Source organism: Hetaerina americana, unplaced genomic scaffold (assembly GCF_022747635.1).
Source record: "Hetaerina americana unplaced genomic scaffold, ioHetAmer1.1.p SCAF_5, whole genome shotgun sequence".
Taxonomy (NCBI): Eukaryota; Metazoa; Arthropoda; class Insecta; order Odonata; family Calopterygidae; genus Hetaerina; species Hetaerina americana.
Window position 1 is genome coordinate 55,658,367 of NW_027287095.1, and position 72,089 is coordinate 55,730,455.

At 37.8% G+C, this 72,089-nt stretch overlaps 3 protein-coding genes across 5 annotated transcripts; all 3 read right to left on the minus strand.

Moving 5' to 3' along the window:
- Window positions 1-11,336: 11,336 nt before the first annotated feature.
- Window positions 11,337-25,180, minus strand: LOC139693850 (methyltransferase-like protein 27). 3 transcript variants are annotated; one of them, XM_071592156.1, is made up of 7 exons: window positions 25,105-25,180; window positions 19,524-19,671; window positions 15,533-15,693; window positions 14,549-14,664; window positions 13,481-13,573; window positions 12,682-12,791; window positions 11,337-11,447 (listed from the first exon to the last, which is right to left on the minus strand). In XM_071592156.1, exons 2-7 carry the CDS (start codon window positions 19,650-19,652, stop codon window positions 11,376-11,378), a joined length of 681 nt encoding a protein of 226 aa, XP_071448257.1. In that variant the 5' UTR covers window positions 19,653-19,671; window positions 25,105-25,180; the 3' UTR covers window positions 11,337-11,375. The 3 variants fall into 3 exon arrangements, with proteins under 3 accessions (XP_071448257.1, XP_071448258.1, XP_071448256.1); XM_071592157.1 differs by lacking the exon at window positions 25,105-25,180 and adding an exon at window positions 20,690-20,761; XM_071592155.1 differs by lacking the exon at window positions 25,105-25,180 and adding an exon at window positions 20,415-20,524.
- Window positions 24,964-36,625, minus strand: LOC139693848 (methyltransferase-like protein 27). The gene is made up of 7 exons (XM_071592154.1): window positions 36,577-36,625; window positions 31,809-31,950; window positions 29,489-29,646; window positions 28,130-28,245; window positions 26,221-26,313; window positions 25,347-25,456; window positions 24,964-25,228 (listed from the first exon to the last, which is right to left on the minus strand). Coding segments are annotated over exons 1-7 (693 nt in total). The 5' UTR covers window positions 36,579-36,625; the 3' UTR covers window positions 24,964-25,156.
- A 6,295-nt stretch (window positions 36,626-42,920) lies between these two features.
- Window positions 42,921-54,833, minus strand: LOC139694206 (methyltransferase-like protein 27). Its single transcript, XM_071592649.1, has 6 exons — window positions 54,545-54,833; window positions 49,352-49,503; window positions 46,967-47,082; window positions 44,672-44,764; window positions 43,486-43,595; window positions 42,921-43,058 (listed from the first exon to the last, which is right to left on the minus strand). The coding sequence occupies exons 1-6, from the start codon at window positions 54,758-54,760 to the stop codon at window positions 42,987-42,989; spliced, it is 759 nt and encodes a 252-aa protein (XP_071448750.1). The 5' UTR covers window positions 54,761-54,833; the 3' UTR covers window positions 42,921-42,986.
- Between the last annotated feature and the right edge of the window lie 17,256 nt (window positions 54,834-72,089).

The following is a 72,089-nucleotide window of genomic DNA, read 5'->3' on the forward strand; positions in this document are numbered from 1 at the left end:
TAAGAAAAGTGAATTTGTATGCATGTACCTAATATTGATGTCATGACTATGGTAAATTATAGTATGCTTTCCATATTAAGGAGTGCAAAGTAAAACTAAAGGATTGCTTGTCGCTATGCATACTTGTACAGGGTCACATTTTTCGAGTGCCTATAGTCATTCTATCCTAAAAATATTTTAAAATTACAAATAGTATTTCTAAAAATACACTAATATTAGTTAATTCTTTGGATATTCATTGAAAATTTGAGCCACAGCTGTATGTTCTTATAATGGATTTCAATCACCTGGCTTTAAAATTCAAATCATCACATAAATACCTGCTGAGGGGATATGGCCTACAGTCATTGCCCATGTTGACACAAGAGCATCATATTCATTCTAAGTAAAAGAAATTAAAGAAGACAAGAACTAAAGGAGGACAGTGAAATGAGAGTTATTCTAATGTGTATTCACGCATCAATAGATATGGATAACATTAAAATGAGAGGGGGGAAGAAACTCCAATGGCCGTAATAAATAGTCGCAACCCTCGTTGGACCAATGTTGTGTTGGTTAAACGGGAACCACGTCAGGGACCAACCACAACCTCTCGACCAGAATACCCTCTGTGGTGGTTTACGGGAAATTAATCCGTGTCAGGGACCACAACCAGCCACACACACTATCCTGACTGGAATCCTTCACGAGGCTGTGAGACCCCGTTAAAGAATTTCAGATGGAAATGGAATCCTTCACAAGGCTGTAGGGAAGACCCCGTTAAAGATTCCAGGATATTCTCAAGCACACACTTTGTGACTGGCGCAGACCAATCACACATACAAGCACTCAAGAAACATTCGTACACTCAAAAGGGCCCAGCTTCTGGGAGAATCTGGACACAGGTATAGAGCGCAAACGAGGATATTTCTTGCTATGGATAACATTCTTTTAAATCTAACATTGACGCATACGATGTGCATTAACTGAATGATAATTAGTTGGAAATAAAGGTAAACATGTACCTATGTATATTGTCTACAAGGGAAGCTGTAATTATTAAAATTATTTTATATCAGCTGGTAACATGCAATGTTCATTGATTTAGTGTAATAAAAATTCCGAAGCCTTAAATGTCATCATATGGATTATAGAATTTTGAGTAAATATGTAAATTTGTGAAAAAAATAATAATTCTCTAAGACATGCCAAAAGTAGTTCCTCTCTCACAGACAAGTAATATCTGCACAATGGAATAAAAACCCAAGGTGGTATGAGAGTTGCCCACAATACATTTACAGGCTAAAAAAAACTTTGATATGGTAAGGAAAATGAACAAAATCAAGAGATGGAAGTATGTTGTCAGCGCGTTGTCAGCTAATGCATTAGCAACTGTTTTAGCACCATTGTATAATCTAGCCATTGGGCCTTAAGTTTTGGCAAACACATATTTTTTTGTATATGTAAATACAGAGAATGTTAAAATATTTGCCCATCAAATTCAATAATATTGCCTTTTAACTGTAGGTAATTATAAACGTCTTAATTATGCAAATTTATATAATTCCAGGGGAATTGCATTTTTTCATGCATAAAATACAGTCAAAATTGAAGATAATGAAGAAGTTACTGTGAGAGTAGTTGCTCCACCAAGATTCAGCCTGGGTGTTGGTAAGTAGTTAAGAGCACTATTTTTTTAAATATGGCATATTTTAGAACAAAACTATAGTTATGAAAAAAAACATGAAATTTGTGGGCTGGGAGTCAACTTTGAAACTTGCTCCATTTCTGGGTCATTGGTTTCCTAATTCCTGAGGGGATGTGTACATTATATTATAATAGGCAGTGTAACGTGAAGGGAGATTAGTCACCAGACAAAGATATTTAAAGGTCAAATAAAGAGACCTGGGGGAAGTTACTTGAATGAATTAGTGAGGTAATGAATTTTTTGGTCTTAAATTTATTATGATTTCAGTAAAATAGTTCCCCTCTCAGTATCAGGAGGCTAAATTTTCCCATATTATACTATAATATACAAAAATATCTTGTAAAACAATCATTTATGCCCATTTTGGTGTGTGTGGCACATTAACAATTGTAATTAAAATTTATTTCATGAGAGAAGGTAATACTGAGACTAATGTATTCATCAAAATTATATTTCAGCCATAAAAGCTAGTTTACAAATCATAATTATCATCTTTGGCATTATTATAACTCATTATTTATCATGGAAATTCTCCATAGTTCAATGTGAAGATACAAGACATTCACCCAATATATTATAGGCTCTAGATACAAGGCACTTAACTCTCAATTAAAATACTCATAGAAGGGCATGGGTAAATCTTTATGCTGATATTACACCCTTAGAATCAAAATTTGAAGTATGTAGAGACATATTGAAAGATTGATGTCTGACCACTTTATAATCTGACAACCTAAAGTGGTCTTTTTTCACTAATTTTATGAGGTTGTTGAGTTGTAGTTTTGGGCAGTTAAATAGCAGTAGCAGTGATTCTCTCAGAGAAAATGTTACCACGTGTATTATTTCTTTCTGTCAAAATAACTTGAATTTAAACCCTATAAATTTGAGATGCTGAAAAATCTACTATTCATCTGTAATAATGGCCTTTTGAAATGATATTCAATTTCCCAAACTTGTAGCTGGTTCGTTTTCGACAGAACAACGTGGCCAAAAGTCAAAAGATTTCTTTTTACTTCATGGCTATGTGAAGCTCTGACAATTGAGTTCCTTTTGCAATTTGATTTGTTATCCAATTTCTCTTGAAATGAACTAAAGGTCAAAATTCTCATAAACAAAGGAATGAAAAGTTGTAAAAACAATAGGTTGTAGGGACTCCTGAAGGGAATATATTGGTGTTGATGATGAATTTGGGTATAATGTTTAAAAACAGGCCAGTTACCATGTAAAACAGTGTAATGATCCCATGTTTGTTTTAAAACCAATTCAACCTCCTTGTCAGTTTGACTTCCATATACATGACCAGCTTTTAAGTATCTGGTAAATGCAGTGATTACTTGGAATTAATGAGCAAGACCACAAGGTGGAAGAGTAAAATATTAAATATTTGAAATGAGTGATTGTGTGGCTCTAGAATGAGAACTGCAAGGCAGAATCAAATCTGTGTTGATTATTTACGTATATTTGCTTATTTGGTCTTGGAGGATGAAATTTAATTTGTTGTAAGGGAAATTAATGAATGTTATATTCTGGAGAAAAAATAGTGTTCATGGTGAAATCCAAATGTATTGTGCTAAAAACGTGGTGAAACAGTGAAAGTGAGTTAATTTTACCTAAACCATCAACAGGTTTAGGGTTTTGGTTTAGGTGTATATTAAGAAATATAAGGAATTGAAGGCAGAAGCATTGTGGTGAAAAAATGTAATGTTGGTGAAAAAGAAAACTTTGTTGTATCACAAAAAATAATTTACTGTTCTCTTATGCAATCTAAGGTGGTATTTTCATGGTATTGCATGCAAAACAGAAATATGTATTGTACAGGGTTCGTCCGGAAAATAAGTGTACTGACTCCTGGGCTGGGCGCGCCGCTCCAGGCGCGCCCAGCACCGCTCTGACGGGCTGCGATTGGAGGGGGGTATGTTGGCAAGCGACGCTGAAAAAGGCAGTCGGCTCTGAGCTGTGGTGTAGTGAGGAGCTCTGTTAACGCGAACCTCCACGCTCGACCCACGTCACGGAACGCGATGCCGAAGTTTTTGGAGCAGCGTTATTCCATCAAATTTGCGGTAAAGCTTGGGAAATCGTCTATCGAAACTGTCGGTATGATTAACCAGGCTTACAGGGAGTCAGCCATGTCCAGAAACATGATCTTTCGGTGGCACAAGATGTTCGTGGAGGGCAGAGAAGAGGTCGACGACGAGTCTTCGAGAGGTTCCCGATGATGCCTTCGCGGGAGCGTTCCAGGAATGGGAACGCCGCTGGAACAAGTGTATCGACTCACAAGGGTCCTATTTTGAGGAATATTAGCTTAAGATATTTAAAAGTATAATACATTTTTTTCCCTGAGCTCAGTACACTTATTTTCCGGACGAACCCTGTAATTAACTGTGACTTTACAGCAAATAATCTGCCACATTTAATTATTTTGTCCAGAATGGAAAGAGTTTCCTTTTCACCACTTAGCAAATTCCAGATATTTATGCATGAAACAGTTATTTTATCAGTATATGTATATAAAAAATGTTGAGCGGTACGTCAGTTGTCGTCGAGACACCATGATAGCGTTGAGATTCTTCACTAATGATCCAGCATTACTGATAGAAGACCCAACCAAAAACTTAATATTCATTCTTTTGAGCATAGTTTAGTGCATGATAACCTTCCCGAACTTAGCAGAAGTCTTGGCGATATGGTAGGTGACGTAGTCATTTTGCCTATTTCGCTGAATCATGCGGAGTGCTATGATAGTGGTCATTGGTAGAGAGCTCTCGCGATTGTGGAATCCCGAAATTTAGAATGTCAAATTGGTTTCGCGGGGTGAGGTTGTTTGCCCCAGAGCCCCAACCTTGGTTAGCCTCATGCTCAATGAGTATTGCTTCTAGATATTCGTAAGGTTTATTGTTTTGGTTTTTTATAAGTTACATAGGCGTTTTTATAAAATCAAAAAAGGTCATTGAAAATGAATGGTGAGAACTGGTGAGGTTACGACAGTTGAGATATTTTTGTGTAATTTTAATTGTCTCGGTGTAAGAAAGTTAGAAGTTAAGTTAAATGCGCAAACGTAGTCAACACGCAAAGTGAATTAGTCAATACGTGACATTACAGCTATTTCGGAGGGTAAAAGTCACTCGCTTTGATTTTTGCACTCTGAAATTGTTACATTGTAATGTACACGTAGCGGATGACTCCGTTAAAAGTTATTGTCGCGGCATCTACGGCAAATAAGCTTTCAGGTGATATTGACACTTATCTTATTTCTGCTTTCCGCCATTTGTTAAGATTGACATAATATTATTTCTTTCAATGCCTTTCGTAACGGTTACCTAGGCTGTTGATGGCGTTTTCCATACAGAAGGCCCCGATCTACAGATGAATCGATGGATTAATTGTAGCTTGTTCCGCAGCGCGATATTAGGGGAAACATTTTACGAAAATTCGTTTTTCAGTACTAAATTCTGTTACTAATAAGGCATACGTGATTATTGAAGTAAGTAAATCAAAAATAAAGAATGGAAATTTTTGTGATTGCTTGATAAATGCTTTTGTGAAAAATGGAAATTCTGGCCGTACGGGAAAGTAAATTTGGCGGCGCCCTAATTTAGTTGTGGGGTCGCGGTTGAACGAGGTGTGAGGAGTATTGACGTAAATAGTTGCATTATAATTATTTCAATTGGTTCCTTTCATATTTTACTCTTTACAAATATTGTACTCACGAAAGAAAATTTTTTCCGTGCTAAAAGTTCTATACATATTTAACTTGGAACCTGCGCATTCGGAGATAGGATTATCCGGCAACAATGATAAAATTGAAAGTCAAATTACCGTAACTTTCATTTAGCGTTATTCTCTGGTGTTTTCAACTCTGTCGGTGGTTGTCACTCACGCTTTTAAATGGACCACCCCCAACATACGTCGTCAGTGACCGCTGCCCGGATGGGTTGCGATCAAGTATGCGCCGTTACATAAGGAAATGATTGTCACATGTTCAGCAGAAGCATGAGCGTGAGAAGACATCTGCCGCAATCCGTAGATTTTTACCGAGCCAATCCAGGACCATGGTAAAATTTATTAGTAGTGAGACTCGCATGCTTGGCGTCGTCAGTGATAGATATCATTTCCACAGTTAACCTTCGGTGGTAACAAATCTACTAGCGTAAATTTATTCCTAGAGAAAACAAGTTGAGAAACTGCTTGAGTTGGACTTGATTAAATCATAAGTCGAAGTCGCGTGACATTTCTCAAGAGCGCACAAAATGAAACTCCAATTCTCTAAGCGTATAAAGTTGAGCCAACGCTGTCGACGGGTACTAGGGATCGACTCTCGTCAGTGGTCGAATTTGTCAATGAAATTCCCGACTCTGCGTCGATGTCATGTACTGCAATATTTCTACGGGATGTGTAGACTTCAGATCTCTCAGAAATAGACTGCTGGTACTTTTCTTTAAGAATAGATGGAACTACGGCATACCCATTTCGAAGTTTCTCCAGGAAACTGTCTCCACCCTTCGTTTCGCTCCTGTCCCTACCCTTTCTTTAGGCTTACAAAGATTGATTTTTCTAAGTGTATTGATTTCGCCGCTCTTGTTATCAATATTTTTGCCTCGAGAAGTATTTTTTCTGCTAAAAGGGTTGGTGTACACAATTGCTCGCTGAAAACACATAGCATCGCCCTTAAGGCACACAGGCACGAGGGACTTCTGCTTCGACCCCTGTCTCTTAGGGGTCGCGGAATAAGATGAATAAACGAAATGCAAACCAATGGCGATTTCTCGGCTCAGCTTTGTATTTGCTCAAAGAAAAGCAGGGAGGAAGCCACATCTTCGCACATGAATCTGCGTTTTGAAACATGTACTATGATGTTATTGATTGGCCAATTGTCAACTCGTGAGAACGTGTTAATTACTATTTCATAGAAAGTTGAATTAGAAACGAAGAGGAGCTAGGATATCGAATGCCTATTTAGGGTCGAGGATTCCGCCCTGACTATGGAAACAATTTACCTTTCGTTTTAACGTTCTCGTTGAATTTAATGAATGTGAGTCACACTACAGTCACATCTAATGAAAAAGGAGACTAATTGAGAATTTTTTCCGCCTTTAATAATGTACTACAAATTAAGGTAATGATGTCGTTAAGTTTTGTTTAAAGATCCAGGTGAAACGTGACATCGACACTTTTTTTAGCGATATTCCAGAATTTAGCGCTTGAAAATGGAATTGATTCAAGTTGCCAAGGATGACATGATCCTCACCAGTATACATAAATTACCGTCAAACGTAACTTATTCACTTTTGATGCGGTCATCTTCTGAGGAATAGAGAGAGATCTTAAAATGTGTACATTAAATCGTAAGTATCTGGGTAAAGCAATATCCATACCCTCACACCTTTAGAGTCGGAGGGTAAGACATAAGCAGAGCAAACCAATTAAAATACAACGGAGTGATGTACGCTGAAACTAGTATTCGGAAGACACGTACAAAATTTCTGTGGAGCATATTCAAGACTCAGCTTCGTCAAACAATTAGTGGGCAAATAATTGAAATATAAATTTAAGGAGCGTTTATTGACCGATATTTAGACCTCATCCTGAATGTGCCATGAGCATGTGAGATAATGCGCGGAAAGATTGAATAACTGAATTTAAAAAAATACGAAGGAAAGCTGACCCCGATTTGATAAAAATTGTTACGAAATAACTAATTCCGTTTAGGATAGCTATCCTATTGCGCGAATAACGGAAACCTGGAATGAGAATTGATAGGGACACGAATATTTGATAGTTAATAATTGGATGAGCCAAATTTACACCCACAAGGATACATCCCCCAAATTGTATTAGTAGTGAAAGCAAATAATTGAATGAGCAGAGAGAAAAATGAAACGAAAATGTTCAAATCTGTAAATCTAACAATTAAAATCCTCTATTCCATGACTCGGGTTTCAATGCATGACCTAAAGATGCCCTGTTGAAACCGGGCCCGAACAATTAAAGGGTTTTAATAGTGAATTTTATAAATTTAAAAATAATTCCCTCGGAGAAATTTTACAGAGCCCGAAAAGTTTAATCTAATGAATACGAAAAGTAGTCAAGAAAAATTGATTATTGAACTAACCGATGAAAGGCAACTATTTTCTTGGCAAATATAGTGATCGCAAACGGTGGAATTCAATAGGCACAGCCTTTCAAAAAACTCGAAAATTAAATTGGTGTAATTTTGTTCTACATCCCGTGATGATACTGTTGTAAGTATAACGGCAATGGCCGGGAGCTCAGTACCTATTCCCACACAACACCATCATCATCTCCATATGTGACCTGTTTATTAGATCCAGGTATTGGATTGTTTGTATCGACTGTTATGTAGAGCAAATCGCAAAGACGTCATCTTATTTCTACTATAGTATTCCCTTCTCCATAGCTGCCTCCATGCGCCACAGGAAGCTCTGCCTTACTCCTAAACGGCTCACCCAATATTTCCCCTCTATCATGGCCTTCAGCAGCACCCGCTGTGGTAATATATAGATGTAGATAAGAGGTGGCGCGGAGATCCTTGACCTCCGTTCTACTGGTTTCGAGCGGTCTCCGTTTAACGTGCGAGGCGAATCGTGGATCCTTGCCTCCCATTTTGAATGTACGATAACGGTCTTCGTTGATAGTACAGTACAAGTCACATTTTGTCCAGAATGCTGTGACTTATTTGGTATAAAAATGTTTTTATATTTTCAACTTTTTTTAAATTAGAGGCAGTCGGTTACATATTTTCAGGGCATACATTTAGAACTACACCTCTGGTCACCGGCGCTGCGGTGGGTTCTTGCCTTCCCCTCCCGATCATTCCGCAACCTCCCGCGTCGCCTCGCGGCCTGGAGCGAGACCGAAATAGCCGAGAAATGCAGCCTCCTTATTTTTAATTTCTAGCCCAGAATGAAACCTCCCGGTGTCACAAGGACAATCTGGCAGCACTTTCGAAAAGGATATGCGGAGGGGGAGGAGAAAGATAAGAATATTTTCATTCGCTTTCATTTCGAGCGTGCATATTGTCTAAAATTAAGCATCGCGTCGACCCCACATTTCCCCCAACATAGTTCTGGGCCATAGAGTAAATTGCAGGACACACGAAGTGTGTATCTATTGTGGTGAAGATGAACTCTTGTGTTCAATGTTGTTGACTTGAATATGACGAGAGCATACTTAATGCTTTGGTTGGATAAATAACCCTATGTGTATTTGAATTGTCATCGACTAAGATATCTAGACGTATTAAAGCGCTCCATTGAATTTTTATTCATTATATTCATCTGCGTATTGTGATATTTACTTGCCCGTAAATTGTTATTTATGTTTGGTTCCTAATTTAAATATATTGCGGTCGCGTGTATTGTCTTAATTTCGGGGTTTCGAGTGAGACGCGTTTGAGGTCGCCCAATGTGCGATGCGGTCATTCACCTCTCTATTCCACCGTTGTTTCGTTTTTCAGTCTGGCTTCTCGTGTGTATGGCATTCATTTCAGTAATAAAAGCTCGTAATTTCAAGAATTAACTAATTGTGCAGCCGTGGTTTATTTACGCTGTTAAGATGATGGCAAGCCCAAAGTGATCGCATATAGATAACAACCCCGAGATGAAGGACTCTTGCTCAGTCAGTCCGTTTACCAGCACCTGTCCACCATTTATGTACTATGTGCAGGATGTTGCCGTTTTTGGTCATCTCATTCATCCTTATTAAGATTCTTGAAAGTATATTTTGTTGTACGTCGAACTTACTCGTTCGGTTCACAATAATCGTTACCGATTTTGTTGGAAGCAAAATGTAAGGGAGCAGGTTTAAATTTAAGGAAATTATTAATTTGAATACAGCGAAAACGCAGAAGTTTTTAGTGCAACTCCTTACCTCCGCGGTGCGTGGTAGGTCAGGGTTAGAGCGTTGAACTACTGACTATGGAGGGCCCGGGATCGATTTCCGGACAAGCCTCTCTGGACACCTTAAACTCCACCCAAGCTATGTGATTTTTCAGCAACCAGATCTTCCTGGGAAACCATGACCGTCACCGTGAAAGGAACTGCCCCCCCTAACCTGACGTGTGAATTTCACAAACCTTTGGGCTTAGCGCTGGGTGAACTCTACCATTGAAGGTTGAACTTCGGGTTCAACCTTCTGGTCGGGATAAACCTACCTTAGGGTTGATTACTGTGTATATAGTTTTTCCTTACCTCCAAACGAATTAGCCCACACAATTAGCATCACTGGCTACGAAATTATGCGATTTGCGAACGACAGGCCCAGTTTGTTCCTTGGTGGAGTAATCGTGGTATGTCTTGAGTGAACTTAATGTGACGTAAACTCCGCTATCGGAGAGTGATCAAGCGTATGGGAGAATCACGCGTAGGTTGCCGACTTTATTATTTCTCCTGGCCTACTGTAGCCCTCAGAAACAGTCATCCGTAATTTTCATATTACTTCCTATTGACTGAAAGTATATTGTTTACATCCATTTTGGCACTTAATTTTCACGTCGTTGGGTGGCCTGTGTTTATGGTAGGCATTGTAAATAGATTATGTTTGGGACCTTTTTAAAACGGATTTTATAGGATTGCCTGGTTGAGCCATTGGTTACTGTGACCATTGTTTACTGTGATTAATTTTGGCTGAGGGATGGTTCCTGTATTTCCACCTAGATACCGCGAAATAACAGGTTATTTATCAGAGACCATTGCCAATAAAGGGACTAATTACCAAGAGTCCCTACCTTAACATTACCTTAGCAGACATTTTCTCTACATAAGAGTACTCATGATGATTTCAATTGACGGGTAATCGAGTTTTGAGATTTGTGCATTGCGATCGAAACGTTGAATCCCTCGCGCCATTATTTTTATTTGCACCTAAGAACTACGACGAAATTCATCCCAGTTTCCAAGTTTCCTCGAAATTTAACAGTACCAAAGGTCATTTTCTGGTTGATGGGGATCATTTTGCCAGACCCAATAAATTTCACCTGTTGATGATTACTCGTGCACAACAGAATGATTTAAACTCTGGATGAAACAATTTTTTATAAAGCTAGGATTCACAAAAACTGACTTTCGTCCACTGTTTAAACTATCTTAATTTACAAGAAAAAATTGCGTCTAAGATAAGATATGCAGCATTGCGCCATACGTGAATGGTTTTAATCTATAGGCCATCCCACAACCAGTAATTGTGATAGGAAAGGAATATTTGTCCCAGAAATTTTATAAATGTGGTCTCGATTTAATAGAAGTGAGAATAATATTCGCACCAATTAAGGTTATTTTAAATTTATTAAAAAGGTGAAATAAAAAAAAACTATTTGATAGCCCTATGAATTGGGGGCTTTCAGACCGATTAGTTTGGACTTGCAGATTGAAAATTATTATTTTTAACAGAAGTCTACTAGCCAAAGTAGGTTTTTTAAGGACTAAATACCTTTACGCGTATTAGTCCATACTAAAATGAGTTAAAGTATCACAATCCACGCGTTACGGTGAACCATTTTTTTAAAATAGACATACCTGTAACTTCTTCCTCCATGCCGTCCACTTCCTGATATTCATTACCGAGGATTGAATAATGTAGATAGAGATCGAAAAGGCTCTCGGTGGGTATATTGGTAATGTGGTCACAGTTGATTAAATTTTATCCACATTAATATTTTATTTTTCGTTAGCATTTACAACACTTTGTGCACAAATACAACACCATTATTATCCAATGAATATTTTGGCACCACTTTTCTGCTTATCTGAAAAAAAGAGGTCACAGTATTATTGCAATAAGTCATTTTGAAATCTTTGAGCTTAAAATGATGGCGTTTTACATAATCAAAATCCACTATTGTTTATAACTTTGCAAAATGTTTTTATTTTGAAACACAAATGATTTCATCGTGATAATCAATGAGTGTTCGAAGTGCCGTTTAAAGATTTTAGAATTTGCAAATTTCCATAAATTGGCATCCAAGTATATTCTCGATGACGTATTTTTGGCATGCTCAAATATCAATATTAGATCGAGCCCCAGATATATAAACAAAAGTACTTTTGAAGAATATGGTCATACTACGAGGGCTGTTCAATAAAGAGTGTTAATAATTTTTCATTTGAATAATTTATTGTGAACAAATTAATTTTGTCATATTATTAGCTTAATGTGTATGACATATGTAGTTCTAATTTTATTAATTAGACTTTGGTATTGCGTCAGCCACAACCGTTGCAAGTTGATACATTTTCAGTTTGTCTGTTTATGGTGATTAAAAATGCTTCCCACGGATGTTTTTTTTTCTCAATGAGGAGCAGAAAAAAGTCATATGAAGCTAGATCTGAACTATAGAGAGGATGGGAAACACACTTCTCATTTATTTTCGCGATATGATTGCGATTTCGTACCGCGCACCATCATAATTCATGCGTATTTTTCTGTCACTAATGTGTGGGTGGTACTAATGAAATTTGTATTATTTATGATAGTGCTCTTAATATTATTCGATGATATTCTCTCACAGTTGCTACTGCAGTGTTGATGATTACGTAAGCGAACCCAATTTTTGCCATGACGCAATGCTGGATTGAAATCAATGAAACTTGTACAAAGTATGCATTCAAATTAAGCTGACATAATCAAATTTTTGTAATCTGAGAGTAAAATTGAATGATCACACTTTATAGAACAGCCCTCGTACATTGTGATTGGTAGGAAGGTTATGCAGTGTAAGTTGGAGGAGAGGAAAATCGTTCTAAACTTGATGACAGGGAAGTGAGGGATTTATGGGGGGAAGGATGGAAAAGTTTTTAATAAAATCGTTTAGAAAATGGAAACCAAATGGTTATGAGCTGGCGGATGTATTAACCAAAAATAGAAAAAGTGGTATGGAAGCAAAAATACTTGGCAGAACATATTAGCTGTTGCTCATGACCAAGAGAAAGCGCGTTCATTAAGCATAAATGTTAGATTGAAGAATTAATTATTAGGCATACCATTATCAACTTGTTGCTCACTTGCAGTTCTTCGAAGAGAGGTTCCAGTTTTCTGTACTCTTCGGAATTGGTGAGATATTCCTCCCGGATGATATTTACAAGGAAACCACCTGCAGAAATTAGAAGGCGCGAATTTCATGAAAGTATATCATTCACGAGTTTTAATTTAATATGGCCACTTTCAAGGAGTTAAATAGAAAATTACACCTCTATCGCCCTTTTAATTTTTGCCTTCTATCTCTGGCCCGGAACAGTTGTGATTTAATTATGCGCAACGTTGAAACCTACATGTTTTACAGTCGTGTACTCATGGACCTTCCAGATTTTTCTACTCACAGAATCACTTTTTTTGTTTTAGGGAGCTACTGCTAATAAATTCTGCTTATTTCACTGCGAAATCCAAATAATGACTCTTTTAATTATTTTATTTTTGAAATGTCAGTAAGCAAGAATTGCAACAGAGGTGGCCACATGAGTAATTTACCTTTGCTGATATGTAAACCATACTAGCATTCTGTTCCACTCCGACATAGTTTTTTTGGACGGCTATTGATTTTAACTTAGTGTGTATCAATCATTTTATAAAGATTTTCTCTCCGAAAGAAGGAAATCTAGGAGTTGAAATCGATAATGTTGTCGGAGAAGTTTTAATTGGTAATGTCAGTGCTTGTGGGCAGTTTCAACCAGCTAAGCGCAAACAACAAAATTTCCAGCAAGCGACAGATTTTCCGCAATGATATTTTCCCTTGTCATTCATTATTCCTGCACACATGAGTTTTGTCATAAATAATAACCTTACCTGGACGAACGATCCGCACCATTTCGTGTATCGCCTTTACTGGGATGTGCCCACCTCCCAAGGCGCCAGATGAAACCGTGGCGTCATAAGCACCTGCAGAATTAAGTAATCATTGCAAATTCGCATCGCCTTAGGTCACATGCTCTTAAATATTACTTAAGATTAAAATAAAACAGGGAAACTCAAAAGGAATCAGCCGAAGATCATAAATTCACAATGCCTTTTAGAAGTGGTGTTTCCTGGTGTTGCTCAAAATGGGGAGAGGAAGTCGTTTCGTATGGCAACGGAATTTCTTCCATTTCAGAGAAGGGAATCACTCTGACCTCTTTTGAAATGATTTCGTTCTAAACGCCGGCATAACCCCAGGGAGGCCTTGGGCATTTGAAGAAAATGTTATTTTCGAATCGCATGTAATTGCTTCTTAATAAGATGGAATTATTTGATATTTCTATGCACTAGATGTTTAACACACACGATACAGTTTAAACAATCCCTTGCAGGTCTCATTAACTCACATCTTACATTAGGACGATACTACTTAGGAACAAGTTCCTACAGAGATTAGTTTATTACTGGAAGCTCTTGCTTTATGTACGCATTTAACCTCGTGGATAAAATGTGAAACTAGACTCCCAAAGAGATCAATCCTCGGTTTTTCCGACACTGAGAAAAGCAATCAAAAGACACCAGAGTTTGTGATAAACTAGCTATCGTATTATTTTTCTTTGGAACTATCATAATTTTCCTCTTTCATGACAGCCGTGCCAATAGTTAAATGACAACCCGATTCCTCCCACGCCATTGTAGAGGTTTACCATGCATCGTATAGGTCTAATGTTCTTGTCAAAAAAAAAAAACAGTATTAGCGAAGAAGTAAGATCTGACCCCAAGATGCTTGCCATCAAATATTTCTGGAAAAATATTTGGGCTCCCAGATTAGATTCCGTCGCTTACTTTTACTTCCACATGTATATATCGGACTAATGCTTCGGAATCGGAAAGACGCATGATGGTAATAATATTTCAGTTGTTCGAGTCCTTTTTAATTTCTCCCAAAAGTACACTTACCATCGGGAATTTCCGTTTGATACATCCCTATCGTATCCTTCCATGTAGTTCCATAAATTCCATGTTTTCTTAATTTTTCCAGCATCTTTTCTGATGGATCCAATGCATCCATGTTTCTGGAATGAAAATTTAAATTATGAATTGTTCCAATACCGTTTATTTTACGTTTGCTAGAAATGTAACGGTTCAAAATGGGATGCCACTATGACACCACATACTATATATATATTTTAGTTTAGGAACTTTAATAATACTGGTCAATTCATATTATTACTCCCAATAAGTCACGTACTTGAATTTCATTTCATGTATCAGTGAAAATTATCGTGGTGAATTTTTTACCTAGGAAAATGATTTTTGAGGCGTCGTGTACTTGCATTATTTTTTCCTAGATGTTTTTCATGAAATTAATTGTAAAATATTCAATATCACCCGGATAATATTGAAAAAAGACGGGTTCGTATTTCATACAATGAATAACCCAAAGTAATTAGTTTTTCTTCGTATAATTTTATGGTTTATTCCTCAAAGGGTTTTTAAATAAATGTCTCGATATAATTTTATATCCATTTTGAGTCCCTAAACGTGGTAGAACTATCTTGATTATTTTTACAGTTATTGCAATCCATAATTTAGCACAAAAATAATGGTTTTTAATGGAACATTTCCGAATAGTATGAATAGTACCGATGAACTGGCTTTATACCTGTACCTCTTATGTGGCCCTCTATACTCATAAAAATGGTGCATTATTTGGTGAAAGCCCAACTCAAAGAAATAGAGAAGTAATTTATGTGAACCAAGTTTTATAGGTATATCAATGCGAATTATTCCTTTGAATATGTTTACATATGAAAATGAAGGTTTCATTCTTTGTAAAGTCCAAAAACAACTATTCTTTAAACCCTGAAAAACATAGAAGATTCAGGGAAATAGGGCCCAAGTCTTGGAGGGAGGTAGTCAAGAAAAAGGGTATTGCCTCACCGAAATCCTAGTTTATGAAGGAAAATTCCAATTCGACCAGTTCCGGCGGCTATGTCCAAAATCTTGGCCTCCACTTTGCTCGGTTTACTCTTGTCGGTATACAACTCGGCCAAAGCCTCCGCCACGTACTCCGGCCCCTTGTACACTTCCATGGATAGTTCCTGAGGAAAGAGGTGAATGCCTATTACCTTCATTCTATACTTACGATTGGCTTTGATTTTTCGCTCTCCCGTGAGTATTCGTCGGTATAGCTCCATTTTCTAAGGGTTCTTGTTGATAGAGCGATTGATGTTGGTATTTTTTGCAACGCGCAGACAGTGGTCCAAGGATCAATCCCAATGTGGCCCTTTTGGTCCGAAACACTTCCGAGATAGGTTAACTGTTCCAGCTGCTCTTGTTTATGGCCTCCTATTTTAATATGTAGCTTAAAGTTTCTCTTTCTTGAAAATCGTATAATCTTCTTTTGTTTACATTTATCAGTAATCCATATTTACGGCACTGTTACCATGATTTCAACAGTAAATGCAACCCCTGAGCTGACTAATAAGCTAAAACTTCATCCACGACAAACCTAACTGATTTTATGAATTCCCCGCCTACTTGTATTCCCTTCTCCACTACCCCCATGCCTCATTAACCATTCCACATATAGGTTGAAAGGCACAGGTGATAGTAAACATCCCTGTCTTACTCCTCTTTCTATCAGTGCCCATCCGGATTCTCTCTGTCTCTCAATTCGCCATCACACCTGGGCAGTCTGATATACGTAGAGGTTTGCGGGTGTCTCCTATCTCGCCAATTTACTCCTATTTTCTGCAATGCATTCGTTAATTCCACCTAATTCACTTTATCATACTCCATTTCAAAAACGACGAAACAGACAAATATATTCTGATTGTATTCTATATTCTTCTCTATAGGTGACCTAATTTCGGCTAAGGCATCACTCGTCCCTCTCCCCTTCCTGAACCCAAACAACATCCCCTAAATCATCTGTTGCCCTTCTTCCCATTCTCTTATTAGTAATCCTAAGTGCCCTTTTAGCTGCGTGTAAAATTAAAATTATTGTTCTGTAATCCTCATATATGGGTGCCTTTCCCTTTTTTTGGGATATGGGTTAAAACTGATCTGACAAAGTCTCCCTGCTAAATTTCTCCCTCATAAATGCTACTGATTATTCCATGAAAACTCTCTCTCCCATGTTCTCTCAAATACTTAGGTAGTTATGCGAAAATGCTATCTATCCTCTTGACCATATTTAATTTCATTTCCCTTGATGCACTTTCTGTCTCACCATTGTGTACCCCTGGATAAAATCTATCCTCATCCTCGTCACATTCTCTTTCTATATTTAAGTTTGCTGGCTTAATGTCTTCACCATATAGTTATTTAATGTAATTTTACTATATCTCTTGGATCTTTTCTAGTTCATCTAATATTTTCCCTTACCTATCTTTGATTGTTTACTCGAAAATTCCCGTCTTAATTGCTGACATTGCTTTCACCTTCCGGTACATAGCGTCATTTTCACCTTTCCTTGTTACACTTTCCATATCCTCGCACTTCGTCTCGTCTCCTCGTATCCTCGCACTTCGTCTTCCACCATGCTTCTTTCGCCCTAATAGTTTTACGCCTCAGTTTATGATTCAACTTTTAAGTCATTTATTCAGCCTAATTCTGTGTTTACTTCTTTCATTTCCTTCTATCCCTGATTTCCTGGTCCTTTCCTTTTTACTCTTCCTGTAGTTCCCTTTGAAGCTTACTAGTCTTCCTGTCCTCACTCAAAATTTTCCTTCGGTACTCCTGGATGGTAAGACTCCTGTCCTTCCGTCCCGGTTAATGCTTCTACATTTCATTTCCTCGACCGCCTTTAATATGCTATCCTGTTGAATCTGACGAAACACTAAATTAATACTAAATTATGAATGGAATCCTATCCCAGGAAACTGTGAATTAATCATGCTACATGTATTTCTAACTCTGTGTATAACCATAGAATGATTAAACTGATACATTTCTGAGTCCCTGGTCATTTCCCGTGCATAAATTTTTCTTTTGTAGTGTTTAAAATAAGTGACCGTATTAATTAAGCCCTATCTCCTTCAGCACTCCATTGCTTTCCTTCCCCTTTCATTCCTTTTTCTTAACCCCTAGCGCCCTATCCCCCCTACCATCTCTTACATCGTCCACCTTAGGGTTCAATTCTCCGTTCCCATCAAATGTAGTAGTTTTTATGGGAGGCGACCGACAGCTAAGGTCATTTGCGCCATTAGAGATGGATGGGAAAGGATGAAGGGTGGAGAGAAACCCAGCGTCGGCATTAGCCTACTCTTGTCGAAAGGCGCCAAGTGATCCGCAGTTTAATGTCCCATCCGACGGATGGCGTACTCACTCGAAGTGCTCTCCACATAGCACCTCAAGAAGGGATCATGATACCGCTGAAAAATATTTTTTGTCTCCATAATTTGAACCCAGGCCCTCTCGGTGGGAAGCCTGTACGTTGGCCACCGCATCATCCCGATCCCCACTATCAAATGTTTCCCTGTAGGTCACCCGTAATTATTTCCTCTAATTGATCGCATGCCCTGTCGACTTATTCTTCCCTATGATTGCTTGTTGGCATGTAGATATAAATAATGACGAAGTTCGTTGCTTCAGCTTTTACTTATATGACTCACCTGCTCTAAGTTTACTGCTCTACTTCCTAAATTTTTGTTCAATATTATTGCGACTCCAATTTGAGTATCGTCCAAAATCCTTTGAGTGGTTCATATGTATAACGATCACTACCGCACGGGAATCTCGTCTGAAGAGAAAAATGAATCTGGTCCGTCTACCGCCGGTGTTTGATTTTTCCCACACCAGACTACTTTTGACACGAAATACTCCCCCCCCCCCCCCCACGGCCGCAGTCGGACAACGCTATTCTGATCCCTAATCGTTCGTAGGATATATGAAACCTTAAATGTATCTGTTCTATACTTAAACTCTCTAATATTATTTACATGATCTCTCCTACCATACTACGATGGGGCTAATGAAACATTTTCAACCTCATCGCTAAAGATACATCCTAATTTATGAAAGAGATTTAATATGTAATTTAACCTTTCCTCCTTAAATGATTCCCAATCTAGCTCCTCTGATAATTTTCATACGCTACTTAGGTTATCATAATAGCGTTTTATAAATCTAGTTCCTCTACGCTGCACGCGATCTATTGGGCGATCAATCTAACTTCATGATAATTCCATACACCAACAGCATATTCTAAATGAGGCCTAACCAGCGAAAGATAACATTACTCGTTAAACCTTTTCGTCACGTTTCCCCAATACTCTTCTAAAAAATCTTAATTTATTGTTAGATTGTCCACTTATTACCCGTAGATGTTTAGGCCAGGGGAGGTCTTATTTGAGGGTAACGCCTAAGTATTTAATCGAGTCTACACTTTCTATTTCGGTATTCTCGATACAGTAGGCGTTCGGAAGGGAACTTCTCCTGATTATATGCACTTTATGTTCATTTCTATTAAATCTTCAATAAAACCTTGTGTCTACGCAATCAAATACTCATAGTTGAGTGCATTATAATGACTCATTTGAGTACCGTTAATAATATTTTTGTTATCATTATCTGTATTATTTTTCGGGGTTAAACTTAAATATCGACCATTTGTAAGTTAAGAATACTCCAAGAACTACGTAGATGATAACTCTTGGAGTGCTCATGCGGGACCGTGTACGCTCGGTTGGGAAACAATACAAACAACCTGATTGATCCTTGGGGGAGCCGGGGTAATGGACGATTTAAATTTTCCGCGGCGGGCATTGTGAAGCTACTTTCGCTGCGGAATCTATCTGATGGTGTGGTCATGACGAAATTGCTTCGAGAGTGCCATTTTAAACCAAGGACTAGCCCTTGAAAAAATAATGATAAACAAAGGAGCAATGTCCCATGGGTGTTTAGGTTGGTACGTCAGCACACTCACCTTGTCGTACGTTTCAGCCCATTCGTCGTACATTGTAGCCAGCTGTTCGGGGCTGATCCCTTTCTTGTGAACCCTGTTAATGGCTTCGCCGGCCACCCTCTTCGCTTCGGCATAATCCTCACCAGACATAGTCTCCAGGTAATAATTTCTGTTGAATAAGTGATTTCGTCGGTAAATAGGTAGTTTCAGTCCATGATAAAACTCGATATTGGATGCATGTGTAGATCGTAAAAGTCGGCCGTAGTGGAAAAGTGGACTAAGGCAGCTTGTTGGGGTCTGTCAAAACTTAAATATCCTACAGAAATAATGAAAACCATACTCCCATAGCGGCAAATGGTGCAAGCTACGAGCAATAGGTTTCTTTTGGAGTTGTCCAAACTTTCTAAAAGTAAAAGGAAAAGTGATGCTTCATTACTTTTCCGTTTTAACTTTTATGTATTTTTCAATATTTTATTTCTAATAATTGTGGCTCAAACACCTAATGCCAAAATTCCACGGAAGGAGGGGTTGGTGGGTGAGATTGAAGTTATTTCGGTAGGTATTTCGGCGAAATAAATACGAGAAGCGTTTAGAGTCGGGGAACTTAATGACCACGGAGTTGAAGCGAACTTGGTGCACTTGACTCCGATGTACAAATTGGCCCCGGAATATTCCCCAAAAAATAGGTGATAGATAATTTTACGGGTCACACCCGAAGCGCACATGCTCCCCATTTGGTCGTCCGCTACGATGCGTGTAATCGTGCGCCAAACATGTGCCACATTCGAATGGATAATGTTCATTTCGCTCCGGACCATCTCAAATGAAGCATCGAAATCAAAGACGACTGTAGCGACTGAAAATTCTTTTCTACATACTACGTGAAATAATGAATTAGTATCCGCTACTGACATTTTTCGGTGACGTTTTCAGCTGATGATACGACGGGCCGTGGGAAACGAGGTTTCGACTGTCTCCTATCGCTCGCCTTGAATGACTGACTGATTGCGAGACGTAGAAATGAAAAGAGCGACATCCACCATCCTCATTACGGCGCCATCCCATGTGAGAGAGGAAGACTACGGTTAAGACTGTGGTGGTCGATTTTTCCGCGGGAAAGAGATACTCGGGTATGATTGAGAAACTCTGCGATCGGTTTATGGGTTTTATATAAGTACCTTACTTACATGAAATTAAGACGATTCCAAATATAAGGGAAGAGGTGGTAGCCTAGCGAGTTTAGTGTTCGGGCGTAGGTTTACAAGTTCAAATCTGGGAGATAATTGCTAGCACTCTCAGCTAAACCCAAACTATACGATTTTCAATGAGTTCCCGAGCTTACGGGGAGAAAGACCACAGGCTGTGCAGGGGAGGCAACTGCCGACTGAATGTATGGATTCCACTCTCTACAAGGTTTAGTACCATGTGAACTTTAACCCTGATGTATCAAACGGACCTCCAGATTGGTGGGGATGAATATCGAATGATATTTTTCTCTCACTGAGAAAACGATAAGATGAGTCATCATTTCATTGAATTCATCATTTTGAGGACTTTAAAATAAGCAGTGTAACAATTTTTTTCGTGAAACTCAATGGAAAAACTCGCTGAATACTCTTTATAATACGGTGAAATTACCCTTACCGCTGCCTACGATTTACCTTCCTCATTTTTAATATTACGTATTTCCAAGGAAAGGTGACTTTATAATGCAAAATTTTAATCCTCCGTATTTAATGAATAGCGGTGTTGGCAAGAGAAGCGAATTGTGGTTTGAAATTTTTTCACTTGAAATGCAATTAAATTTATGAACTTCGTGAGGTGATACTAATGAGCCATCTCGTTATTTCTCTTTTTCATGCTGTCATTGATTTCCTCGCAGCTGCTTTCTATCAATTATTCCTTTGCCTTCTTACACTCTCTTTTGACCTGGTTGCGGAACTGTTTATAGTTGTCTTTTTCATTTTTTGGATTCTTGTATTTTCTTCTTTAGTCCATGAGACCCCTTATTTGAGCTGTTATCCATGGCTTCTTAGAAATATCCGCCTTACTCACAAGTAGCTCATCTGTAGCTTTGGTAATTATATTCTTCATTGCTTTCTATCGACCCTTAGTGCTGGTATTTTCATTATTTCCTTCTGTTTCCCTTTCGATGGATGCGGTGAACTATTCTCTTGCGCTCTTTTCTTCCAGTATATGTATTGTTGTGTCTCTTTCTTCATCTTCTTGTATCGCAGTCTGCTGTCCATGATCACCGGGTTGTGATCGCTATTTATATCTGCGCGGGGGTAGCTCTTACACTTCTTAACTTGGTTCTTGTAACTCTTCCTGACAAGGATGGTGTCAATTTGGTATCTTGCTTTGTCTCCAGGCATATTCCATGTGTATCTTCTTCTCGGATGTTGATCGAAGATGGTATTTGCCATTACCATGTTTTCTCGGTGCTTAATTCTATCAGTTCTCTCCCGCAGCGTTTCGTTTTCCCGATCCGAAGTATCCCACGCTACTTCCCTCCCTTCCATCGCCGAACACAGCGTTCCAATCTCCCATCACCATTGGGGTTTCCTTCCCTTTTACTGTCCCGAGAACCTCTTCCAGTGGTATGTACAGGTATAATTCCTGTATTCCCATCTGAATGGCTGGATGTCGGCATATACACGTATACTATCGCTGTATGCGTAGGTTCTGCCACTAACTTTATTATCAGTATCCTTTCCTAATATTGCCAGCACGATATTATTTTCCTTGCCCATTTCTTCGTATGATGCCTACACCTGCCACTTTCTGGTTGTCTCCCGAGTATATCACCCAGAAGCCGTCGCTCCAGAAGTCGTTCGCTCTCGCCCACTTAATTTTGTTCAATCCAGGATGTCTTGCCTATCCATCTCTAACTTAGCATTTTCTAATGACCTAACCCCTTTCATGTCCCTATTCTGCATTTATCCACCTTGACTGATATTTACCTCCCAGTAGTCTTAACCCGGAGATCCGATTGGGGGACTAGTTTATCCCCAGAATATTTTACCGGGAGGCAAGCAATGCAAGGCTGCATATTCTGGGGAGAATAAAATATTCTAGGGGTTTCCTGTTGCCTTCCACATCGCAGTACTGCAGCCGATACCGTGAACTTCACCCTATTAGTAGAATTTTAGTAGATTTCTCTCGTTGCCTCATTCCAAAAAAAACCATCAAGGAAGCTGATCAATTTTCGCCGGTCACGGGAATCGAACTAGCGACCTTCGGGTCCACAGGTGGACACGCTACATCTGGTCTAACCCCGTCCCCATATGTTTGTATATATGTATATGTGTATATGTATATGTATATATATATCTATATATATATATATACATACATAAAAATATAATATATATACAAAAAAAAAAAAAATATATATATATATATATATATATATATATATATATATATATATATATATATACACACACATACATGCGTATGCGTGACATGCGTATACGTGTACACACACAATCAAATGGATATAGATATAAAGAAAAGGGATGGCAACACGTATAAAAGATGGACAAAGGAGAGGTGGGGATGGTGGTATCGAGCAGATCACCAGTGCCAAAATATTTCCTTGACTGGGACATATACGAGGGTGTTCTGAAAATTTTCCGACCTAAAAAAGGCACAAGACATTTTTTCCGAAATTTTTAAGGTCGGAAACTTTTCAGACCACCCATGTATATACACACACTCATATGCATAAAATTTGTCCGCACGGCAGTCGTCTAGTGCTTAAACATTTTGAGATTTTAATGTTTATTTCTCACTTCCCAGCATCCCTGTTCCTGTGGCCCCTACCCCTTCACATTTGATGGGGAAAATGCCTATCTGCTTTGCAAATCTAATGTTCTCTCATTGGCCCTGACAATAATATCTGTGAATACCAAAGGCTGGGGGGTTTATACATCTTTCTTAATGCGGATTCTGTGGTGGAGTATCAATCATTCAAATATTATTGTTTTTGATTTTATTCTTTCATGTTAATCGTGTGGTTGGTGTCAGGATTGAAACCTATAGTTGTCAACTCAGAAGTACCTTAACCGTCGATAAGAGAGAAGTATTGGTTAATATGATTACTTGTGATCCTCTTTCACGCAGGAATTCAATCTTTCAATGGTGAATGGCCATTTGAACAAATGTGCGTTGGTTGCCAAGAAAGTAACTTACGTTTCGGCCTAGCGAGGCAGTGGGTAGGGCTAGAGCCACCATCTTGGTGACTAAATGCTCCTACACTCAGTACGCATCCTGCTGTGGTAGTGTTCAGACTGTGGTTCTTCTACTTTGCTCCCTGCGAACTGTTAGCATGTGCGCTGCAATAGAAAATCCCTTGAGTTGTCAGCGTGCGTTATTCTTCTTTGAATTAGCTACGACGTTTATTCTGTTTACATTCATTATTACTCAGTTGAAATACTCTCTATAAATAAAAATTGATATCACTTTGGTCGGTTTTCACCTAGCTCACGTACGAATTTAGTTAGAAGTATCTTAGGGGTGCTTGGTTTAAAAAACGTTTGAAAATATTTTTTAGAAGTTTGTTAAACCAGGTACCACAATTCTGAAATCTTTCAAAGTAGCTTTCCGTACCTTGTGTGCAGATGAATCTAATTATCTTCGCTTGAAAATTACAACAGCCACGAGAACGTCCGCCAACCAGCCATTGGGAGTGATGTCTGTTCATTTTTAGGCATCTTATTAACTTAGCTATCGGCATCAAATGCAAACTAGGCTGTGATATGTACTTTTTGTTCGGGGATCATTGATGACGTCATACGTCGAATGGTACAGGAAATTCTCTTATTCTCCGGATCAGGAAACGATATGGTTATCTTTGTCAAAGGCAGCTTCCATCCGCGTGAATACAACATTCACAAAATTCCCACCTTTACATGCGAGTAAAAAACTGGTCTACTGGAAATACTGGAGGATTCTTTATCTGGATAAATATCAAATTCTTTCCTTTATCTCTGTAAAAGCACTTGCTTGAATATTTTTATTGCATAGTAATTAAGTATTCGAATTGATCCGCATATGTCGAAGTACCATTTTCCCTCATAGCCTCTTTATGTGATCACTATTCCGGTCTTTGTAAGTGAATTAAATGAAAACTCATTCGAAGAGCAGTTTTGGGCACACACTGAATTCAAGCATGTGTTGGTTCATTTGAGATTCCGTCAGAGAGGATTCGTAATTATGCGAGCCGATGAATCGTACCATTAGCTAATTCAGTTATTATTGGTGTCAAATGTTGCTAGTTGGTAATGGAGTTTGATCATGTGTTGGTTGTGATTTTTCCGATAAAACTTACTCCTTGTAAGGAGGGAGTTTCCTAATTCGTAACGCTAAAGTTTAGTATGAGACCCGTGAAGACCACTTGCAGTTTATACAAGCGAAATTCTGATAAGGATTAAGAAAACCTGAGTTTATTCATCAATGTATTCATGAATATTTATTGTCGGCTATTATTTATTGACGGAAACATTTTATACTCTACGTCACAATGTTAAACTTGGGCACAATGAAGCAGGAGTAATATTATTATTCCTCCGTAATCTTCTTATCATTATCATCTTACGTTTTTGTATGTCACTTTGCATGTTCATGTCTTTGTCAAAGGGGACATCTTTTCACAATATTCTGTACACGTACACTACGCCATTAAAGTTCAAATAATATTTTGGCACTACTCTTCTGAAAACCTGAAAAGTGAAGAAATATTTTTTATTTTGAAAATCACATTTCGATGAACTTAATAATTTTAAAATACACCTACGGTTGAATCTTAATTCACATAAATAATTTTATATTTGTACGTACTTTCTGAATCTTCTTCCCGTTTTCCAGTTCCTCGAAAAGGGGCTCCAGTTTTCGAATCTCTTCAGAATTGGTGAGATAATCTTCCCGAACAATAATTGAGATGAATCCACCTGCGAAGGTATCAGAGGTTAGAACCGCTTCACTAAATAAAATGCTGTGATTTAAATGTGTTTGGTGTCCAATGATGTATGCGATTGGAGAAGCCTCTGTCCGAAGATTTAACACATTTCCGTTATCGACCATTTGTCGCCCTGTTACTAGCTAATTGGGAAGAGGTAGAAACAATAAACCTTCATCTCTGTCACCAGCACAGGGGGCGACTTAATGGAGGGAGGGTTCTTATATCTTCCGTGTTTAATGCTAGATATAGCACGAGAAATAGAAAACCTGCTGCGCAAAAATCTAATGAGTAATATTTATATATTTTATCGTAATATTCTCATATATTTGGCTCCAAAAATAGTGGAAGGTGTAATTTTCTAATTACACCTTCTAATTAATGTTTTGGCTTCATTGTTGTTGAATTAACGTTGTATTGAAATTTGTACGATGAAGTGTAATTCATTGATTGATGAGAAATATGTGGCAATGACCCAAGGCGAAATTTAAATGATGGTATGTCCTCAACTATATCCTTTCCTTATCACGCCTAAATTAATGATGGAGATTTATGAGCGATGGCATTTTACTTTAAATTATTTTGAGGGCTTACAAAATCATGTGATACCTTTTTTTTAAGTGTGAAATAATTTCATCTTCAGCTAGAAGTTTGTATATATTTTTTTCAAATTAAACTGCATCGGGTGCGACATCAATATCATATTTCTATTTACGGTAAACTTCCATTAGATGGATCTCGTTAAGCAATCTTTACCTGGCCGAAGAATTCGTACGATTTCATGTACGGCCGCGACTGGAATGTGACCTTCCAGGAATGCTCCAGCAGCTATCACAGCGTCATATGCATCTGGATGGGGGAGAAACAATTGGGAGTATTAGAACCTAATACATCCACAGGTGAACATTTCCGCTGATGATTCGATAAATTATTACTTTAATATCTTTAAATCTTCAGCCAATACTATGCAAGATGAAAACAATTTCTCAAATCTAACATAGCACAAGTTCATCCCTTGTATATGCAATGGTTGTTCGCCGTAAATATCCTAGGGATATGCAGTTTACATACATTGGATACCCAAATATCTCCCAAGATCCAAAAATGTATACTCGTATATGAATTTAAATTGCATATCCATTGCATAAACACGATTAGTCATTCAGGCTCCATATTTGTCCTAAAGCAAACAATTTTAGGAAATTTCCGTATAATTAAAATGTTATCATGAACTTAGAGTTTTTAATCCATTTCATTAATGGTGTAGTGCTGTATGTCTAATGTATATGTGCATGAATATGCATTAATGAGTAAACATGTATGATGTGCATCCATTACATATGCTCCCGAGAATTGGATACGTGTAATGTAATGTGGATATCCAACAGGCATCCATTGAATATTTTGTTTTGTATGGAGTGAACTCCTCCTGATTTTCCAAGGGAATGATAGTGTTCAAAGAGATGTCAAAGAGGGAAATATTGCACCAGTTTTTCCGAGGAATCTTACATATTTTTATTTTTTAAATTATAAAATGAAATATGTAAAAAATTAAAATGAATAACTTCTAGGGTAAATATTTGAATGCGAATCCTTCCTGTATAAAAAAACCATAAACACAGTAATCAATCCGAAGGTCGGTTTACTAAGTGATGGTAGAGTTCACCCAGTACTAAGCCCTATACGGCGTGTGAAATTCACACATCAGGGTAGGGGGGCCAGTTCCTTTCCCTGTGCCGGTTATGGGAAACCATAACCGGCACAGGGAAACTGTGGTGGTTGTGGTTTCTGGTACCCGAAAAATCACATAGCTTGGGTGGAGTTTCAGGTGCCCAGAGTGCCTTGCCCGGGAATGGAACCCGGGACCCTCCGGTCAGCAGTCCAACGCTCTATCCACTGGACTACCGCGACCCACCCTTCCTGTATATTCCACGGGAAAACAGCGACAGCCGTGAGATATTACCGGTCACGTCCGAATATTTGCCAATTTTCTTTACGAATTTCAATAACTTTAATAGGAAGGTCTTTTCGACTTGTTTGTGGCAAGGCTAAGACATTAGGAGGTCAATATGCTTATGATAGGCGTTGACATTTCCAATCGTCGAAGTGTTCAGATTCAACTTGAGCGTGCTTTAGATTCATGTGGAAGTAATGATACCATCTAAAGAAATAATTATTTTACCCAAACAAAAGCGTTATTAGAGAATTTATATTTAGGAAAATCCTTTATATGACGCGAAGTTTCCCAATAATTTCGTAGATGTAAAATTCACATTTTAAGGAGCGCGTTACTATGTATTCAAGTTATTTATTTTTATGTATTCCACCTGCTTTGATTAAGATTCGATAGTGTTTACTATCAGCAATTGGAATGAAAGATATCCCTATTCAGAAAGGATAGCTGTATGAATTGATTGATACGCGCCGATATCATTTCCATCAAGGCATATTTAAGAGTTTTTCCCTAATATCATTTTACCTCCCTTCTTCGTCCGCCACAAGCGCAATCCGTCGGTGATATTTTTAAATAATTTGATCTTACTTCTACGAATAAGTATTACGATGAAAAGAGAGAAATAATAATAAAATGAACATTATTTTTCAAATGTATGCTACTAGTCCAAGGGGTTATTATTCAATCGTGCTTCATTTTCCTCATGATTACCGTCTTCAATTTCCGTTTTGTGGATGCCAACAGTGTCCTTCCACGTTTTACCGTATACTCCCCGCGTCATTAATTTCTCCAGCATTTTTTCGGAAGGATCAAGGGCGTCGATGTAGCTGAAAGAAAAAGGATATGACAGTAGGCCTTATATTTGCCGTGTAAACAAATTGTACTCATTAAATCTCATTCGTGCTTTGAATTATCTCAAAATTTTTCTTTGTGAGCAATTTTAAGTGAAAACTTTTATCTGAGTCCTACCTGTTTTACGAGCATTGGTCAAGATTTTCGTCTTAATCAGATGAAAGAAACTTCATTGAGTACATAAGAGAGTGCGATAAAATGCATAGGGAGTTTGAATGAGGCATTGAAAATAAGAAAACATATTACCTTTTAGGGGGTTGATACAGTAAAAGGTGGGAAAAAAGCGGTAAAGTAGTCCTTGGTACGCATTATAAAAATGTGCAAAAACTACTTTTTATAGGGTATTATATGGGAAGCGTCATGTGCGCTTGCTGGTAAATGGTCCGGGCAATAGAAACTAATATCATAGAGTTCAAATGTAAGCACCGAGTGTCGCAGTGTTATTTACCGCATATTAATGCATGTGGTAAAATATATTGCAGATTTGTATTAAGCATGGTAAGTCAGAGATCCCATTGCCCTCAATGCGCTATGTTGATACAAAATGACAATGCCCAAAGAGTTTATGCGCTCCCTGGCACGCTATATGAATATGTTCAACATAGGACCCTTTTCTTTTTATTACATACTTCTATTCCCAATTGAAACGCAACAATTGTAAGAGACGCCACCAGACAAAACCGTCAGGATCTATCACGTTCGATTTAGTGGGTACTTCTTGTTGGGTTCATCTTACACCATTGCTTCATTCCCAAATCATAGTTAATTAAAGTAATTAGCATCTTCGCCATAATAAAACTTCTATTTTGGTTCACCTATTCTCCCTGGGAGAAAGTTATGTGTAGTGCTGGGAGTTGTAACGCCAAGATCCTAATTTGCTCTAGCGACCACCTTTGACCAGAGGTGGACTTGTTATTATAATAACTAGTAATCAGTGCATAATGTGTACTTAAATGCATGCCACTCACGAAATCAATTTATTTGACAGTCGATTTCGTTAAAAAATTTAAATTTTATCGGTTCTAAACTTAGGCGCCGTAGGCATTGGCCTATCCTTGACAGCACTGGCTACGTTCCTCTATGCTGGCCTCCTTTGGCAGCCCCACTCTCTTCGCATTTTTGGGTAGATACTATCCTAGGTCCAATCCGTGGTCTTTTGATAATGTTTCACTATCGCTTATAATGCAATTTGTGACTGTGATCCTGGTGATTACTCACCGGAAACCATGTTTCTGAAGAGCTTCGCCCAGCCGTCCCGTGCCCGCAGCCACGTCTAAAACCTTGGCGTCCTTCCTGTTCTGTCCATTCGATTCCGTGTAAACCTCGGACAACGCCTCCACCACATACTCCGGGTAATAAACCTCTGGCGGAAGTTCCTTGAAGGACAAAAAGTTTTATTAATTAGAGGAACTACAGTATCTTCTTCAAACCTGCCGTCTACCGTATCGTACACTCGAGAAAAACTTAAAAACATTATATGTTAAACGATAACTTATTCTCATTGATATCTTTGACTCACGAGGTAAGCGAATCATTTCAAATTTACGCACTGATGTTAGTTCTTCAGTTGCGATTACGGCTATCTCGGTTGAATAGATTCGTTGGAAATTGAAAGGTTTGTACCCCTCAGCCTGTCATGAATGACATTCAATTTCTAGGCCCGGATCTATCCATCCGGATTTCGTCCACCATTTTTCAGCCTAACAGTATCAATATAGAATTTAAATCAAATATTTGCTCTCAATAATGCCACAACATTAACATGAAACATGCTCAGTAATTCTCACTAATTCTTTGTATTGGTAATTTCGTTGGTAGTCAAAGTTATAATGGTTGTCGTGAAGTTTTCTCGTTGATGGAATGCAAAAAAGTAATAAAATAATAACTAAGTAAAATAATGGGTGATAACATTTTGACTGTCTCGGTAACCCAATTCACGAGACTTCCAATAACTCTCCTACCAAACACGTTGTGCATTGCTTGTTACTGCATGAAGAAAATGTATTCCTTATGACACATTTATGCTCATTTATAGGTACATTGACAACATTAAAAGCTCTTTTCCAACTCATTAAGTCAAAGACGTTGAATTTCGGAACTTTGAACGAGAGCGTTATCTCTACGAGCACAACGAGCTGAAAAAATACCGAGACCATTAGTTGAATGCTCAAGAGGAGTACGTTAAAACTGAATTAAATGAATAATCACCCCGGATGACAATAGCAATCTCGTGGTAAAGATTATTCATCAGTACTATGTAATGCATTCTATCGGTTTAAAAAGTCTGGAATTTAAAAAAAAAAATTTCTTCATGTTATGCCATTGAAAGGCCATATCATTAACCTCCATTCTGAACCAGACCTTGGAAAAGTAAACATAAATTCTATATATACGTGTAGATTCTTCGGTTAAAAGTCGAGGAGACGGCGGACTTTAAATGCTGGAGATCGTCTATCGGTCTGTCTGAACATTAAATGAGGCATTAATAGACTTGTGTGTTTAATAATCTATCGTCTGTCCAATGTTTGTAAATAATTCTTACGATTATGCTGAGTAAATTATCACAATAAATGATTTTAGTGTTGTTTTACATTGGAGGGCACCCTTTTTTTTAACTTAAAACCAATCTAAAATGCCTACCCCATGTATTCACTTGTAATTCTGTTCAATTAAAATGTTAGTCGTGATGCTGCTCATAGGTTCCGATTTCCTATTCTCTCGGGTGTTATATTATAGCAGGCATTTCACTCTGGTGGTGCAATGAAAGGAGAGTTCTGCTTAAGACTTGTAGCTGAGCGATAATAGGGGAGGACCTAATGTCTAATTGTAAATTAGTTTAGGTGAGAATGAGAATCAGGATTATGCAGAGAGTGAAAGTTTCCCGTGCGGTTCAGTACTGCTCTCTAGAATCGCATAGTTTCAACGTTAACTTTGTGGAAACTTTCCATTTTGAAGTGCAATGATATTTAACCACTGTGATTTTCACTATACTATTTTTATCATTCTCTCAACCCCGGTTTCAATACTTTGTGATCTGAATATGGCACCAAATGGTGAAACCAGGATCGTGTCAATAAAAATAGTATAGTGAATATCACAATTATTAAATATCATTTCCCTCCGAATTCGCTCAGGATTGAATACACCCATATCAAATAGCAAGCTCCCAAAAGTTTTGCTATATTACAAACAATGGAACTTTATTATGTATTGAAATCATATGGCGTGCAATTGACATTCAGATCGAATTTCAAAAGTTATAGTCAATAATATAAAAAATACTGTCCATTTTTTAAATAGAGTATCTTTTTAAAGTTATTAAAATTATTTTGAAATTTTTTTTAACCCCATTGGAAAACTTTCATCCCGTTGAAGTTCCTATCAACTTCGTTGCAAATGCATATTTGTATGTCCCCCGTCAAACTCCTCTGTTACCTTTCACCATTTCCTTCAGATTTTCCCTTTTCCTACGTTATGATTACATTCGCGCCACTTCTTACTCAATTCGCCAATAATCAGCATTGATAGTGTCACTAACCTTGTCGTATGTCTCTGCCCATTCGTCATACACCTTGGCCAGCTGGTCAGGCGTCAGTCCTTCGACTTGCACCCTTGAGACAGATTCTTCTACAGCCTTTTCTTCGTCTGTATAGTTCTTCGTCACGATTACTGATGCGTCCCTGGTGGACAGTTATGTAAATATATTATATAAACCTATATATATATATATATATATATATATATATATATATATATATATATATATATATTCTAAAGAATCTAATAATTAATTTCAAAAATCTCACTATATTTAGACAGGAAATACAGATGAAAGTGGTAGGTGAAGGGCCAATGAATTGGTGGAACAAGTTTTGCTTTCAAGCTTGAGGATACATTTGAGAGTAAAATGCTCTGGAACCTCGAGACTAATGGCTTAATTCGGTTTTCAGTTAATTATGAGTTCAATTTCGTTCTGCATGTGTATGTAAGAGTTATAATCTCGATGACTAGTGCCCCTATCAAATAAATTCTACGTTTTTGTCGTAAATGTCTCATACAAACAAGAATCATGTACTTTATATCTAGTAATGTGCTTAACTAAATACGTATTATTGTCGTAAATTGTGGGTCGCGGTAGTCCAGGGGGTACAGCGTTGGACTACTGACCGGAGGGTCCCGGGTGCGATTCCCGGTTAAGTCTCAGGGCACCTGAAGCCTCACCCAAGCTATGTAATATTTCGGGTACCAGATCTACCTGGGAAACCATAACCGGCAAAGGGTTTGGGAATCAGCCCCCCTACCCTAATGTGTGAATTTCAAACGCCAATGGACTTAGTACTGGGTGAACTCTACAATCACCTGTCGAACCGACCTTCGGGTTGATTACTGTGTTTGTGGTTTTTATCGTAAATTATGTTACCAGAGGTATTAGTATGACGGTAATTTACCGTAAAATTACATTTAATTGTAAGATAAAATTAAAACTTAGATAAAGGTTAGTTTTGAGAAATAAATAACTAAAGAAAACAGCCATAGTCGCAATTTGGTTTTTCACTTGACAAAGATGTGAAACTTTTTCATTCGATCCCAGAGCGCTGTATAGATAATACATACATCTATATACATAATATATGTATAGTTATATATAATACATACATCTATATGTAATACAAGTACGCTCAGTCGGAATAACTTGATAGGATAATGTGAAGTTGAGAAACTGTGCAGCCAGGTCGATTGCTTTAGCCAGTGAAGACACCAAGGAGTTATATTCATTGTGATTTGATAGGGGCTTTAAAAGAACAAGAAATAGTGCTCGGCCGGTCATCGATTGTTCCAGGTTCGAATCCCGGTCAAGGCTAATGTTTTTGCCCTGTGAAATTCCTGCATTTCGGTGCACATCAGTAGATAATTCTGCTGTAGTAACTGGGATTTCTTTTGGTTCTGTAAATTTGTAAAAAAAAGGAGGTATTTCTCTCTAGTTAAAGCCCAGATCGAATATTCTGTTGGTACACGTATTTGAGTCCCATCTGAGAAAAAATTGATCCAAGATTTGAACGAAATACTGAGAGAAATATTGTCGATCCGATATATTCAAGTACTATTTTTCCCTCGAAGTGTTCACGGGCATAACGCTAAGAGAGAGAAGCACTAAATATATTAATATAAATCTCCCGTCAAAGATTTCTTCCCCCTGTACTTTCATGGCTGCTGTTTGACCACGCCCTTAGGCTCCTGTGGTGGGTTCTGGAGTGGAGAAGTAAATGAAGTCTCCTGGTGAAAAAATGAGTCAGGTAATGTTCGCCTTCCAAGCCAAGTCTGCTGGTGAAGTCACATGTCCTATGGTATTTTCTCGAAATGGCCACGTACATCAAGCGGCATTTCTTTTTCGAAAGGTCTTTATCGTTACAGATATGAAGAACATCTCCCTAAATATTGCACGCATTCAAATGATTCACGATGATGATGAATAATTGCGCGAGGTGATCGGGGATGTGATTTTAAGTATTTTTCGTTCTCTAAGCGAGTGTTCTAAATTCCTTAAACCACATGTGGTCACGCACAAAAAATGAGCTATGTCAATGGCAAGCATTCCATTGGGCCCATTTTGAATTTGTAATGAAAATTCTTACGTGTGATGAGGCATACTCTTAAATATTGCTTAAAACTTTTGAGGAATTCCAGAAATGTGTTTATGGATGATGGCATTGCCTTCACTGTGCTTCGTTCGTATTTTAAGATGACGTCTAAAAATTCCCCGGCATGAGATATTTTTCACCAAAATATATTCTATTTCAGAAATACGAAAAAAATATAGCTTAAATATGTGTAGCAAAATTGACTTACTTTCGAGTAAAGGCAAAAGTATTTTTCCCTGGTTATTAGAAATAGCCCAGTATGATATAATTTAGTTGAAATCGATGCGAAATGAATAATTCTACTTGCTGTTATTAGTAGAGTCTTCCTCTGAGACAGCTTACGTAATTCCTGTAGCCATTTTAGGCTACCAGCCACGGAAATTTCCTTGAGGAGGTATTCGAAGTGTGATTAGGCGCTTGATTGTTCATTACAGCTCACAAATGTGCTGCAACATACTCGGCCAAGAAGCACCAGTTTTTGCAAGGGAAAAGACGAAAATGTTAAATTATGGATGGTGGAAAGAGGAACAGTTTTAATATCACGTCAGAAGCTAGAACAGGTGCAAAAACCATGAACTGTTTCTCGTCCTATTTTTTTTCAGTGCTCATAACGTGAGCAATTGAGCGCTAGGGCTAATTCAAACCTGACATTGAGTGCAAAGTTCGCCGAATTGCACTTCTGATGCTCCGAAGAGTAGTAGTTTAAGGTCACTCCAAACGGCTTCAATGTAATTCTATTGTTATTACGAATGGTAGCATATCGTTAAAGGTAGAATTTGAATGGAAACACAGGCTAACAAATACAGTGCTGGCTAACGCCTCGAAAAACTACTTCACTCATTGGTGAAGTCCTGATTAATGGCTTTCAAATAATGATGCTGCTTCCCCGGATATACAATTTCACAGTCCTGCAATTGTTTCGATAGTTTTTTCATGTGAAAGGAGAGAATTGCGGTGATTCTACTGCGTTTTCCTCCTAAAGAGAAATTGGTTTTGTTCACATAAATTAAGGTTCCGCTATTGTTTACCGTTGCGTTGAGAAGTTAGCTTGTCAATGACCTCCAAACCATTTCAATCTGTTCGTTCCTTCAAAGAGCATTTCATGTGTATAAATAAATATATATATATATATTTATATATATATATATATGTATATATATATGTGTGTATTTATAAATAAATATATACATATATATATATATATATACATACATACATATATATATATATATATATATATATATATATATATATATAGTTTTAATCTTCGTAGCGGCGATACACCATTCATGGCAAGCATGTAGCGGTTGGCTGTATTAAATGCGCTACGAACCACTTGGACGATCTTAGAGCTATGTCATCCTTAGGGGTACCATCGGGTGAGTAACGCAGCTCAATGTTGAGAAACACTAGTCTGTTTACAAGGACGAGCGTCCCCTATTGAGCCGTCCGTGGTGTGAGTGCGACGTTGCTGGACGATTCGGAACGAAGTTGACTCAGTTGATTGGGATGAAAAAGCATTCTCTCTACTTGAACTCTCGAGAGGAGAACGCTTCTTGTACGGTTCTCGGCATTTAACCTAATCGGCGGCGTCAAGAGCGATTTTCCACGTACTGCGCTGATTTCATTCGGGTGAGACGATTGTTTTCCCGAGTGCATCACGGTTGCAATGTGCTCCATGAGCTTTCAGGAATGGATTTTTCCTATTTTTATCGCAAAAAGTAATCCATTCACTTAGAGCTGAGTAGTTGTTTCCATTTTTTTCAGGTGTCCATCAAAAAAATATATTATTTGGAAATTGATTTTGTGCTAGTGTACTACATCACAAAATTTTTCATATCGATGTCTATTAAACGTCATCGCTGTAGTTGGATGAGTGAGCCAAAGGACTCGAGCGAAATGTTGATAGCTGAAATAAATTGATAATCTGGAGCTTTTCCCTGCAATATCTTAAATCCCTGAACGCCAAGTTCACCCGATTGAGAATTCAAAGTAAAATATGTATTTGAACCATCTAGAGAATTTTGTTTCAATTTTTTTGGATTTGAGAGATCTTTTCCTTGTCCAAATGTTGACATAAAGTGATTTGAAAAAATATGCATTTGGAATATGAGCGGGTCATTGACTCCTTTCCGTCCTTTTAATATCTCGCATGCCCCCACTGGGAGTTTTTAATTCATTCTTAGTTCTAGTTCAGCACTTGGACGATGTGGAAAATATTCGTTCTTATTTCAGGGGTCAACTCTTAATTGGAATTATTACAGGTACTATCTCACTCGTAATATTACCACTATCGGCTCTCTGCAGTATTTTTTAAAATATGATAATCTCGAACCGTTTATTCCTTCACCTACCCAGCAGAGAAATTCGATCCCAGTTTATTGAATTTACAACAACTGTCGCTTCCTTGAAGAATTTTCTCCCGTTTTGAAAATCCAAAATTTCGCACCCAGCTATATGTTACGCGTAACAGATCATTATTTGCATCTGACACGAAGACGTTTTAAAGCTAGTAGTGCTTTAATCTCTAATGTTATGATGCACAGCCTAATAATATACGGTGATCATACAAATATGTAATGGTGATATAGATTGAATGATAAGCCTGTGAAATGAACGGCTGGAAGAAATAGAAATGTTAAAAATATTTTCTCCATTATCACTTACATCTCTCGCCTTTGAGTCACGGGGCGATAGAGGTCCCACTGCGAGTCCCTTCCAGATGAGGAATGGAGAAGATGCTCGCTCGCTGGTTAGAATTACTGGAATTGCGTCACTGGCCCGTCAAGCTCTGCGTTGATTACGAACAAGCAACAGCGGTTGAGCAAGCAACGGAGCGGTCCCCAGAAGCTCAAGAGCTATAAGGATATTAGTCTCTCAACCAATCGACTGGGTCGCTGTCCTAATAGATTACATCTACAATATTCTATTCGCGATGTAAGAGTATTATGCTCTATCCTCACAGAATCTATTCGTACTTTTCTTATTTTCTCAGTTTAATAACTGTAGAAGGATGCATTGTGCTCCGTTTCAAAACACTCATTAATCAAGGTGTGCCTACCTTCGTGACCGAGAATGGAATGTCACCGCTAATTTCTTCCGGGGAAAGTGTATGGCTAAAATATGCGTGTATCTGTTTTATTCCACATTCGGGAAATTGAAAAGTTAGGCATGGTTATTAATGTAATGTTATTATATAAAGCAAAAATAATATTATTATTGAAAATGAAATTACTTTTGGAATGGGGCAGTTTTTCCGTTACTATCTGAATGCATTCATAAATGAATTCGCTCGCGTTATGGTAGGATTTGCGTATATTAATGGAAATTTGCCCCGTGTGAATCTGCAACTGGTGACGCATACTCTCCCTTTTAATGCTGGTACTTTCTCGCGTTTCTTTTGGAACTTGGCGAATTTCAAACCGTCGCTTACTTCGCGTGGAATTGTAGCCTTAGGCTGTTCGCCGAAATTTCTAACATACACATCCGATTATTGCCGATGATTATTAGAGGACCGTGAATGGAAATTATCGTTACTAATTACATTGATATCAGGAAGTGATTCACCTTCAAAACTGGATCGTTCGTCGTGCCAAGGAAAGTCAATTAAAATTTGGAGTAGGGCATATGCTTCAAACTTGTCTAAAAATATTGTTCCATCTCGTGAAAGGTGAAGTCTTACAGTTTGTTTGCCAGTGCCTTTTTGCAAAATTACTAAAATATGAAGTAAGGGGGGATCGAGATGGTGCGGGGGCTAACGTACTGGCTTCCCACCCTGAGGGCGCGGGTTCAAATCCCGGCGGTGTTGAATATTTTTCAGAGGTATCTCGATCCCTACTTGAGGTGCTTTGTGGAGGGCACTTAGAGTGAGTACGCCGTCCGTCGGATGGGGCGTTAAACTGTGGACCCCTTGGCGCCTTTCGTAAAGAGTAGGCTAATGCCGACGCCGGGTTTCTCTCCACCCTTCATCCTTTCCTGTCCATCCCCTATGGCGCAAATGACCTCAGTTGTCGGTCGCCTCCCCTAAAAACTACTACTACTATGAAGTAAGATCTGGTGCTTTCCCGGCGTATTTGCTTGATGAAGTTTTCTCGGGTCTTCCCCCGGGTCAGGGGTTCCATTTTGGCCAGAGGTTGTGGAATTTTTAGGTTCACTATGGATATCTCGGAGGGAAAGGTTAAGGAGAGGGGAATGGGAGGTGTACAATAGGTCATTAACAATAATTTTTTCCTTGGAGCGAACATATTTTAAAATCTCCAGTTGCTCTAAAGCGTCAAGTCTATACCCTTTCTTCTCAACATGTAATATTTCTAGCTGAAAGGCACTCTGGTGGTGGTTGTCCAGCAACCATTGACCTTACTGGTAAACTATCCAAGATGGTCCTTCCCAATAAGTGTTTGCTAGTTTCCTTTGATGTTTGCAATCTCTTTACTAGTGTCCCACCTAAAGAAGCGCTGAGTATAGCAGAGACTATTCTCTTCCAAAAGTGCGTCCCTGCCCCTATCATCTGTGAACTTCATGCAATGCTGGAAACATGTGTTCTGCAAAACTATTTCAAGTTTAACGGAAAATATTTTGGACAACTCAATGGCTTGGCCATGGGCTCCCCCTTGTCCCCCCTCTTGGCGGATATTTACATGGACCACTGGGAGAAATGTTTGTTCTCCTCTGGGAATGTACTCAACAAGAATGTTTTATGCTGGTATCGGTATGTAGACGATGTCTTTTGTGTGTGGAAGGGTTCAAAAAGGCAACTTGAAAATTTCTTAGCTCATTTAAACTCTCTAAATAAGAACCTTAAATTCACCTGTGAGTTAGAAGAAAACAATTCACTCAATTTTCTTGACTTAAATATTTCAAAAGTTAAAAATCACTTGGAATTCTCCATTTTCCGGAAAACTTCATACACAGACCAAGTTATTCATTGTAACTCAAGGCACTGTTTTTCCCAGAAACTGTCCGCCTTCCATTCTATGATCCACCGACTGACAAGCATTCCTTTGTCTCTATGCAATTTCAAGAAGGAACTGTCAACAATTAAATTAATAGCACGTAATAACGGCTACGATGATAAATTAATTGATAAACTATATTTAGATAAAATAAAAAAACAGGCAATTGACAGAATTTATAAATCCCAGCCACTACAAGATTCCTCTGCCAAATGGCGGAGAATCCTGTATCTGGGTGAAACCTGGAAAAAAATTTACAAATTGCTACCAAAAGATAAGTTAAAAATCGCTTATTATAATAAATCAAGCCTTAAAAACCTGCTCTCGCACGCAAAGGACAAAATTTTAGAAGGAGAAAAGAGCGGTGTGTATATGTTACGTTGTGAGTGTGATGCAGTGTACGTGGGTCAAACAGGAAGGAAATTCTGTACGCGAGTGAAGGAACACCAGGCCTGTGTGCGGAACCAAAAGCCATCTTCGCATTTTGCTAAACATTTGCTAAACATTTGCTGGACAACCACCACCAGAGTGCCTTTCAGCTAGAAATATTACATGTTGAGAAGAAAGGGTATAGACTTGACGCTTTAGAGCAACTGGAGATTTTAAAATATGTTCGCTCCAAGGAAAAAATTATTGTTAATGACCTATTGTACACCTCCCATTCCCCTCTCCTTAACCTTTCCCTCCGAGATATCCATAGTGAACCTAAAAATTCCACAACCTCCCCCCCCGCTGGGGACTCCCAGTAAAGGGATAATCCGGTAGGGACTCCTTCCCCCCCCCCTCTCCCACGGCCCTCCATTACCCACTCATTCTATTCCGCCTGGCTCTCCACCCACAAGCGCGCCTTGCCCAACCCCCTCCCCCACCATCCTCCTCCCCAGCCCCCCCCCTTTTTTATCTTTCCTTCCCCCCAATTTTCCTCCCCCCTTTCCCCCCCCCGGTCTAAGGGTATATATATGTTGGTCGCCTGTATGTCTGCACCTGAAGATGACGTTGTACGTCGAAACCCGGGTCGTGTGTTTGTGAAATAAATCTGTGGAATTACAAAGTATTATTTTATCCGCTTAAAAATGAACCGATTCCATAAAATAACGCCTGAAACCATCGATTATTCCACTAGTGCCTTGTCTCTCTGGGGATTTCCTTTGGATGAGTTTATGGAACTGCAAAAACCCCAGATATTTTTCATATTATATTTTATATTTTTTAGTATCCTGAAAGCCACCGCTAGGGTTTGTCTCAGGGAGTGAAAACATGCCAGACTAATTTTGAACCGAATATTTTTACCCCTATCACGGTCGGACAATGCTATTTTGATCCTTTATTGTTCGTGGAAAAAATTACATCTTAAATCTATCTGTTCTACTCTTAATCTCTCTAATTTAACTGACATGATCTCCCCTACTTGAGTATGATGGGGTTAATTATACACAATAGCATTGGGCTTGCTTAAGACAGAGAACATGCTATAGCTACTTAGTCGAAGAGAAATATCGTTTAAAAATTTTAAATCAAGTTATCTTTAAATATCGGAGGGTGACGCATGTTTATCTGGCCAAAAATCTGAAGCTGATGGAAATGCTCGTTGAGGAAGAACTTTCATTTCGTTTGCGAAATATTTGCGCATGTAATATTTTCAAATGGTTTTAACGACAAAGCATTTAAAATAAGTATGTTTTCCACCAAATATTAGAAAAGTAATTTTATCTTGAACGACCTGTTTCTTCAGTATATTTCATTAAAATTGTGCGGCCAAAGCAAATTATTTTTTAGCCGTAAATGAAATGGGTGACGTAAACTTGACTGCTACAAGAAATGGAAATTATTAGAAAACTTAGGCTCCTTATGCTGTGAATTTATATAGATATTTTATTTAACTTCTTTTTAGAGGCGAGATGGGAACAGTGCATTGGCTATGGACATGTTAACGTCATCAATTCTGTTACTGCATCAGTTAACTGTTAAGAATTATCTATTCCACCATGGTAATGAATTTTAATTATTTAATTTAAAATTTTAATATTTAAATAAAACTTCAAATAATATTTTAATCAAATTTCATTTGACTCAAATAATTTTCAATCTAATGTAAATATTTTTTAATCTAATTTAAACAATGCCAACTTACTACCATTTAAATTTTATTGAATGTTTTCTCCACCCCTCATATCTTCCCATTAATTACACAATTTTGTCTAAATATGTCCTTAAGGTAGGAGAGGGTGTTTTGCTAAGGATGAATGGGTGATTAAAGTCAGACAGGATTGTGGGGAGTGGAGAGAGGGTATAGAAGACCCATCCCCATTTGTAAAGCCTACTCCCAACAAGAGGCATCAATGGGCTAACAGTTTTAATGCTCCATATAACAAATGAAACATTATCTCAAATTTTACCCCACATGGCACTTTTTATTAGACATCAATTATTCTGAACAATCTATCACCTCCTAAAGTTGAACTGTTGGCAATATGCTGGCCACCACATCACTTTAATCCTTACTTTTAAATAATCATTTATTGTATTTCTAACATAAGGCAGTATTGGTGAACGTTCAGCTGTACAAGTCAGGATTTTTAAGCACTGGTGCACATTTTGTTTGTTCCAAATGGTTAATAATGAGCAAAATTTTTATTTGGCTGCCTTTAAAAAAATGCTTATTTATATACCAAAATGCTGAAATCATTTTCAGAACTGCAAATTTCTTAAACATATTCATATTGTAGTATTTCACTTATGGTTTGATGAAATATACATATGATGATCATAACTACACTGCTAAGTGGCATGCAGAGTATGAGACTCTTAATGTATGATTGATTTGTTAATTCTTTTTATTGGCTATCGGAATTTACCTAACTTTGCATCACAAATGGATTAGATGCTAAATTCTGAGAGAAGTATTACAAATGCACTGTCTCTATTATACCAGATTTAATCTTGTATATTGTTTTGAAACCTCAATTTAATTTACCCCAAGAAAAAAAACACTAAAAAAGTAGAACACAGAATTACTAATTCTGTCTCCTCCTTCATGTTCATGATGTTACCTATAAATAATGAAGTGATTGGGGATTCCAGAAACATAGCTTAAAACATGTCAATTGAAATTTTGGTATTTATCTCGTCTGGTATTATCCATTGAATTTGGCATTGATAGCCTGATGTGCCTCTGTGTGCCATTTGTATAACCATAGCTAGAGAGATAATTGTTTGTGTAATTGGCTCTCTGGGCCTTTCATCATCCTTTGATGAATATTGATTCACAATGCTTGCATCTCTTCTGAGTGAGTCTAACTGGATGGGTCAATTATGTTCACAGAATTTTTCTAAAATTGTTCTCCTATGGTCTGGCTATTCCTTCTCACCTTGAAAAGCTTGCGGCTATAATAATCATTTAACACCAATAGATTAAGGGGTAGTGCCCAAGAAGAGTCCTTGCCCACTGGTGTAGACAAGAAAACCCCATTGGAGCTTAAACATTGGCTAAGGCACTTCTGTGTAACTTAATTTCTTTTGCATATATTTTTTTACTAATGAGCTGCATTCCTTGCTGGGGTATGTATGTACTTGCCATAACTCTGATCTGAGAGACCCTTATTTCACTTCCATTCCAGCAGGATCTGTTAATCAGGCAAACCAATTTTTCATTTTTTTGATAATTTTATCTTACTTCATGGAGCAGTTATAATCAATAGTTCCCGCCAACAATCAAGCATTTACTATTGTCATATAAAATATTTAGACCCTTGTAAATGAATAGACATCTACTTATAAAAACTTCAATTTATTATGCATTGTAGCGCCTACAATAACATTTTTTCATATTAACTCTTTTTATCACAACACAAAAATGTGACATGGCAGTTGGGTGTTATCACAGGACAGTTTTATTGTTATTTTTTTTTGGCTGGCACTGTTATCACATCAATGTGCCAGCCATAATTTATCACATTGTGAGATTTTACTCACAAATCAAATGAAATAGATGAAAAACTAAATAGCTAAATGTAAAAGAATTCTTTGCATAATAATTTAATTCAATATTTATGTTCTTTGACCATCAGAAAGGGTAAAAAATACTTGTATTTCAAGCATTTTTAAAATGTCTGAGTCTATGGTGTTTTAAATTACTTTATAAATGTAGCATACACCCTTTGACCGGTACCAGTACCCATGGAAAACTCTTCTTGAAACCTTTTTTTAAAGATAAGGAAGAATGAAAAAAATTAGGTGTGCGGAGGCATAAGAAAATAAATATGAGAAACTGTACAAGAAAATTCTGAGAAACTGCCGTAGATACAGTGACAATAGCTTTAAACAGAGTCACCCACTGAATATGCATTAAAATACAGCAATTTCAGAGTGTAAAAATCCTGGTCAAGGTAAATGATTTTCCACTCTGAAATTGTTTCACTGTAATGTAAAAGTAAATATTAACAACTGGTCACTAAATTACCGAATTTTGCATCTGAATACATAGCATTTATTTGTATTTAAAATATGTATACTTTAATCACAATGTCCTTGCTACTTCTTTTTAATTAAATGGATTTCACTTTTTAGAGAGAAAAAAGGAATTAAAATTACTGAAAAAGTTACATTCTCAAATGTTAATACTTACTTGACAAATGTCCCCATCTCTTTCTAATTCATGAAATGTTGGCTCTAACTTGCAATATTCCTGAGAATTGGTTAGATTTTCTTCTCTTATTACCACACATATAATCCCATCTGGATATAAAGAATATAAATTGGATTAAGAATTATAATTTACCTTGATATAAATTAAAATCAAAATTACAAATCAAAAGTCAATTTTTTCAAATCCAGTTCAATTTGATCATCAAATACAGATACTTCATGAGGATAAAATATGTTGCAAAAATAATTAAGTTTAATTTTTTTTAGGAAAAAATAAATTTAAAGAGCAATATGCATTATTCATATTTACCAATGTTAGTATAGGTATTATTAGTAGTATAGGTAGTATTAGTATATGTATTCATCAGTGCTGTTGATGAAACCTGGATTTTTTTAAAAACTTATTGGTTTCAGAAACCCAATTTGCCATCCTCCCACTAACTGGGTTTCTTTATGCGTTCACACATTGGTGCACATGTGGTGGAGGACATAAGTACCAGGTGGGGAGTTAGTAACAGACCCAGATGTTAAATATGGAAAAATTCCAAGAAACTGCGGGAGCCGCATCAGTAGCTTTTTAACGGCTAATATGCATTTCAATGCAACAGTTTCAGAGTGTAAAAATCATTCGCCTTGACCAGGATTAGAACCTGGTTCCCTCAATGTCCAGCCGAGTGCTTTAGCCAGTCAAGCTATTGTCCTCTTAGATGCGCCACAGTCCTGTTTAGAAGTTACTGTTGTGGCATCTGCCGCAGTTTCTTGGAATTTGACAAAGGTAAAAACAGCCTAAGTGTTTAAAGTTGGCTTTCACCTCATGGACTGTGGCGAATTGCACACGACTATGAATGCCTGTGGCTTTGTTATGTACCGTATTTTGTCAGAACATCTTGTTCCTTCAAAGCCCCCAAAATTTCAGAGTTTAAAAGAATGTCTCAATAGCTTAACTTGCTAAAGCATTCATCCAGACATTGAGGGATCCAGATTCGAATCCTGGTCAAGGCAACTAATTTTTACACTCTGACATTGTTGCATTGAAATGTATATGGATAGTTGAAAACCTATCCACCTGGCTTATGAGAGGACACTTCACAGTAATTAAAGTTAACTGTAAAAATAAATCCTAATTCTAAATAAAGTCTATTGGATTAATTGTCTTATAAAATTACCTGACTTCACTATCCTCACCATCTCATATATTGATGACACTGGTATGTGGCCATCAGTAAATGCTCCTGATGTGACTGCACAATCATAATGGCCTTTAAAACAATTATTAAATATATTATTGTGATTTAATTCAGAATATCAGAGGAATTTATTTATTACATTGAACAAGTTTTTGGGTGGTAGAAAACATGTTGGTGAGAATGAGATGTAGGACCTTGTCAAATAGCCATGCCTCTTGCTGAACGATCACCCAGTAACAAGTGCTGGTGTGTACAGAATCATGTAAGGGGTTACAGAATTATTAATGCAATATAATATACAAGTACATTAGGTATTCTCATAGTTTCTTGAGAAGCACATTTAATTTGGCAAAAAGCGATTTGAGATGGTCAATAATTGTTATAAATAATAAAATATTCATAAGGCATTTAATCACATACCCTCCAAATAGCTTTTAAAAGCCACTGTATTTTCAAAAAAATTATATTAAGTGCTAATATTACTATCACAAAGTTTTATATTTCTTGGCATTCATTTATTTTAATTTGGTGTTCAAATGGGGATATATGGTGAAGGTATTAGAGCGATTTTTTGTCTCAGGCATAACTTTATAGAATTTGCATAACATATTGAAATGAAATGAAATAATTTACTTTATAATTCCACACACTTTATAAAAAACACGACCCAGGTTTTGATACTGAACGTCATCACCTGATGATAACGTTCTGCGTCGAAACCTGGCTTGTGTTTTTTTTAAATAAAGTGTGTGGAATTACAAAGTTAATTATTTCATTTCAATATATTAGAGCAATCATGGAATCAAAAAACTGAATGATTACTTCTAAGTACATGTATATACATTATTTTGCACAAAAAGTAAAATATCATCTAGCAAGCATGAAAATATTTACTCTAATAGCAACAATATTTTAAATGGTAAGAATGGTGACTTTTCACAAAACATTCTTTTACCAAATTAAAAGGTACTCCGAAGGATAGGTGTACCCAAAGTTTGGAAGCTATTGATAACACCTCATATAAATTATAAGCCATTAAATAATATGGAATTATACAATAACTTGATTGATTACCAATTGTGTCAAAATGGTTGAATTGGTATTTTACCTCAAGCATGGACTTAAATGTTGGGGCTTAAAACCCAATATAAACCTTAGTTACTGTGTGAGAGAGAATTCCCTGGATCTTGATATGAGTAGTAACAATTTGGAGGCTTACTATGGTTAGCCACAAAAGATGTAGATTCATTTAAGTATTTCTCCATGCAAAAGAAAAAAATAGTACCTCTGTTCCACTCCAAGCTAGAACTTGGAGCTTGGAGAACAATACAGAATTGGATATTTTCATAATTACTCTGGAGGCTAACCTCCATAAAAATACTGATCCTAAGTATCATAGGAATATTTATTATTCCATGAAGAAAGAATATTGTGTTAATTAAGCTGAATAAAAGTCAACACATATACTAGCAGATTTACATGTATTGTAAAATCCTGTTCTTCCTAACCACCTGGCAAACAAGCATCTGGAAGACATTGAAGAGGAGACAAAATTATCTCAGAGACTTTATAAGAGATGCACTCCAAGTCACATCAGAGTGTAATTTAATGTGCCACAATTTCGATTAATTTCAAATTGCCAGAGATATTGCACAAGGTATATCTGCAATATCAAAAGACCTGCATTAGTGTGAGAATATACTTCTGAGAAAAATCTTTCTCTCAAGGATATTAAATATTTCAGTTTCTCAATTTTGGCATGTATTAATACACAAAGAAGGAATTGGACTTGATAACATTGTATCATGTGAGCAGTGAATTGAACATCGTAATAGCCAAACTATTGTAGGCAACCAAAACAATAATATAGAGCAACCATAGCACTGGGATACTGAGGTATCAGGATGTCTGAGGGTGTTAACACACCCATCTCGGGAGATGTGTGACATTCATATCTAAGAGAAGCATTTCTATTTGTGAGTAGACATTTCTTGGAGATATCTCTTGAATTTAATAAATTTTATGAGAGGCATAGTTAATGTTTAAGTAATCATACAACTGATTAAAATCAATAAAGTCAAACATTTTATCCCCTCATCAACTGTAAACATTAAAGTATCTCTTATTTTACCCATGTTTGTAGTCCCAGTAGGTACAGCATTCTTCTCAAACTCAATGTGGTATTCCTAAAGGTGCTGAAGTGAAATTAAGGATAGCAATGTGTTTATGTATTCATCTTCTGTAGTTGAATTAATCATTTCATTGATTAATTACCGTTCGGGATTTCAGTTTGATGATAGCCAATGTAATCATTCCATATAGTGCCATATATATTCTTCTCCTTCAATTTATCCAGCATTTTTTGAGATGGGTCAAGTGCATCAATGTTCCTAGTGAATGAAATTGGTATCAATAGATTAGACAGGAATCAAGGAGAAGGTAGTATGAACTTCATCCTAAGTAATAAAATGTTAAATTTAACTGCATATCTATTTTTGCTGCAACTGTCTGTAATCTGTTGCCAAAAAACTGATATTTTTGTAGGTTTCAGCCAAATTCAATTGGAAAAATATTCTGTGCTTTCATTTTACTGAAATTAGCAAAACTGCAATTAATAATGAATTACCAAAAATATTTTGCAAAAAAGCAAAAATTTATTATTTTAAAGTCTGCCAAAATAGATTCAAATATTTTCCATAGTTTCCGTGCTTAACATTCTCACTTATTCAGTGGAAAGAAATATGCAAATTGTCACCAGTAGGAAAAGTATGAAAGATAATCTGATTATATGGATCATAGCCCTCTGAATTATTTGGAATGCACATTTAAATTTTTGTGAATTATTTGATATTTGTTATGCATGTCCAATTGATTCACCTCTTAGTTTACCATCATTGGCCAACCATTTTCAATTTAAATTATAATGAATTTCACCATTTTTTAACCTAATTCAATATTCCAAAACTTTATCTCAGTTTTTACTTTTCGTTAGTGAGTCTAGAATTTTGCCATTTTAATATGAATTGTTTTTAAACTGATTAAAATCCAGTGATAAATTTTATCCACAAATAGCACATATAATGATTGATGCATAAGTACTGCAACAGTGGTCAATTAGAGATACTAATAAATACTCTCTAATGAACCTTTTTTTATTAGATTGCAGTGAGTATCCCTTGACTAAATTACCTTGGAAATGGCTCACATGCCAGTTTGAGTTTATTACATATAGTATGAAATTTCCAGCAAAGCAATACTTATCAATAGCAAAACTTAACAATACTTATCCAATTATTATTCCATACATTTATTTTATTCAGTATGTCACCAAAGTAAAATATAAAGGAGGTAATCCATGCTATATGGTAAAACACTTATTGTTATAGGTCCTCTAATATCATCCCCGTATTACCACATTTTTTTCTCTGTATAATCGAGATAATTCCAATTGAACCCAGCTGAATAATAATTAGAGTATGTACAAGTATGTATTTTTTTGTATACCTGAATAACTTGATCAGGTACATTTGTTGAAGCCATCTATTTAGTTTCATGCAAAGAGAATTTCAATAATTCAGAAGCTCTGCTGTCTTTATTAACCACTCATAAAAAACATGGCCAATATCATAACAGTTCTGAATATCAAAGAAGAAAATTTTTTCTATTGCTTTTGAACTCAAGAGTTCAAGCTGGAATAAATGCTATTTCAAATGCATCAGTTGACTTGTTTTAGTTATGGACACACTAATAACTTTAGCCCATAGAAACTAAAATAAATTAATTTCCAACTTAATGAGTTCAAATAAAATCAGAGTTCAAATCTTCAGAGATGTCCATTGGAATTAACTTTTATAGTTACTTCATTGCAATGATTTCAATTGAGGAATTGTTGAGTCTAAGAAATACCAATTGGTGAATGAGAGGCAAATTAAGAATAGATCAGATAACATACTTCTAAGATAATAAAATGAGATTTCTTGACAGAACTAGGAAACTTAATGTTAAAATGCCAATGCAGTCATATTGCAGATAGTGCTAGTCAAAGCACTCACACATAATTTCTCACAATATTAATGATCTTTATTGATCTTTGAATAGCAACCGATCAACCAAAATTTATCTCAATTAAATATGTATTGTGAAAAAGAACAACTCATTCATACCAATAAAAACATTACCAAAATACATGTGTAAGTGCAAGTGCAAAAGTAAGTGCAAATATTAAGATCAAAAGAACCAAAAGTAAATTTATAGCATCAAATAAATAAGAACTTAAGTTACTCATCATTATTACCCCCTATCCTATAATTTGCCTCTTAACCTCCAAAATGATGTTATTACTTTCATATTTTTGTAAAATCAACTTTATCTGTTCCGTCATGTCCGGCCATGGGGCATTGAAGTACAGAAACATGCTCAATAGAAATGCAACTATGCAGCTCACTGGAGCAGTGTGCTTTGTCAAACTAAAACAAGTGACTGATGTAAATATTTTTCTTTTTTAATAGGCAGTTATCCGAATCGGGTGAGCATGCCAGTCAGTTCATCAGTTCTGCAGAGGGCTCCATTGATTGAAATGTCATAATCAAACCAAATAGCCACCTTTGTTTCCCTTTGAAATTGATTTGTGCAACGCATCATTGACATTTAACTGCATACCTGAAATAATTCTTCTTCAAATATGAGCCTATCATGCCAGTGCCTGCACCAACATCTAAGATTCTTACAGCATTCCTTCTTGATAATGGATAATAATCTGTGATGGCTTTGCATGCTGAAATGGCACCATTGTAATTGCTGGCATTAATGTCCTGTGGAAGAAATGATAAACTTGAAGGAGAAACAAAATTTGGAAAGTAAATTTTTGGTATATATTAATCCCTCAAGCATGTAATGTTTTATTAACAGTATTGACATATTTATTACATGCAAATGTTAGATTCCATAAAAATGATATTGGTATCATTAATTAGTCTGTTGTCAGTAACCCCTAAAAATGTTTTTAAATAACTTTGAAAGCCTTTTTACTTGCTAAGCATTAGATTTGGTGACCTGCATTCTTTAAGAATCTCTATCAGGTCTTCGATTCTCATCTGATTTCTGATTTGCCAAAGACTGAACCACCAGACTTAAACCAAAGTTAAAAAACAATTACAGATATATGTTAATTATAGATCTGTTAAATTTAACCCATTTTTTCTTCCCCTATGGTGTGAGCACATTGACACATCTTGCAGATTTCCATCCCATTTTTAGTTTAATTTAGTTAGCTGCATACAAGTCAAATTATGATTTTTTGCTTAAATTTTTGCCTTGATTGTAAGTCTATGATAGGAAAAGGACCAAAAGTTATGTCAAAACCAAAATGTAAATAGTGTGATTGATGAGAAAGTTTGTTTTGTGCAAATAAAATTCTAAAATTGTGGATAGGCCTGTGTCAGGGCAGCTTGATTACAAAGGGAAATCCAAATAGTGTATTAAAAAATTTGTTTGAAGCAATATAGCATGGCTAAATAGTATAGCCAATTTTTGGTGATCCAATGCATTGTTTTGATGCAGACAGTTCTTAATAAGTGTAATATGAAACTCATTAATTTGACCAGTGAAAATATTTTGAAGTTTTAATCAGTAAGACAGTTATTCACTAATATATTTTGCATGCACCATTACTGTGAAAGATTTTAGGGAAAGGTGTCATCGCTCCTTTCAAGGCAATTTATTTTAGCAAAGATGGTTGATTGGTTTGTATTAAAATTAACTCATTTTCAGAAAAGACTTTTGCATGAAAATTGTCATTAAATGGGTGGCTCGACTCCTTTGATATTTTGATATTCCTGAGCCATCACAACAGGTGTACGGCACAGTGCAGGTTTCTCATGATAATTTTCAGAGGGAAGTGGGACAAAGAGCAGGGTTCATCTAGTCATCTGCCCCATCATATATATAACCTTTGTGACATTCATGTAAATCTAATTCCAAGGGTTGCATGATGCAGGTCTAATAAGCTTCTGAGCTACATATTTTGGAAAATGTCCTCATCAGTATTTTTAATCTTTTGGATCACTGCATTATTTTGTCAAGTGGAGGATTGGTTCTCAACTCTATTAGGCCGAAAACAATTTTTTGTTATAGTTACTTTAACTTCCTTTTTAAAAACTGGAGAAAATAATACCTTCTTCACAATATAAAAGTTAAGGGTAAGGAAAGGATAGCAATATCTCCTTTCCTCTGCAAACTTTCCATAACCTCGCACTGCATCTTCCACCATACTCCTTTTGCTTTATTTGTCTCAATATATTATTTTGTACCTCCTTTTGCCTAACTCTGTGTTTACACTCTTCCATTTTCTTCTTTCATCTATCTTTGTAATCATCTCATCCATGATCCATGGTCCTTTTTCCATTAACAGCTCCTATATGTATAGTTTCTTTTGTCGCTTTCGACATCCCTTTCTTGATACACTCCCATTTTTCTTCAATTGTACTCAGCTCTTGACTGTCATCCATGAATTTCTCTACTGCCTGCTGATACTCCTTCCTTGTCAATCCATTTCATGTTTCTACATTCCATTTCATTACCTGCCACCCTTCCTTATCCCTGGTCACACTGTTTCTGAATCTGTACCTAAACATAATATAATCTAACTGATACCTTTCTGAGTCACTTAGCATTTTCCATGTATGAATACGCCTTTTGTGTTGTCTAAACCAAATGCATGTGATGACTAACCCCTGTCTCCTGCAGAATTCAATCCCTTTCTCCCTGCTGTCATTCTTTGTACCTAAACCCTAATCCCCCCACATCACTATCTCTTCCTTCGCTTCAAAAAGCTTGTCCTCGTTATTCTGCTATTGATCCAAGTGATATCTCCTGATATTCTAGGAAAATATTTTTATGCATTCTTGGAAGAGTAGAAAAATTTTAATTGAGACCGACTGATGTGGTACAAGTATGTATCCCCTTTGAGTCATTATAAATAGAATACTAGACCTTTTCATGGGCTTGATGCACTGTGTGCTGAACTTTTATCAGTTTGCTGTAAAATTTTTAAGTACTTGGTCGGAGTAATTATTTAGAGCAGAATATTTACCTGTCTTAGTCAATGGTTAACTGAAAGTTGTATTTCATTTAAGCATTTGAAACGAAAAAATTACATCCATGCTGATACATTGGGCTAGAATACCTCCTCGGGCATAAACAGTAAATTATGAGATGCATTTCATCGCGTGCTTCTTTAGCAGCAAGCGATGACCTCGGCCACGGAAGTATCTTGAAGGCCGGTGTGCAAGACTCACTTTCTTTCGTTGAGTGGAAAACTTTTATGTTTTCAGTTGGTGTGCGGGTAATTCGAAGTTGAAGAAGGAGAATGAAAATAATTTTATCGAAGAACGGATAAAATATTTTTCAATACGCCATGATGTAATGATATTTTTCCCGTTTTTATTTCTATCACGCTCGGCAAATTCTATTCTTGGTACTTATGAATCAGTCTCCATCCCTTGCAACCCACCTATGTTCTCTCTCGATCATTCGCCGAGGTGTGAACTTGACCATTTCAAGGTCGCGACCTTCGAGAAAATGAGAAAGGTTGCCCTTCCGACGATTACATGGCGTCATCTCCTCAGTGACGGCGTGAATGCAGGGAAAGTGGTTCTTCTTGTTGCCCACGCCTCGCATGCGCACGCGGTCTGATGGAACGGCGTCCCACAAGCCGAGAGAGCGCACATGACTACCTAGCAAGCTCTCCTTTGGGGAACTCCGATTTGCACCTCTCTTCGTTATTACAGGGTGTCCACTTTGTCAGGGAAATTTGGAGAAAAATCGGGAAATAATTAACTTCGTCGGAAATTCAGGAAAAAATGGGGAAAGAAACCGAATATTTTGGAAAAATATGGCAATACGGTATCAGAATTGGAAATATTTCATGGGAAGGAGGTTTTCTCGACATAAGCGATGTTTTTTTTGTTGTCAGATACGTTCTTGCTAGACGTAGGCCATCCCGCGCCCGAGCCTTGGCAAAAATCGAAACTACTCAAGTGTCCGACGATATTCAGTGATACCAGCGGCAAGCGAAAGGTTGCGGGGCGATCCATAATAAAAAAAAAATGGAATAAGATTCCGAACCCTCGGAAGAAAAATCGGAAATAGGACGGCAATGTTCGTAGGAAAAAATTCGAAAAAGGGAATCCGTATGAGTGGCCACCACCATTGATTCCCACATCGGAGAAATGCGGCACAATATGTAGTGAATTTTCTTTTCCATTAATATACCCAGTCAAGGAGGGCACGAAAAATTGACCCAAAAGTTCAATCATGTAACGTGTTGCCCTTGGACTCTAAGATATTTTTAGCCCTCTATATTCTCGTCGTTCGACCGTCTGTTATTTTTAAATGTAAACATATGTTTATATCCCATTCGAGACTGATAATTAGTAATGAGTATTCATGGTCTATAATCAATGGAATTTTGGATTTAGGCAGAGGCTAGGTATTCTAAGTTGTTTCTCCATATATTAAATTATAATGGTAAGCTACATTATTGAATATTAATAATACTTCTATTTTAACACTGAAAAGCAGCAACGGTGGGCAACAGGTTATTTCAAATGATGAAAATGTAGAACAAATATTGAAGTCTGCATCTTAAGTTGCACCATCTGTTTGAGCGATATTGTCCAATGCTAACGTCATTTGTTGGCATTATTCTCTTCTTATTTTTCTCGGAAAGGATATTTTTGATAAGACCAAACACATAATATCCCCCTCCATAAAGGAATTGAGATTGGAGGAGGCATGGGCCTTACATAGCAACTGAGAATGCCGTATGAAAGATAATGCGTCCTCTAAATGACGTAAGGAGTGAAGAGTGGGTTTTGGAGTTACATCTCAAAGACTCAGAGGGACAACTTTAAATGCAGTCCTCGATATCTGTTCTTAACTTTTATCACTTGAAATAATCCATTGCAAGTCGTTTCTGCTTTTAAGTGCTAGCAACATTTTTAATATTTAAACATTTAATTTACCAATATTAAACGAGTACGGAGTGTCATGATGGGAAAATGTTTAGCATTAAAATCGAATCTGATACAAATGAATAATAGAAAATCCTACGAACGCTATTTTTCACTGTTATATTCATTCTCGGGGAGGTTGAGTGGGTAGAGCAATGATCTCCGACCACTCCGGTCAACACCGGAGAGGGTAGAGATCATTGCCTCGGCCCGAGTGCGATTCTCTGGAAATTTTTGGATTGTTAATTAGTATTATCATTTTAACCCTGCTCTTTGGTTCGTACATATTCTCCTTGTTACCAATTACGCGTTTACGTTCGGTAGTGATCACGATTTGTTTATGCACAAATTCAAATGTTGCTCACGGGGGATGTCGCGCGAGAGTGCACGTTCACCAAGGACCAAATTGAAGCTATAACATTTTTTTGAGACATCGGGAAAAAATTCTCGAACCATTTTTTTAATCGGCTCTCCATCGCGTCTCCTAAAAAAAACCCATTCGTTCCGCCCAAATTTTGGTGAATGGCGGCACTATCATAAATCGCTGGTATAAATAGGAACAATTGACGATGGACGGAAGAGGAAGGGCCATCGTCCTCCACTCACCACTTGGCGCGATAGACGAGATAACCGCGCCGATCTTCGCAGTCGCCAACTTCCAAAAAATTGACATTCAAAAATTTATTACATCGAGTCATAGAAATTTAAAAAAAATGCATGGGAGGACGTTCACTCTTTATACAAACACGAGCTGAAATATGATCGACGTTCCGGCCTCGTAGAGACTTCGATTGCGAAAAAGCAATAAATTTGGAAATGGACGCGAGACCACACCACTTACCACGTCGTATCTCTCGGCCCATTCGTCGTACGCCCTGACAGTGTGTTCCGGCACGTCCCACCGGCCGCCGAAGTCACAGTCGCCTCCCTCATCGACCGCCCGTCCGGGGGTGCTCGTTGGGAAGACCCGTGGCGAGGGCGTTGGAGAAGACTCCGTCGCCGCCTTCACTTGCGGCTTTTCGTGGGGCATGCCGCCGAGGGGACACAGTACTCTCATGCACTTATCCCCCACGAGTATGACCTCCGTCTCAACTCCTCGGACGCACACTCTCTTTGCTTTCTCTCGCGGTCCTTCCCGTCTCGCCCCCCTTCGTCTCTTTCTAACTCGAACGAAACAGTGAGTCGTCACCCCGCCGTCGGCCCCTCCAGCCTCCAACCGCCTTCTCTCCTTTTCTTATTCTCCTGTCACCTCGCCTGACTGCTCCCGTGAGCTCTTTCACGTGCGTCTCACCCTCAAGCCACTCTTCCTTTTTTCTTTCCTTAATCCGGTAGCATTTGCTCTCCCTTCCATTTTAAGTGTTTCATGAAGTTTTGGTGATCCGACAATTCGTCGGACGTTTTAGATCACAATTGTAGCTTGAACATGAATTCGTTGCGTTTTAAAACTAAGGAACAGGCGCCGGTGTCCGTAGAATTCGAGACTTCGGTTGTAGGAACCCAAAAAATAGATGGATGTTGCCCCATCTAGCCAAGCAACTACGTTTTGGACAAAGGAAGCATCCATTTACGATTCGGGATGCGAACTCACGACCGGCCGTCCGTCGGATGGGACGTTGAACTGCGGACCCCTTGGCGTCTTTCGATAAGAGTAGGCTAATGCCGACGCCGGGTTTCTCTCCACCTTTCCTTTCCCATCAATCCCTAATGGCGCAAATGACCTTAGCTGTCGGTCGCTTCCCCTAAAACTACTACTACTCACGACCTTTGGGTTGGTGGGATTATCGAAGCGACCACCTTTTATGGCTCATAACTAGCAAGGGCATATGATTCATGCTAAACCTTTGATTCAAATGAATTTAGTGCATTTAATGTTTAGAAACTGACATTCTTTCGCTTTCGTGTACCGAGCCTAATTATGAGAAAACTGGTAAGTTTGACGGCATGGATGTCCTTATATGCTACATAAAGATGTTAATTGGTCATCTTGAAAAAAGAACTGGTGGATTCTTCATTCAACTGTAGTAGTTCTAACTGGCCTGATGTGACGCATATGAGTTACAGAATTATATTAGCTAAATCAATTTTTTTCTGCGAAAGCATAATTCAGCATATTCTTGGATATAATTGATAAAAGGTAACATAGTTTTCTCGCAGGTATTTTAATATTTCGAAAATGTTAGTTAATTTTTTTACAATAAACATGGATGTAGATCAAATTAACTGGCGCGTCTAGCTTTCCTTGTTCTCGAAGAGACAGCAGAGATACTTGGACTCTGATGGAAAGACCCAAATTTCAATAAAAAGAAGTTTTCTTATATTTGCCGACTGTTGAAGTGCCACTACGGGTGGAAGCCAGTGCGCTGACTTGAAAGTTAGGGGCTGAAACTATAAGGACGCATTCCGAAACATAACTGACCGCATTTCAAAGACCGGTCTAATACAGTCGCTTAAAACCTCTCCAGGGTCTAATTGATTCCACCGTGACCCCTTAAATCATTGTTGTCTCTAGCTATTGCAGTAGGGACCCAGTGGTAAAATCAGCTTGTGAGAGATTCGCGTCATTGCCGCTATTTATAGCAGATTGTTGGTAAGGAATTCCCTGGTCCCCTGGTTGAAATGCCAGTTTAATGATATTTGAAACTTGAGGAACATTTTAGAGAGTAAGACCCAGAATTTCTTGACACCGAAGCTTTTCGTAAACGACAGGCACAGGCTCAAAGAATTTTCTCCCCCTCCTTTCGCCCCAAACTTGCGTTTTCATCCATTTCGGCTAGGGAAAGGTCAGCTTTACGCTAAGCTTTCAAGTCGTATTCCGAAGCGATGGCCGCGTGGGAAAGCAAATCGGACGAACTCGGCCGTTTTTATGTTGTGGGGAGCTACGTTTAGCGCACAATCGGTCGAACCCTGCATTGCATGTGAATATCGGAGTATGCCTTACAATTTCCATGGAAACTAGACCATTTACTTTGGAATGTAAGTGTAAATTGGCCCATCAGATGCATTCACTTTAAGTACTCTCTCCCTTGGTTTCGGTCATCACATAACTCGTTTTACGGTGTGAGCATTCCAGTTAAGAGCTGACTACAAGATAAATTGTTATCATCATTGAACACATCATTGTTAATATTGAGTCGCTTAAATCTGAAATCTACATTGTGTAGTCTCAGCGTTTAAACGCAATCCAAGATACTTTTTTAACGATGCGTTACGAAATGATTTTTAAATTATTGCCAGAATTTGCATCACTGGATATGAAATAAGCTCTCATTGCTCACTCAATGATAATCTTTGGTGGTGTATCAAGGGAAGTACAACTAAATACCACGAAAAATATTGCAGATATTCCCCTAAGAAATAAATTTAAAGGATTTTATGAAGTTATCTCGAGAAACTTTAATCCATACGAATGGAGTTGCAAAGCATCTGAAGTAAATGCCACTCGCAATTATCGTCTAATGATTTCTGTTAGCTATGGAGAGCATATTTTAGTTTCATCTTATGAATATTGTGGTTTATGTTCGACCCCAAAAATTATTGTTTTCTCCAACTCGCAAAAACAAGGAAAATTTAACACTTCGAAAAATATCACTTCAGAGCACACACAGGGGAATATCATCCCACAGCCCGTTGCGGACTATTACAAAAAAGCGCGTGAATGCGATTAAAATTCTTTACATCTCCCTTCCTAATAAAAAAATTAAGTCATTCTGAGAGCCGGTCTTTTAGCGAGTGGCATTCAAAGGGGTTCAGCCTCAAAGAAAGAAAAAATAAGTAAGGTAGAAGTTAATTCGTTCTGAAACGAAAGGGCAAGGAACGAAATAGCAATTAAATCCAAAAGAGACGTAAATTTAGACCTTGATAGAATGCAGTCCATCCGACTATTTTATATCGAGAATAGTACTCAATAGTACTCACTCCAGCACTGCAGTTTTAAGACTATGTTGACATTTAGTAAAAAATAGCGCTATTGAAACATTTCAGTGTATGTCCACATAAGGCACTCAGTAAAATTAGCAGTGGGAAAATAATTTATTTACATGACTGTTGGCAAAAAAATACTAAAAAATTCAATTACATAGGTTCACATGAATTTGAAGCATTTCATGGCCTCAGTATTTCGGTGAATGTTTAGCCGCAGCTAGTCGCGTAGTGTACGCCGCTGTAGTGTACGCGTAGTACTCTATTGTTCAGAAATGCGATCGGGTCGAGTGCAAACTTACTTGCAGTGCAATATATAATTTATGACTCTTAAGTATATTATTACCACCATTAGTACTACCATGTATATACATCATCGATAAGAATCAGGTACAAATAATGAAAATTACATAAAAAACTTTTGTCTCTAGGAATTATTTCTAAGATACTTTTTGGTTTTATTAGCCAAAATTGTCAAATTTTAATAATTTTTTTGTACTAGCTTATTATTTTAAGTGTTCTCATATCATTAGCTGGGAAGGAAGATCCTAAGATCCTGTCTTACTCTTGTCGTGGTGGAGTTTCGTATTCTTGCTTGTTGTGTCCTGGCTTGCGTGTTGTTGGATGGCTTTCGTGCTGCATCCTGGGGTGCAGTTGTTTGTTGGTTTATGGTACACGTGTTTGCATGAGTGTTGGATGAAGGGATTTTTGCATGAGTGTGTGCGCTGCTGTGGGTGTAGTTTTCCATGTTGTTTTTGCATGTAGTATTGTTCCTTTTTACGGGTGGTGACCTCACACGCCCTTGCGGCGGCTTGCGGGGTATTATGTAGATGTACATGTAGATTCTATGACCAATTCAATGCCCTTGTCTTCGTATTCACATAGCAATTTTCGTTCACAATGCCCACGGACTTCCCTACTTTCTACTTCTCTACTTCCTTTCTTCGCAGATCCTCTACCGTTCCTACCAAGACATCCCTCATCACGCAGTTCCCTCTCGGTACACACCCATCCCATTTCTTGTTCCTCTTTCCCAACTGTCAAGCTTCTCTCGTCTCCGTTTCCACTGAATACCTCCTCGTTTATTTTCCTGTCCGACCCAGTGATCTTCAACATCTTTCTCGATATCCACATATCATAGGATTCTATTCTTTTTGTATGATTTCATTCTTATTCTGATATAAATGATTTATGAAGTTTGGCCTGTATTTATTAAAAAAGACCTTTCAAATATGCGATACGCTTTTTGAAAAACGTTCGTAATAAAGGAAATTCTGACTTTCGTCCATAATGATATTTTAGATGAGTTTGCTTCACCTAAATAATTCTTATGGCCGCAGCCCTCCTAACATTTTTTTAAAAATCTCTATATTGTTCAAGTTAAATACCGAGCTAGGAACTCTTCAAACCGACGAATTTCATAGTTGGACGATTAGCAAAAAATCTGAATGTATAAAAATAGGATATTCTATTATCGGCTGTATTTCGGGAGTGAGTGAATAAATCTTGTCAGAGAAAAACTTTCTCTTTCTCATCGCAAGGTCCCATAGAAATTACTCAACTTCCCCCTCCGTGAGCATCCATTGCCAAGGAATGTAGGTGTGACCCTGGGCTATGTGATATGGGGTAATGGGAATATTTTATATTTAGGTCTATAGACATCATAATGTTTGTATCCGTATAAATTCACACATACTAACCAGCAGGAAAAACTACGTTGCACACACCTACTTGCCCATTTAACGCACAATATATAGAAAAAAGTAATATGCAATTCTAAGATAGAAGGTGTGGAAGGGATGGCATGAACCGTCGAAACGTTAAGAATTATCTTTTTATGCTCTATGCTTAAAGTTTGTTTTTGTATGAAAAAATTGTGAACCACCACTCTTTCGCGCTATTTTGTGTGTGTGCGTGTGTGTGTGTGTGTGTGTATATATATATATATATATATATATATATATATACATATATATATATACATACACACACACACACAAAGACACAAATTATTCTCCTCAAAACATCCTGCAGGTGGGCACGTGGTTGGCCTCTTGGCAAAATGTAAGAGAGGGCTTGGACGTGAGGGCATTGATTTAAATCTCTTGGCCACAATTTGAACCACCTCCACCAACTTGGCCAACTCACGCATGGTCTCTTCTTTTTTCCCCTCCACTCATACTGTCACCTGTCCTCAGCGCCACGCTTAAGTGCTCATGTTCCCTCTCACTTTCTCTACCACCCTCTCACGCAAACTCGCCTGTCCCCCTAGCCATCCTACATTTGATCATGCCACTTGTGAGTAATGTACGTATTTACCCAGCATCGGGAAATATGGCATGATACACTGGCATTGTTAAACATGATAACGTGAGGAAATAAACGAGAGTTGGTGGAACACTTCACGTAATATGTTAGTTCAGTTGTTAGTATGTTGGTTATATTTTAGCGGGGTCAGTATTTTGGTTTATATTTTGGTTTGGTATTTTGGTTATTAGTTTAGTACAGTTATATTTTGTAGGAAAATGGGCGTAGTGATAGGGACATTAGGAGTTGAATGGCTATAGTGAAATACAAGTACGTATTTGGAAGAGGAAGGGAAGTTACGGCAAGTACCCAAAGAAAAGACGTGAATAAAAGATGGATAAAGGTTTTATTATGAAGCTTAGCACTGCATAGACTGTATGTATCCGAAGCCTGGTCTTTGAGACAAGGTAATGAGCACCGATTACAGCTCTTTGATATGCAGGAGAATGGAAAGAGTAAGTTTGACAGATAGAAAGCCAAATGGCGAAGTTACAAATGTGTGGAGAGAGAGGGGAGAAAGTTCTAAGATGAATTTCGGAAAAGACAGAAAAAGGAGAGTGGGAGGAGGAAATTCTAAGAGGTTGTGGAATAAAGAAGGCGGGATGGAAGAGAGAATATTTAGTAGGCAGGGAAAATGAAGGATGGAGCAGGATTTTTGGAAAATATGAAGGCAAGGCAGGTGGAAGGTGCGAAGAAATAAAGAAGTAAATAATATACGGCAAACAATAGGAAGTTTACACGACACGTAGTGCGATACATAATATTTATAGTTAGGAGCCGTCCAAAATTTAGCTTTAACAGGCAAATTTGCCTTTGGCTGATTAATTGAGAAAGTGGAATCATTATCGTAGCAAATATTTGCAATCTGGGACTGCCAAACATTAATCAAGTGAATTATATCGCTGGAAAGGGAGAAGGTATTCGAATATTTAGTTCACCTTTTTCTATAATTAGTTTTATAATAGATGTATTTTTTCACACTGAGCCCATGTAATTTACCTAATGTCCATGAAATTTACCCTGAGGGATTATTTTTTACATTTAGCATGGTTTGTGGAAAGACGGAACTGATGAAATGGCTCGAATCCTTTTAGCATGCAGCCTCACGGGTTCCGCGTTGTCTTGAGTACCTCCCGGAAACGGTTTAGCGGATTTGGCTAGACTTTTCACTCTGGGTTGAATGCCCATTTTGAGCGCGAGCCAATTCTTATTTAAGGGAGAAAACATTTTCACGTCGAACTAAACTCTTTGAACTGCTAGTTCATTCGAATTTACATGTGTTTTTTGCGTTTTTTAATTGATTTTTATCGTTCCTAAAGGAAGGTCAGGTTTCCTGAAGAAAATTCTAATTAAATAAGCTTACCCATCCATCTGTGAGGCCTGATACACTTCCTATTATGGCGACCTCTGTGAATTTCAGGAACAGCTCACTCCTATGAATGTCGAATAGGAGTAAATAACAATCATTGACCAAATGCGCTAGTGTTTTCTTGCCGGCAACATACAATTGTTTTGAAATATTTCGCTCGCTTTAACTTGGAAAGGAAATCGTTTCCTCTTCGTAATTGTGATTTGGCATCTGCTAAATTTCCTGAAATTCGGCCAAATTGTTGGCTAATGAGTGTCAAGTGATTAATGACTGACTGTACTGACGTATCTTCGACGAATATTTCACAATCCTGAAAATGTCGCCGTGGTAATTCGTAAAATAAGATGAATCATGCTGACCGGCGATACGGCCGACAAAGCTTACACCCGCTGAAGAAAATCGTTTGGAATCGAACTTGAAATGTGTCATGATGATATGCACTAATGTATGATGGTATAGGTTTGAGTTGGACATACCCTTAAGCCCTAGATTATTAGTATGCAAATAACTTACATTTATCTTTCTATTCTGTACGAGTTATCTAAATTACAAGGTTTCTTGTCTAAATGAGAGCCCTAAAAAATGTTTCCCTCTACATTAAGAATATTGAAATACCGTTTTCACTAAACAAAATTCAAGATATTGGTTCTCAAAATTAGATGACTTACAACGTGTAAGAGAATGCCTCACATATCCGCAAAAATTAATATTTCGATGCCTTCTACTGTACTGTCATTGTAATTATATAGTTTACCTCTCAATTTTAAGTTTTACTTGGATTCCAAATCCTGTGGGCTGATCAATAATCAGTTATCATAAATTTTGTATTCACGAACGCTACTCTGCAAAAGTTTGATTTTATGTTATATTGTTAGCTGAATATTGCTCTTCGCGCGTCACCTTAATCGCTGCAGTTGGCGAACTTAGCATTTTTTAAATTGAACACACAGCTGCCGCTGACGTAATATCGGGGGAATATTATTGAGACTTTTACCGCATATACATATTACATTAAGCTAACAACATGACAAAATTAATTTTTTTTCACAAGATAATGCGTGAAGAAAAAATATTATGATCGGTGTATTTTGAACAGTTCTCGTAATTACATAATGTGGTGGTCTTCTACGGGACTTAGTGCTTTACCATTCTCTTTAATTTACCTTTATTTTTCCCCACTGCCTCTCTTACTCATAATGTCGAAAGGATGGATGAGAGTCGAAAGTTGAAATAGTTATTTTTTTTAAGGTAATCTATCGGTTAAGGTAAGTCTTTGGATGGACACAACTACCAAACAAACATTCTACCACTCCTAACAAAACACAAAATCCATCATCCTACTCTATATCAGGTCCCTCTTCACCTCTGGGTACTTTCTTCCTCCCTTCATCCCGTCCAACATCCCTATCCTGTTCCTTCCCTTTCCTCTTTTGCCCAACATTCTCCCATCTATCACAGTCTTCAACATCCCACTGCCGGTCAATACCCCCTTCATCCACTTTTCCTGCCTCCATAGGATTTCTCCCAACTAACCCCTCTCTTCGCCCACCATACCAAGTACTTCCTCGTTTGTTTTCTTTTCTGTCCATTTTACCTTCTCCATTCTTCTCCACACCCACATTTCAAAAGCCTCCAGTCTACGTCTATCCTCCTGCTTCAATGACCACGTTTCCGCGCCGTACATAGCTACGCTCCATATCAAAGTTTTTAAGAGTCATTTCTTAACATCCTTACTCAACGTCGTCGTCATCAACTCCCTCCTCCTTGTGAAAGCCTCTTTACCTAGCGCAATTCTTCTCCTTACGTCCCTACTACTTTGACCGTGTTGGTCCAAAACACTACCGAGATACGTAAACTGTTCTACCTGCTCTAGTTTTTGCCCTCCTATTTTAATGTTAAGCTTAGCCTTTTTCTTTCTAGAAAATCGCATAAACTTTGTTTTATTAACATTGATCCTCATCCCATACCTGTCGCACTGAATTTCCAATTCACTAAGCAATGCTTGCAGCCCCTTGGCTGACTGACAAACTAAAGCTTGGCCATCAGCAAACCTAACTGATTTTACGAATTCCCCGGCCACTTTCATTCCTACCTCCAGTTCTTCCCATGCCGCTTTGATCATTTCCTCTGCATACAGGTTGAATAGCAACGGTGATAATGGGCAACCCTGCCTTACACCTCTTCCTAACACTGCCCATCCGGACTCCCCGTTTCCCACCCGCACCTGAGCAGTCTGAGACATGTACAGGTTGCAGATTAGCCTCCTTTCCCTCCAATCTATTCCTATTTTCTGCAATATAGTCATTAGTTTTTCCCAATTCACTCTATCAAACGTTTTTTCGAAATCTACGAAACAGGCAAATACCTCCTGGTTGTGTTCTATATTCCTCTCGATTAATAATCTCATTACTGCAATGGCATCACGCGTACCTCTCCCCTTCCTAAACCCAAACTGATCATCCCCTAAGTAATCATTTGCCCCACTCTCTATGCTTTTGCTTAGAATCCTGAGAACAACTTTAGCTGCGTTGGATATCAGAAATAGTTATATGAGAGAGTAAATTGTTTGATTGGCAGTGGTACGTAGTCCAAAAAACCACAGCAATCAACGGGAGGGTTGGTTTGATTGTTGAGGGCATAGCTCCCCCAATTTTTTTTTAGCTCAACGGCGTGCGAAATTCACAATTCATGGTAGGAGTATTAGTTCCGTTCCCTGTGTCGCCTCTAATTTCCTAGGAAAATCTGGTGGCAGAAAAATCACAAGCTTAGGTGAAGCTGAGAGTTTCCAGAGGCGTTACTGGAAATCGAGCCTGGGTCCTCAGGTCACTAGGTAGATCTGTGACCGAAAATTTACAAAGCTTGGGTGGAACTGAGGATGCCCAGGGGTCATTTGGAATCGAACCCGGGCCCTAAGGTCAGTGGACCGTCCACGAAATCAGTAGATCTACCCACTGGACTAAAAGTCATGAGTAAATGAAGTCTATTATATAATGAACAATAATTAATATGCATGTAGATGATCTACAACAATTTCAGTTGGGAATGATACTCGTGTTCAAATAAGTACCGATGTTAGAATCTGAAACAGAACTTAATCGTCATAATTCGCCGCACGTCGCTTGACAAACTTAAAAAAGCGTCCTCGCGATTAGAGACCTGCATCTGTTCGATTTCTCTCCGATGAATTCGCGCGAATCTTCGATGTTGGAAGCATTGGGTAAACGCACATAAATTTCGTTTAATATTTGAGGGCAGGAAAGACCTTAAGGCGAAACGATGTCTTGTTTCATATAGCTGCTTTCTTATCCGTTGGCCATGACATTTTTCCGAGTTCGTGTCATGTGCTCACTCACACACGCCTGCGTCTGAACGTCTTCGGTCAAAGTCCAGACGGTTACTTCACAGTAGGCCGATAATCTCGAGCCTTAACCCAGCTATCTTACGCAAATTTTGGCTTCCGGCTGATTCAGTAGGACAAAGGCGACAGCTGCCGAACGTTAGGCTGTTTATTAGCTTTTAATTCTTTAGCGTGTGACACCAGACAATGCAAGCAAATCTTGCGCAATAACAACAGCCAAAATGAAAATTGCTTATATTATATTATTCACAGAAAGACAGAATCAGTTAGTTTAATCGTATTTTTCGACGTTATAAGGTTTTTAATGAGATACATGTATATCTCTTGAGAGTTGTCTAACTAGATCGATAAAATCTATATTTTTTATTCTATCAGGAAGATTAATATACATTTACAACACGCGACGGAGAAAAATTCATTTTTATTTTGTTCATCTCTTACTGGAAGAAGTTATATTTATTTTTAGTGACATGCTCATGATCCTTGGTTTAAGCTGAGGTCTAAGGTATTTATGATGATGTTGAGAAAGAAGCCCAAATGCTGTTACAAAACAGGCGCAATATTTCTATGTTATTTGAACAAATATTCGTGGACATGGACTAGAGACACGCGTTAATCGCAAAGATTGCTTGCTTGGATGAAAAAATACGCCAAGTAAATTGAAGTTTCATCTTATAGTTGGCACATTTTACTCTGATCATTCACAGTCAAATCATTAATGCAATCTATTAGGAATGTGGTGCTCTTTTATTGGCTGGAACTTAAGTAAAAGTCAATATGTGTTTCCATACCTCTCTTCGGAAAAAAATTCACACTTCGCTGAATATATTGAGAACGATCTTTTAATGTGCACTTCACTTATCGATGCATTAATCGACTCCTCGGGATTTTCGGGTTCATGAAATCCTCCAGCCGCAGGTAAAATAATGAAACTAGCCACACGTTTTAAGAGTTGCATCGCCGGCAGGATCAGCTACGTTGTGTCTTCGTATACTGCTCTCAGGCACTCTACTGAATCATATAGCGAGGAAATGACCAATAATTTAGGCGACTTGTTCCGTAATCTACCTGTAATACATGTCGTCCGTGACTTCATCTTGCAACCATATTTCGCTACTATCTTAATTTAAATGCCTTTGATCACAAGGATTTTGTTGCGTCTAATTCTTGCAGAAGTGAATCTGGACGGGCGCGATTTTATTTTCTTTACTGATTGACTTTTTCTTAATGAAAATGAGCTTATTTTACGCAATTTCACGCGAAATTGCCTCGAAGATCGTGGTTAAAGGATAAGGTGAGGCAGAAGTTCTCAAACATCACACAGGAAAGTAGACCGTGGAAACTGCGCACGGCATTTTTTCGTGCTGATTCATTTTTTATTAAGCTTCTTACGTAGTAATTAAAATTCTTATAATTAATACCTAGCGCTGCCGAATTTTTTGGAGAAATATTAGTTCCAAATGTTGAATAAATTAATGTATTGAGCCATTATATAATAATCATTCTTGCGCTCGATTTACTATCCGATGAGATTAGTGTGAATTTACAGCAATCTGAGCTCTGCACTAGAAATGAATTACTGGAAATAAGAATTATGAGGAACTTATGGCTTTTATTAGGGCAATCAATCATCATACATATATTTCATCTCCGGAAGTACACGTGTCACTTTGCGGAATATTAACTTCGCTGGTTTTCGGGTGTCATTGGCGTGATTTTGCACAGATAATTTCGCAACAAATGTCTTCACTAAAGACAAAGTAGGCATAATGTGTGATTACTGCAGTGTCATCCGCGGATACTAAGTTAGAGTTTGACGAACTTCTTCGAATTTTGTATCGACAGTCTTAAGAATTACCGTAGAAAATATGAGAGTGGGGCTTTAAGCTATGAATTCGTTTGGATGTATTTATTTTTTTAGGTATAATAGTTTCATCTAGTAGGCAAAATGAACGAAATACGAATGCAGTTGTCATTTCGTTGTATAAGCAATTGCAGTGTGCATCTTCTTTCCCGTAGGTGATTTGGCTGACCGCTGGGCATTTCACTCGATAATAATTCACTGAGATGCACCATGCACTATCCGATTTGCGAAATATTGGCATTAGGCTATTGGTTTCGTTCATTTTTATGGTTTTTCGAACTCCCTACAATAGTCTACTGTGCCAAATTTCCTTCCCTACTCTATGTCCTCCACTTTTACAGGGTGATGGAAGACTGGAACTCTTGGCCAGCTTTGTCACGGGAGTGGTTCCATTGAGCCGACTTTTTTCGAAATTTTATATTTAGGCATAGCCAATTACATTAATTCAGAGAGGGTGGAAAGAGCTTTGAAGAAAATAATACATTTGAAGATGAAACCGCAGAGAAAAGTGGGTAGTCCACATCGAAGCCAGTGTTTTCGTTTTGTTTATCGCGGTCAAATGCAAAAAACATTTCCATAAAAAATTTAGTAAAATCATGCGTGTTGTGATGATATGGAACATATTGTTTAGAATTATCTCTACCCCGAATTAGAAACATTGTTAATAACTCTGTCAGTACGCCGTCTTTGCGAGCATCCTCGTCTTCTCCCGTCAACCACCGCATATCTCTGATTGCAATACCCACCCTGTTTCCCCTCACTCACCTCCCCCTTCCTCATCGCCTCATCTTTTGCCACCAGACAGTACAAGGTATTGCCTGGTGGGGGAACTTTCAGCTCTTTGTTTGATCTTCACTTGATAATGTTGCAACACACCGACACCTGGATCTTAAATAAATTATTTCCATAGTATGTTCCAACGCTAAGTCTTCCGGCGCTTGTTTACTTTTTACTCTCGCCTGTCCTGCCTTCCTTTCACAATTTATTTCGGAGTGCGAATGAAAACTTCTATTCCGTTCTTCCTCTGTTATTAGTAATTTTGAATATGATTACGCAGAATTGCAAGTTCAGTCCCAAAAGTAGTAAGACTTAGTCGATTTAAAAAAATGTATTCTCAGAATTGAGACATTTACTCAAAAGTCTTCGCAGGAGCACCCTTGTGCGCCCACGCACAGCTACAAGCAGGTTTACCACGCCTCGCACACCTTTTAGAAGGTGGCGCTCAGAATGCTCCAAAGCTCCCTCGTCACGGCCTGTTGTAACGCTTTGCAGGAGCCGTGGTGTCGAGCTTTCAGCACTGATTTGAGGCGGGGGAGAGGAAAACCTTCACTCTTACAAGATTTTCGTCACTTTTTGAGGTCGAAGGGCGTCCTGAACGTTCGGCGTCCTATACCCTCCCAAAACAACTTGTGCCACCCAAAAACAATCCATCTTCCATGACGTTATCACCATAAGCTGCATTGAGCATGTCATAAGTCCCTTTCCAGGTTTTGCCCAGTTTTTAGCAAAATTTGATGACTTAGCGCTGTTCCAATAACCGATTCATGACGGAGCGTTAAGAGGTCACATTATAGAGGTTCGCAAACGAACGATTTCGCAAAGGCTGGAAGTCTAATAAATCCCAATTTTTTACATGATTTCCCGCAGACTTTACGTGTGTGGGTCCCCAAATCAAGTCTTTAGTGATTGTAACACCTAAGTATTTTACCGCATCAGCTAATGATAGGCCAAATCCAGGTAATTTGTAAACAAATCCCGTTGATCTTTTAAAGAAATCTACCACCAAACATTTATTAAGGTTTGATGACAATCCCCATTTTGAACACCATTTAGTAGTGCAATCTAGATCCTGTGCTAGAATTAAACGATCCTCATCCACAGATGTCTCCCGATAAATCACCATGTCATCTGCGAAAATCCTAATCTTAACTTTAAATTCGCTGTTCAAGTCATTAACAAAAATCAAGAAAAGCAACGGCCCGGCCCGGAAGGTCACTCGTACTCGGTCGGAACTAGCGCCGTCAAGGACTACCCTCTGTTCCCGCTCTAAAAGAAAGTCTTCAACCTAATTTATTGCGCCCTTAAATAATTAGTAACATTGACTGATGTCAATTTTTTGTCGCTAGAGATATCACCCCTAATATTTTTCCTTTTGGCGTGACATAGCATTTGACATCGTAGTGCCTTTCTAACGTCCGCGTTGTACCATCTAGGTTCCGTGTTATCTATTATGAAGTTACTGGGAATGAACTTGTTGACTGCTGGGAGTGTGATCTCAAGGAAGTGATTCCACGTATCCTCAGTATTTCGGTGATTACTATCTTTCTTAAAACTAGCAAATTGATTCGGTAGTACGCAATTAAGACCATTGTAGTCCCCTTCTTTTAATAATTAAGTTTTCCTTTTAGACTTCTTATTTCGGATCCCATGTAGAGAAAACTTAGCGTTTTTTGCCTTGTGGTCACTAATTCATGTTATAATTTCTATAGTTTAGACTTTTTGGGAAGTATTCGTTGCTAACAAATCAAGAATATAGTTGGTTAAGTGACAAGACAATGCAAGGAGTTCAATTCGGGTCAAAATTAGTCTGTGTGTATTCACCCCCTGCCACACACCCTTGCGGTGGCTTGCAGGGTACTAAAATAAAGAACACGCATCGGAACACATTTACTATGATTTGTCTACCCATAAGGCAGCATTCATTTTGCAGCCTATTCCGTTCCACCTCTCTTCGCATTAAGGTCTTAATTATTATTCTTTTGGAGTGATGAATGATTGACGACAATAGCGTACACATTTCAAATTTCATGGAATTGTTGGATGCTAAAATATGAAATATTCTGAAGAAGGAAAGTTTAGATCCTAGCTCCTACTTCGGCGAATGACAAACCAGAGCGCTTAACTTGGATCACATTCCATCATGCAGAATACAATATCGTATTTTCCGCCGTACGCAATGCTAAATTATTAGAGGGATTCCACTGCAAGAGACAACCTACTTCTGATTGTTATTGCGACCGCCTGGTCCGTCCGGGGGTTATGAAATCGAGTGGGTATGGGCTAGACGTCGCCCGGAGGGACAACAAACTTTTCAATGAAATCTCAAGTGCAGGGCAACCGTGACCTTCTCTGTCTCCCTCTCTGAGGATGGAAGTCAGCCAAGTACACCGACGCGAACTGGTAGACCGTTAATGAGTCTGGCAAGGGGATAAAAGACCTCAGTCATAATTGGACTAGTATAAAAATAAAAACGTGAAAAAACAACCGCAACCAAAGTAATAGCTTCCCATTTAAATCTGTTTATGACGTCACTCGGTGGAATTTCTCCATTTTATAGACAGTCGGGGTTCGACTATCCGGATCAATAATCTGGTGTCACCTATTCTAGGTAGGAAACCTACAGCTATGTAGGCGTTAATTTTTGTACTTCTCGCCATTTTTGTAATTTGATTCCTGATATCTATTTTGCATCATATTTTTAGGCCGGTTTGCTGATGATTCCACTCTTTTGAAGCCATATAATTATCAAATAAGTAAACCAAAGCCGCAGTAATCAAAATGAAGATTGGTTTGATTTGCAAGGATAAAGTTTACCACCCATCAAGGCAAACGGGGCCAATGACCTGCTTACTTTAACCTGCTAGTGATAATCCGATTCTCCTCGGCTAATCCAGTTGCCCTCAGATTTATCAGATCGAGAGGCATTATCACTGATTTAATTGCTAACCCTCCGACCCGAAGCCGAAGCTTATTCCCTCGGTCCTACCACACCACGTCTATGAACCGAAGAGTGACGTGATCATGAATCGCAAAGGATTAGTTCCAGAGCTAGGGTCATCAAAATTGACAATCCCCTGGAGCCGGAAGAAATTTTATCCGGAAAACGTGTTCAGCTTGTCCTGTTGTGGAGATAATGGACCATAAGACTGGAAAATAGTCCCTTCTATGAAAGTCGAACTAAACAGGACCCCGAAAATCCCAGATATAATCACATACAGATACGGTAATTGCACATATCACAATAAATTCTTGAGCATATGACAGTATATAACACAATACATGCATATGTAGAGTATATGGCCCATGGAATTACAGTCGATGGAAATTGGCATTGACATAAGCTTGCTCATTTTGGAATGAGATTAGAACGGTTTGCTAACGTGATTGAACTTGTGCTTTATTGCCATTCTAATGTGCAATCAATTCGTGTTACCCACGCTTAGAAAATTTCTAGTGTTAATTAAATGAACGATCTTGAAAATGAATTCATTCCTATTCGTACGCGGTAAACCATCTCCCCCTTCATTTTCAGAACTCCGATTCATATTTCTGCCTTGTGTAATTTGCTTATAAATAGGAGATGGTTATTTGAAGATATGCATTTAGACTTCGTCCGTTAGTAAGCGAGATTTAATCTATAGCGAATAGGTTTTCTAACAGAAGTTGGTTTGAAATCTAGACTATCAAGGTTTGGTTGTTATTAATCAAGTATTTACTCATCATTTTTTTATTTAACTCCAGCGCACATTCCTATTGGAGAGTCAATTTTTAAGCACATGCTTTAATGTATCGTTTAATTATTCTGAACATCTTTTAAATGTGATGGCACCAAGTGACTAAAAAAGGATAGAGTTGTTTAACTCGATAAGAAAACGTCTTGTTGAGTGACGGGCGGAAGATTGATCTTCAACGTTTCTGATCGATTCTGCATCATCCTTGGTGGTAATTTTTCCAAGTTATAGTTCAATTAAATTGGGTATTAGATAACAATATTTTAAGCAGATATACGTATTTGACATGTAGAAAATGATCTGTACAGTTAATAGCTTTGTTATAACATGCACGTATACAGATATTATTTCCGATATTGTGTAAATTTTATTATTTAGTACAGCAGTAAAAAAAATTATTGAACAGTTAATAAAAGTTATTTATAATTAGTTAAATGAGGGCATAATGAAGAAAAATTTCAAACTTGTTAATATTCCGCACAATTTCATCATAGAACTGCCGATTTCAATGTTCCCATCGATGCCTAATTAGATTTAACATGAAGTTGTATGGGTGCAGAATTACATGAAACGAGAAGGTGGGCAGGGGGTAGAGTAGTGTCCGCTTTGATGGTGTAGAGATTGAGGAAGCTGAAAAATCAACGTAGATAAGACTGGTATATATGTCATACGTTTAAGTCTCGGCCTTAAAAATTTGGGTAGTACGTATCTATGTTTTTCGTTGAATTTCCCTTCGAGTCCTGTGCTTTTATGAATGTGACCGTAAACATTCCGAGTTCCATCTCGGAAATTTTCCTAAATTTCAAAATTTGTAGGTAACCTGAAAGTGCTCAAGTATTTATGCATCAGTTAAAGGAGTGTTAAGTTAGATATGACATAATCCATAATTAACAGGAATACCAAATGGATTGAGATTGACTCATCATCAGTAGGCACAGTGAATTTGTTGGAACCAGTACTAAAGGAATGGTGGATCTTCAGGGTTTATTCCACGTGTGTTCGTTTTGCCATATTCCAGCAGACATTCCAGTCATTTTCTTCAGGTCAGAAGAAGTTACC

What these genes read in the sequence shown, in the direction of transcription:
- LOC139693850 (XM_071592156.1), bottom strand. Translation starts at nt 19,652, where the DNA reads ATGTCTGGTGAGGATTATGCCGAAGCGAAGAGGGTGGCCGGCGAAGCC. An exon ending in GGGCTGAAACGTACGACAAG is followed by an intron (nt 15,694 to 19,523) that starts GTGAGTGTGCTG and finishes CTCTTTCCTCAG; the next exon opens with GAACTATCCATGGAAGTGTA. An exon ending in CTTCATAAACTAGGATTTCG is followed by an intron (nt 14,665 to 15,532) that starts GTGAGGCAATAC and finishes TTTTCATTCCAG; the next exon opens with AAACATGGATGCATTGGATC.
- LOC139693848 (XM_071592154.1), bottom strand. An exon ending in CGTACGAATTCTTCGGCCAG is followed by an intron (nt 25,457 to 26,220) that starts GTAAAGATTGCT and finishes ATACCTTCGCAG; the next exon opens with GTGGATTCATCTCAATTATT. An exon ending in ACGGGAAGAAGATTCAGAAA is followed by an intron (nt 25,229 to 25,346) that starts GTACGTACAAAT and finishes TTCACTTTTCAG; the next exon opens with GTTTTCAGAAGAGTAGTGCC.
- LOC139694206 (XM_071592649.1), bottom strand. Translation starts at nt 54,760, where the DNA reads ATGAGAGTACTGTGTCCCCTCGGCGGCATGCCCCACGAAAAGCCGCAA. An exon ending in TCAAACTGAAATCCCGAACG is followed by an intron (nt 44,765 to 46,966) that starts GTAATTAATCAA and finishes ATTGTTTTAAAG; the next exon opens with GCCATTATGATTGTGCAGTC. An exon ending in GAGATGGGGACATTTGTCAA is followed by an intron (nt 43,059 to 43,485) that starts GTAAGTATTAAC and finishes CTTTAAAAAAAG; the next exon opens with GTTTCAAGAAGAGTTTTCCA.